General features: G+C 38.3%; 1 long non-coding RNA gene across 3 annotated transcripts; it reads right to left on the bottom strand.

Annotated features, from left to right (window-relative positions):
• Positions 1 to 9681: 9681 nt before the first annotated feature.
• LOC140331047 (uncharacterized) lies at positions 9682 to 29129 on the bottom strand. 3 transcript variants are annotated; one of them, XR_011920852.1, is made up of 4 exons: positions 29031 to 29129; positions 13140 to 13252; positions 10914 to 11040; positions 9682 to 9956 (listed from the first exon to the last, which is right to left on the bottom strand). It is a non-coding gene; the product is annotated as an uncharacterized lncRNA (long non-coding RNA). The 3 variants fall into 3 exon arrangements; XR_011920851.1 differs by lacking the exon at positions 29031 to 29129 and adding an exon at positions 26802 to 26933; XR_011920850.1 differs by lacking the exon at positions 29031 to 29129 and adding an exon at positions 16765 to 16922.
• Between the last annotated feature and the right edge of the window lie 42960 nt (positions 29130 to 72089).

Here is a 72089-nt window from a genome sequence, read left to right on the forward strand (position 1 = left end):
TGGTGGATATTTTCCTTTAATTGTGTGAGCAGGAGGTAAGCACAATCTCTCAAATATGATCACAGATAGTAATAAACAGTGTAATGTACAGTGGGGAAACATGAAAACCTCCTATTGTCTGTGTCTCTGCTGGAGAGATCACGCAGACAGAAAATGAACCTCCTCTCAAACCTGAAATCTTTACAACTAGATATATTTAACTATTAAAAACCTGTAAGAATGATTGAAAAAAAATGACCATCAAAGTGGTAAATTTTTACAGTTTGAGTGCCTAAACAATCTGAAAGTATTTAGTCCATTTACACTTCTGTAGTTCCCTGTGGTATACTGTATTGTTTTACCCAGGGGGAATCCACAGTAGGTCTACTATAGCCATACAAACATGCATGGTTCATATTATTGTGCAGTTTTTAAACTTTTCACTGCTGAATGTTTGCATTTATCCACAAGTCTCCAGCAGTGGATGCTAAGATGCATGTTGGTACTGCAGGCTCTTTACAGGAAACCACATTTAATAGAAAAACAAACTTTTTTTAAATGTATTAACAACATAATTAATACAAAATGTATGGAAAAAAGAAAAGAAAAAAATATATATATATTATCAAAGACATATAAAGGTTTGTAATAATGTATTATGTTTCCAAATCCAATGATGTGTGTAACCCCTTATTGCAAATCCTGACAAGCTCAAGTAATTCTCTAAATAGGATTGCAGCAGCAAAACATTAGATCAAATCTGACATCTACAAGTTTAAAAAGACCATGAAATAAAAACAAACTTTCCTATGTTTCTAAAACTACCTGTTTTATATTTTATTCATTTTATTTAAAACTGGATTTTTTTTTATGAAAGCAAGTTAAGATTCCACTTTGCCTACCTCTGTGCTGAGTAGAAAACAAACAAATTCAGCTGGGAGTCCAGTTAACAAAGGGGCTGAATTAAAGCTAAACTGGCAATAATACACAACTAAAATGCACAGGGAACTGATACCACCAAAGGATTTGTATTTCTGTCAGTCCAGTTTTATAAAACTGGATTTTTAAACATGGGATTTTTTTCCCATCAGCCATGGTCACTCCAAGTAATCTCTGCGTTGTGATTGTAGTAATAATTGATTGTCAATATTTAAAACATTTACCATACACCATACTATACACCACACTCTGTTGTTCTCCATGTGGAAAAAATTCTAGGGATTAATCACATGGCAATTATGGGCAATGATAACCTTGCAAGAGGCTGATGCCAAGTCAAATTTAGTTACCTACGCTAGTTGTAATTTTATAGAGTTCAGCTTTACGATTATCCAGCAATAAAGTTGTTACTGGTTTGCAAGACAAGGGTAAATGACATCTCATTTAAAGGTATTCTTTAAGAAATGCTATGCACAGTTTTTTTCTTCCACTAATGGCTGCAAACAGTGTATAGTGAATGTGAATTAAATGATCATAATGAAACCTATGATATAAAAAAAAAATACCAATTTGTATTGGAAAAAAAGATGCTAAATATTGGCAACTATATTCGAAAATTAAAAGTTTTAACGGACGGTGATAATATAAATCAGGTTATATGTTTATCAGTAATTTCCAGTTTTCTGAACTGGTATTATCAAAGATGTGCGTTTTTAATGGATATCACAACCTAATGGGTTGGGAATTAAAGCTCAAAAAGTTCTGGGTGCTCTTTTATAGTAACAAAATCACTTAAATTACCATTCATACCACCAAAGCAGCCCTGATGCACTTCATACATTCTCCTTTATAATTTTTTTCTGTGGTTTTCCTGCACTGCTGGTCTTGAAAATTGTACTGCATTTTTTAGATGTGACTTGATTCTGGCATTTTTGTGTTTTAGAGGAAAAAAAACAAAACAATTAAAAACTGTGCTTTCTGCTACTAGTGACCCTAGGTCTGAAGATCCTCATTTTGTTAATAAAAATTACCAGAAAAAACGACCAGTACAGTGCATCCAGTGCATTAACAATAAATTATAAAACTATAAAATCAATACCATTCCATAAATTAATTCTTTTAATATGCTAAATACTTAAAAAACAGTCCTTTTTAGAACCAGCAGATTCATGGTCCTCAGCTACTTTTCCGCCTGAGCATATATATCTGGGCATCCTTTTGGTAGGATGGAAAATGCATGGGTTACATCTAGAACCACTTTAGCCTAATATTGTATCTAATCTTTAAACCCTAAAATCCACTTTTTGTGTAAAATGTGGCCCATTGACATTAACTCAATTTCAGGAATATCAGGTTCTGGCCTAATGTCTATAGGAGGGCTTCGGATAATCCCATTGTTCTTGGGTAGAAAAAGTTCAAACAGGTGGACAACATCATTGCCTCTGTTTTCCCTAGAAATTTCAGCACCAGGATTGACTTTAGGCAGGAAGGCTGTTCCTCCCCCTCCTTCCTCCACAAACTAAATGTCCACATTTGTGTATTGCAAACTTCCCAAAAACTGCTCAGCAGACATTGTGAGGCAGTTGGATTGAATTTGTATTCATGGCTATGGGCAGCCTAAATGGGGAGATAACTCTTTAAAGGAATCATCGGATGTCTTACATTCACATGGACATGTCCTAACAAACATACACTGGAACAATGGCAGATGTTCACCAGACAAACTGACATGAGGCCACATAACACTGATACAGTTTCAATCACTGAAATTTAATCCAATCGTCTACTGCTGAGCTGCTTGTAGCTTTCTGACTTTTCTACATCCTTACAGAAGGAATTATTTATGCAAAAGGGGATTATCAAACTTTTTAAATACACATGGGCAAATTCTTGACTTCCAAATGAGTTCCAATCTGATAAAATGATCAGATCTAAAGTAAATCAGAAATACAATTGTTTCCTGATTGGTAGCGGGCATAAAGGACATGCTGGTAAATTTTGTGTAAATTACACATGTTGTGCTGTGTATAAATTAACTGACAATATCTGACAATCACTTTTCTAAGAAAATTGATCAGAAGGTCAAACCTGTATGCAATGTCAATGGATTTCGACCAATCAGTTACTGACCAGAAAACTAAACTGATCGGTGGGTTGAGTGCAAAATTGTGTACCAGCCCTTAGATAGTTACTATTTGCTTATCAGGATTGTAAGTCCCGGGTTGAAGTGGGGGTCACAGAAATAAAATATGTATGTTTGGACAACATATGCTGCTTATGTTACTAATGTAATGTTTACTCCTACTTTTAAAGTCACTCTGGTACAATTACAAATAATAACCCATTTAGCTATTAAGCCATTGTAAAACCTACATAAAGACGTCAAGGCCTGGCATATATGGCAGCTATGATGAGTAGGTAAAACAATCAAAAATAGTAGGTCAGACATATACCAAAAAAAACAAGCAAAGCAAAAAAAAACTATTCCACCAAAAAGTATGCCAGTTAAGACAAGCACAGCACGTTTGTGGTTTGTCTAGAATGGTACCCAGAAGTGGTAAAATGTACAAAACCCCATGAAAAGGGACCTTGACCCATGCATGAGAAGGCTCAGATGACCATGGGATGGATCCACTTGATATTGGTGCCAGTGAAGGCAGCTGATCCCAATAAGGACCACCCTACTTAATGCAGGGCATATACACAGATCTCATTATGTTTTCCCTAACAAACAGGAAAATTAAATTAAAAGGTGTAACAAACACGCTGATCTTTGGATGCACATATAAACAATTGTTTTTGTTCTTTTATTACTTCAGAAAGCGATGTGCATTTTAGATCTAAATTTTAAAATGCCTATCATTTACCAGGTTGGCTTATTTGCCATTACATGGAATATTGCTAAAACCTGTGTCAGGCCGAAACAGTCAATCTGTCCCAACAACTTGTGCATATATGTGAATACCTGCATCATCAGCAATAACGCATGAACATTTGTGGTGTGACTTGGTATTTTGTATGGAATGGTCTTGTCATCATTAATCACTACAGTGAATGCAGGTTTTTCCTACACATATAGCATGTTAGTGCTGCAATGCTCCTCAGTAGACATCATCTACAAAATACTGTTTCAGCAATTGATGAAATGTGCTGCTACCACTGCCCCGTGCATTTTAGCCTGAATGCACCATAGGGATGAAAAGGGTCACTATTGTTGTTAACACAAATCATCACAGCCAGACTGCATCTGATAATAATGCTGTCTGTTCATATGCATAGAAATTTACTGATATTTACTTCATTTGAATTGATTACTCATCTGCATTCTGATACACTAATGCACACATGCTTCAATGCGAAGTGATAAAAAGGTTTTGTCATTCACATATTTATCACTGCCTAAACTCCCCCATGTCTATATATAATCTAGGGAAACCAGAAAAACCAACTTCGCTGAAAATTGTTTTGATTGATCCAAGCTAGGTTTTTCATTATAGTTTAAACACAAATCTATGGCTTTGTATTTGCTGATTAAATGAGCTTATCAAATAAAAGTAACAAAGTAACAACACAATACCAGATAGCCATCAGTTTCTTTGAAGGGGTAACCTGAACATGTTAATTAATTCACAAACATAAAAGAAGATGGGCTAAAATAGAAACACTAAGTTTGATCTTGCTGATACAACAGTTACACTAGGGAGCCTATGTATAAATGTTTTTTTACACAAGATTTACATATTTTCCAATGGATACCAGTCAGGAAAATGCAGGAATCTTGTGTGAAACTTTTATAAAAACATTTATAAAGAGACCTAAGATTTTATCTAAAATAGTATCAGAAAAAAAGGTTACGGTTACTCTGGATTCATTAAACTTTTGTGTTGAATGATGTGTTGAACAACAGGGAGCAGCTCTGCCTTATGCTATGAAGATGAGAAAAGGTGGAGGTGTTCTAAAGCCCCAGTTCTAAAGTTTCACCTCCCTTTCTGTCCCAGGTGGAAAGCTTTGCTTCTCTATAGTTAAAGTATGTTCAGAGGGAGCTGTAACTTTAGAAGCGGAGATGTGTTACTGGCATATTCACAAAAACAAGTGAAAAGAGAACTGTAGTTACCAAATCTAAGGAATGGTAAGGTGTAAAATTTGCATTCTTGGATTTAAGTACATTTTAGGAAGAAAAAATGAAAATCAAATGGAACTTAGTATACTTTATTTTCTTTTTATGACCAAGGTGCCTAAGGAGATTACAGGATAGACTATAGACAATTGAACAAGAATCACAGTTTTTAGGAAGGTACCCACGGCAAGTAATGTTTGCACTGATGGTCCTGTGAGAGTGCATTTAAATTTGTCATAGGAAGTCAGGTCTAGCATCGGTCTCTAACAGTTTATACAATAGGTCATCATAGAATGATGGTGCTTCATTTGAAACACTAAATACACTAAAAAGCCACGCTGGATAGCTGTACTCTGAGCTGAATAAACATTTCCAGATGTCAGGCTGCTTCAGAAACAGATGTATGTGTTACTCCAGTCCCCAGGATATTTCAGGAGAGCTAGTAGCAGGTGTAACAACACGACTGCCTGAACATGTCAGTATTTAGTTTGTGGCCACAATACCATGACTGGGAATCTGACGTTTTTATCACCTGGAACTTTATATGTCAGCCTCTTCCTTATTACATATTGTTCCGACGTCTTGTCTTCTGAAGCTATATATACTACTAGTTACTCTATTACTGATATAACAATTACCTAGGTATCACATATTGTGATGTTTTTTTTTTTTTGCTCAATTTTAGAATAATATGCTGTTGTTCAGGTTTCCCTTGTTCATACACCCAGATGAGTGAAGTGAATAAAATATATAATGCAGGAATTGAAAAGTCAGTTCTTGAAGGTGATGTGTTGGAAGCAGAGAAAATAGGCAACCTTAAGAATCTGAGGGAATGTGATAAAGGTCAAAATGTGATGGCTAGATGACTAGGTCAAATCATCTCCAAAACTGAAGGAAGTGTTCTTGTCATGGTTAGTACCTACCAAAATTGGAGGAAGGAAGGACAACTAGTAAAGCGGCGACAGAGCCAAGGATAACTGATCATTGATGCACATGGGAGGGAGCATCAAATAACCAATAAACCTTTTATGTGTATTATCCACAAGCCTTAAAAAGGTTATTCCCATGGACTTGAAACAGTTGTTGCTCTGGTGATATATTTCACAAATTTTTTAGCCTTTGATATACTTGCCAAATGATATGAGGGCTCCTGGATATATTTTGTACTTTTTCTAAATGCAGGAAGCCACTGACTACAAGAAGCACCAGGATTCAAACCTGGATATAGGGAAGGCAAGTGGAATACCTTGTGGCAATATCCTAATTTGCACAAGCAGCTTAGTTTGTGTCTCCCTTGTCATAAATTGTGAGTGCTACATAATGCGGCACCTAAATCAGAACTTAACTAAAAACAAAAAAAAAATTACACTTACCATTTATCCCGCACGTCCCTCAATCGTGCTGGTCCTTCCTTCGATCCGATCCCACGTCGTCCTTTTCGTCCCGAGCATAGAGGAAGCGCCGGTCACCGCCATCTTTGATCTTCACTTCCGTCTTCTTTCTTTGTCACCCGATCTGGCACTGTGCAGGTGCGAGATCGGGTGACGTGGCCGCTGTAAAGGGGAGAAAAAAAAGAGAGCCGATCTCACTGCACATGCGTGAGATCGGTATCTTTTTCCCCTAGGACAGGGGTGTCCAAACTTTTTGCAAAGAGGGCCAGATTTGGTGAGGTGAAAATGTGTAGGGGCCGACCATTTAACATGTACTCAGGGTTAGTGAGCGGGTCCTGCACAGCACATGCCCACCAGGGTGACTTGAGGGATTCCCTGTGCACAGAGTCTGGTGTCAGTGCAGGCTGCATGCAGAGCATGTTCTTGGAATCAGTTTTGCTGTGGTCCGTGCGTGTCCCGCACAGCACACGCTCACTATAATGATGTAGGGGGATTCTCGTCCTGCCGATTATGCCCGCCGAGTAGCGGGCCGATAATTGCAATGCGGTTGATCAACTCTTAATGAAATATAAAATAGTTTTTTTTGTATGCGTGTGTTTTATACTGTGCTCAATAGTGCTGGAAGGCTGCATATTATTGAATTTATGACAGGGGCTGCGGGCTGGTGGGAATCTAAACACGGGCTGCAATTGGCCCCGGGCTGGACTTTGGACATCTCCCTTATACGCATACCCAAGATCTCGGGTGTGCACAGAAGGAGCAGCCAGAGCCTCCCAGGGTGCGTGACACAGGTATCTTGGGGGGCTATGGTTGTCTACCCTTCAATGTAAAGTAAAAATGTTGAGTTAATACACTTTAACAAAAAAAGTAAAAAAAAAAAAAAAAACACATACATTCAACTGTACGTAATCACCAGGCTTCTATTCGATGACCAACAACTTTAGTAGTATGACTTAAAGATAGCAGCTTTAGATGAATTAGTGAAATGTCTTGACAATAAAGGGGGTGTGGTACTAGATAGAGTGCCAAAAAGGGGTATATATATATAGATATATATATATATATATATATATATATATATATATATATATATATACACACATACACACACACACACACACACATATACACAAACATTTACATATCTATCTATATATACACACTGACACATATATTACCTACCACTAAATTCACCCCCTTATATTTCTGGTCCCTGTAATACATTAAATAACAATCAGTCATGCAATATCCCATGTCTTGTATATTATACCTAGTGTATATTATACTTATATTCCAGTAGTGTAAAGTATTGGCTTGCCATGTTGTAAGGGTTATAAGCTGACTGCCAGCCAAGTTTATCCGAGTTAGACTTAGTTCAGTAAAAATGGTGGACCAAAATACAGAAAGAGCAGAATTTACTGGCATTTACCCATCTATAAATCTTTAGGGCAATACAGAAAATGTGGAGACATGATGCATGATTATCAAAATACCTTGTATTCCATGAAAAGAAAGAGCCCAGGCTATTTATTTTAATCCTTTAAAACCTTTGCTTAAATTCTCAATGGCGCTGTCTTAAATCAGACCGCATTTGCTCTAGTGATCAGGGAAAACAACTGCTCCCTGACCTTGAGCCTGCAAGTCAAAGGTTACAGGCAAACAAAGTTTTACTGGTTGTCTTTTTTACATATGGATGTGAGCATAGCACTCTACTCTTTCATTGTGTTATTGTAACATTGTATTAGTGACATTTAAATTTATATGTTAAACAATTGCTTTTCTTATTAGACTTTTTTTTTCTTTTCTTAAATTTAAATACTTTTCAAATTGAGAAATACTTTTCAAATTGGAGTATATTGTGTTTACAACATCTGTATTACAAACGTTATATAGCGTGCTAAATGAATGATGTGTAAAGGACACCTAGCAGCAAATAAATATGCTGCAAAGGAGAAAGTTAAAAAAAAAAAATACCAACATTTTTGAAACTAAAACTGAATGTACCAATGTATTTTAAAGGGTGTTACTATGCCCTGCCCCCACTGCCTCTCATCTCTTGTTACATCAGAAAATATTCTATGCACAGTATATAGGATCTGCCGTACTCCTATATGTAAAAAGCATCTTCTGTGTGCACAATATAACACTCGTCCTTTATGAAATCTTGATAAAGGTACCAGTGGGTGAGTGTAGGAAAAAGCAGCTAATGAAATTCCGCAACTTTAGTTACCTCTCTTCCCATCCTGTTTAAGGAAAGGATAGCAGAACATTGATAAGGTCATCCCTGTTCTCTCCCTCCTCTGCACAATACTGTCAGTCTAAGACTGAACATGCTTACAAAAGTGCCAGAGTCCTAACTGCCAGTGAGCGCTGCTCCTACCTCCTATGAAGGTGAAAATGGCTGTACAGGGGATTTCCGGAAACTAAAATTAGGAGGGATTCAGGTACAAAGGCTAGTTGTTTAAAACAAAAAATAAATGCAATTTTTACTTAAAGTTTTAATCAATTATTATTTTTAAGTGCAACTGTATTCTCAATTTTAAGTGGTAGGAATTCAGTATAATTTAAATGCATATCCATGCATGTAATCAGCTCCAGTTTTCTCAAAATTCGCAGAAGTTCATTTTTGTTCCAATGCTCTGTTTTATGGTCCAAACACACAGATTTTTGTTGCCTAAGAAAATCATTTGCAATCATCATGAGAGAAAATACAGTGTGTACAGGTGTCCCCTAACTTCATTAAAGAGGTAATGAATTATCCGCTATGTTGGATTACTGATGATTATCCAATAGTCACTGCAATTGTTTTATGGGGGTAAAATACTGCAATGCTCCCCCTTCCCCAAGCAGTCTATCCATACCACCATCATTCCCAAAATGTCAACCACAATGATCTCAAAAGATTGTTTTGGGCAACATTACATGCAAGTGTGCATGGTAGGTTTTACTCGCGGTGGGAAAAAGCATTTCTGCATGGCCCAGACACCTTGCTGATCACTGAGCCGCCAGCACTGCAGCACAACTGACAGTGGGTAACCGCACTGCAACCTCACCATCTGTATGAGCAGAGGTAAAGTTTATTTGGACAGTGTAAAAACACCACACCTTTTTAGGGTGTTCTTAGAGAACAAAACTCTTGATGTAAACATCAGGAGTATGTCATTTCCAACCTTTTCATTTCATTTATTAAACGTTAGTTAACATTACCCACTATAGCAGGGGTGTAGTATGAATACCTTCAAAATGAAACTATAGTTTTGCAATTCAAATTGTGATCAGGCAGGATCTTTATTGCACACGCAATGTCCCTTCTGCAACAAAACATACTTACCTGCCTGTTCGCTCTTTTTAAATTTAGCATGAGCTTCTCAGTGTATGATTCCGGAATATGAAGAGTATACCGGCACCCACCCACCCAGGACTGAATGAAGTCCCACGTGCACACACAGGAGTTTTATCATAGTGGCCTGACCAATCAAGATGGGCGAAAATCAAGAACTCAGAAGAAGATCAGGTGAAGATGATGGTGCCTGTGATGGAACAAGGAGAGGTGAGTGTGATTAAAAAATTGTGAGAAGGCCCTTAAACATTAAAAAAAGCACTTTAAAGCACTTTCTGCTTTAAGGGCTACATACAGACTTTGAAATGTTATTCACATTCTGACTCAATACCTTACTAAAAATACTGCTTTATGATGAAGAAATATGTACATATCCTTATCCTTGTGGACTTCCCTGTCTTAAAGCATTCAGTTTATTCCAATGATACTGTCAAAAGCAAATTTTTATAAATGTTTCTCATACAGGAAATGGGTTTTCAATATTTGCATCTGCCTACAATATTATAGCTTTATGCAGACAGAAATAAAGAAATAAATAAAGATAGGAATAAACATATGTAATGTGAAGTCATTTAAACAGGTTTAGGTATTTTTCTATAAATGATTAGCAAATGTGAATACAAGAATTGCATTGCTAACATTGCTGATTCTGGCCCAGTCTATCTAGTTTGGCAAAAATGTTTCTAGCACATGAATTTCACTAGGTAGACCTCCATAGTATGTTTTGGCTGCACTTGACTGTCTTCAGATGGACAGAATGAAATATGTCACAACGATGAAAAAAACGGCAATCTTTAGGTTGTCAACAGCTCCTTCTTCTTTTCCATTTTTGTTGATGATTACTGTTTCAAAACTGTTTTGTCAAGGTCCCTCCAGTGTGCAGCTTGTTGAAAAAGCTGTCAGACTGGTTTAAACACATCTTTTTGGTGCTGATAAGCAAAAGTTCACAAATACAGAATGGAATAGATAAAAACTGACGCCTTCATGTGAGAGCCATTGTGTTCATCTAATAAAAGACAGTTACTAGAACCAGGGAAAGTGGGTGGGCTAGCAGAAGACATTATTTTTCTACTGTATATTCTTTTCTTTCTTTTGATAGTGAGCTGTTACTGGGATGCCTGCAGTACATTGTTTTATAGACACAGACCTGGAGATCTCTCAGCCACACCCGGAAAAAGGCAATGCATTTCCAGCAGAACTTCAGTTTGTTAACCCTGTCTCATTCTTCACAGGCTCACGTTCCAATCATTATTATCTAACGAGTTCTTTGGCCTCTGAAAAAAAAAAGTTTTTGAAGGATGTTTTAGTGAAATGTAAAAGCCCAAAGCTCATCTTCATCTGGAATTTAGAATCACCTGTTCAACTATGGAGACATTGAAGGATTGCTCAGGTGGGTGGGTTAAACAGACAGTTTCCTAGCATTTCACTACTAAGAAAATATGAAGAAATGGCCAGGCACTCCCATCACAGAAATGAATAAAGATGGCTGAAGTGTGTTTTTTTTTTGCAGGCGGTGCGCTTGTAGGGGGGTTTTCAGGCTACATGACATCTTATAGCTGTTGGGCTGCTCAGCCTTTTTCACAGATTCTAAAAATTTCCATGCAGTTTTATATTTGGGATTTTTTTCAGGATTTTTTTAACCATTTGGGAGGACCAATGATATGTTTTTTACTACATATTGTTTTTACTGCATACACCTTTTCATATCCTAATAAAAATACAGAGCTTGATGCTATATAAACTTGGGCATCGGGTTTTCAGTCATCCACCATCGACTTCCATATTAACAAAGCAGGACTACTGGTCCTGCAATATAGTGGTGATGTCAGGGCTTAACAAAGCTTGTTGAGGACTGGTCAGGTGAGAGGCAGAATAATGTAAGTAATAATTTTTTTATTTGGTACCCTAGGTAAAACTATGCATTTAACCCTTGCAATGCAGGGGGATCCCACTGCAAAGGGTTGCTTTGTATTTTACCTGGTGTTAGGCTTTAGATTTTTTTTACAGACTCCTTTAACATCTAACTAAACCGAGCTAAATATAGTTTAGGGCATGTTCATTCTAGCAGTATTTGATTATGGTGACTATTGTCAAACAGCATGCACCCAAGAGCAGTACAAGTTGTCAATACTAGGCTTTTTAGGCAATTGCAGATGTCTGTGCAGGCATTTCAAAGTCCCTGCAAAAGTCTAGCAAAGTGGTGCATTTTTTTATGAATTGCAACCACTTGAACAAGATGCTTGCATAAGCAGTGACAAGTGATTCCAATTTAAAATGCTCCTAGGTTCTGCATGTAACATTTCATGGTAGTGCTGACCCCACTAACCGCCAGCACAAAAAAGAAAAAGCGGTCCAATGTTAATCGTTTTTGCAAGCAATTTTGAGCAGTTCCTCTGCTCAAATCCACTTGCAAATACCGTGTGAACATGCTGTGTGTTCATTTTATTTAATAAAATACTGTTACCTTTTTTATTTTTTTGCATTCCAGTGCTGCGGACCACCTACTTCCTTTTTTACACTCTTTTCAGTGTCGGCTGCACATCATTGACTGCTCTGGTTCAGTTTCCTGATGACAACAGTGTACCATGCCTGCACAAAGTGTGTTGTGCCATGTGCAGTAATGACTAGTGATACTACAGTTGGATATTGTTTCTCTACAGCAGCACCACTAAAGTGTGAGAGGCATGTCAAAGTCCATCAGAGGGCGGGAATTCAGCACAGAAATATTCATCCTCCACCTAGTCCAGGAGCATTAGCTTGTCAGACGACATATTATGGTACAAACAAATGAGTCTGTAAATACAGGAAGCACAACAAAAGGCCCAGCGGTGCCATATGCATTTTATTATTCCATATCCTTTGACCTTATCAAAAATAAGGTCAGCATAAAAAATCATTAGTGTGCAGTGGTGACTAGTAACTAATTTAGCTGCCGAGTAACCCCAGTGTTACATTTGTCACTGTGTTGCAATTTCCTGGGCAGAAGGTCTACTTAACTTGTGTGAAATCACATTGTACATCACAAACTTTGTGTCATTTTACATAATAAAAGGATCAGCAAAGTAAATTGTGAGTTTTAAAATATTTAGTTCAGGTTAACACATTAGTTTCTTACAATATATAGCTTTGTTCACAAGCAATTCTCAATTGTGGTCACCCTCAATACTTGTCATCACCATATAAACTGAGCAGCTATCACTGGTCCATACAACCTGTGCAGCAGGTTAGATGAACTGTTTGATGCAAAACCAGTTGTGGCATGTGGGAGGAAGAATTATTCTCAGTCACTGTATGAATTCCCCTTGAGCTAAGTCTGTAATGAATAGTGAAGAAATGTAAAAACAGGATCAAATTCTCTATTTGTAATACTCACACTGTTGATGTGCTGCATTTCAGAAGGCGTTACCATAATGCATATTATATTGCTTGATGGGGCTGCAATACTTTTCATTCTCAATGGCACATCAACCGATCCTAAAAACACACCTGAATTGTAGCACAACATTATTAGTATTATTATTAAACTGTTTTTTAAAGCAACAACAAAATATGCAGCACTGTAATTAAATAGGTGTAGCAAATTACAGACAGATACATGGGGGGATAAGGAGAGAACCCTTCCCAAAAAAAGCAAAGTAATGTACTGCCATGCATCGCAGTGTGCTGTAATGAAAAATACACCTTTAATCATGTGGCTACTTTAAAACAGTAAATGCATGTATGACACACCACAATCGTATAAATCCAGGCCAATTCTTGCAACATCATATGCTCAGTGACTCTAAAAATCACACACACTTTTGTTCAATAATTTAAAGGATCATAAGTTTTCAATGACACCTACCTTTGTTTTCTTTTGAGACCTTGAATTGATAAAACACACATTTCCATAAACAAAATGTTATATATATATTGTGCACATGCTAAGGTTTTGGTTTCAGAACAATGTCATATGCCAATGCTCATTTATGCTACAATAAATACTTAGTAATAGTATTGATTTGTAGCCATAACATTGTCTTGTCTCAGTAGAACCAAGTTTTATTCTCAGTACCAAAATGTAGGTAATCTCTCTCTCTCTCTCTTAAACAACACATCTCTCTAATAATTAGTGCATGCATTTTGCATAGGCTGAATTACCATGGGCTGCAAATGGTGTTGCTTGGTTCTAACCCTTGGTAAGAGTCTCCTAAATGATGGGACTGAAAAGTGGTAAACAAAGTTGAACTATTCCGTTTACATGGGTACATTAAAGAGAAGTGCTGCCTGGCTTTACAAATGTTTGCAACGCTTGATAATGCACTCTTCTCAAAATCGTATGCACTGTACCTTTTGCACCAACTTTTTTTGTACTGACTTAATTTACATGGCAACTGACCAGTCTCTTCATATTTAGGCACTCTGGGTCTGATTTATTAAAGCTCTGCCCAAACACATCATAAAAGTACCTGGGTGATGCAGCAAACTTGGAATGGATTTCTTAAAAATCATTTGCTATTAGTTGGTAAATGCTTTCAATCCATTCCGGGATTGCTGGATCACCCAGGTTCTCCCATGATGGTCTATCTTCACCAGTCTTGGAAAGCTTGAATAAATCAGGCTATGGAGATAATACAATATCTTTATGACTGCATATCTAGTTTTTTGACTTCAGATGGGCTTTTCATATGTTCTTATTTTAGTAATTAATACCATGTATGTGTAGGGGTAACACTTCCATGTATTTATTCTTTAAAAAAAAATACAAGTTTCTTCCTAACAATGCCTTCATCTGCTTTTCTCTCAGGCCACCACCTTCTTCTTCTAAAGGCATCATCCAGGATCAGCCTCTACTTCTTGGCTTAGATGCTGGCTTAGGAATGAACAAAGCCCATGAGCTCAGCACTGGCCAAAAACTGATAACATCACTTTTAAAAGAAATAGTAAGAAGCAAAATACTGAGAATGCAAATGCATGTAAAAATGCCTATTTCTGAATGATACAAGTCTATAAACAGCTGAATTCTTTTTTTAAATGGGGTAAAGACTGGCAGAATAAAAGTTTTCAGTGTTTTATTAATTTATAAGACAAATAATTAAATATTTTTTAAATAAACCTTAAGCTTTTCAAGACAGCCTGGTTTTGGTGGAAATAAGCCAACTCTCACCTTGTAAGCCGCTGTAAAATTACAATAGCCACAGGGGGAGTGGAAATGAGGATATGTTTTCCTTCAGGCTGCAGTGGACAGAATACCTTCTTCTTAAACAGCTTTTTGAATGGTCCTTTCAGGCAACCTTGACAGGCTTTACAGTTGCTGAGCATTGTGACATGTCAGGAATTTATTCCTGCATATTTGTAAAACTAATGCTAAGTATACATTAAAACCCTCACTGATTCTACATGTTTTTTGGTGGTCAGCATATACACACAGGTAAAAAAAATCAATGTACGCATGTTTCTAACGCAATGTGTGTGTGTCTTTATTAACCTATGTAATATCAAGCACTTATTCATGCATGAAACATGTCCTGACCCAGGAAGCTTAACAAACGACTTTGTTCAGCAAACCGTTCACTTTAGCCCGTGTTGCAGTTAATGTAGACATCAAGATGTCAATGCTGGGTACCTCGCCTAGGAAGGAGGTGCCAGGAGATAGGGCAAAAGTAAAGACAAGTACCATCTTCTGATACTAAAACTTATGTTGGCCAGTTGTGTAGTTTTTATATCTGATTTGGCCAAATATGTGGTTGTTCTCATCTGAAACGGTTGGCACAATAGAAACGGTTATATTATCATATACTGAACACAAAGGCCCTTTGGCATCTAATACGTTCTGGCAAGAGAAACCAATTTATCTCTTACAGCATAGTATTCAAAGCCTATTAAACTTGGCAATTTAATTTAAGTAGGTGTACATCTAAAGTCATTATTTTGCAGGGGTACGGGATGGGTAAAATTGCTGTTTTTTTGTAATCTGAACTATTTATTAGGAACATTTCCCCCTCACTTCCTGTCCTGTAGACTCAACAGTAATTGTGAGGAGATCTTTCAATTGTGAGTGAAATGCCCTGATAGTTTGTTGTCAAAGTGTCCGCATTGGAAGACCCTCCTTTCCTTTTTGGTGGCAAAACTTTTGGATTAACCTGGTTACCTTGGTGACCGGCGGGACAATTATAGACAGCAAATCTCCCTAATGGGGAGTTGAGACAGAATAATAAAGGTCAGATAGCGATCCTGACTAATCACCACTCTATCTCAATCCCCCAAAAAGGTTATAGCTAACCAGAAAGTAATAGTAATTGCGGCTTGGAAAACACTGTCAGGTGTGGTTTATTGCATACGGTTTTCTTCTAATTTTACACAGCAAAATATTATTTATACCAACCTCTTTGATGAGTGGTCATACTCCCTGCAGTACATGGAATATGTCCTTTATTTTCAATTGTGTGTGACTCGGTTACAGGCAAAGTCCTGTCTGGCACTCCCATGCCATTGTTCCATGGAATGAGCAGTGAAACCCTTTAGCTGTTGATAACATCTTTGGGCAATGACAGCATGCACCTACTACCACACCTGCTGTTCTGTGTTTAAAATAAGCTAAAAGTATATAAAATATTTATAATGTTTTCAAATAAACTGTTATTGTTTCTATTAATGATGCAGAATACACAGCCATACCCTGAGCCTCTATTACTGAAATGCTAAAATATGGGAGCATCATTCAAGATGTTTGTGTCCAGTTATCTTCCAAGTCTGGTGTTATGTAATTAGAAGCCCAAAACTGGACATTTTTCTCTTAAGTAGAAGTAAAGTACAATTTAAACTCTCATTAATACCCCACAGCCAGTTGCAATGCTGTACATCAATCATTTAAAAAGCCGAGTCTACCTGGCACAGGAAGTATACCAACCTCAGCATCAGTGCTGTGCTTATGGCATGACCGGCTACGGCTGGGTATAATGTAAACTGGCTGAACGACATTTAGTTTGTTAATGATTTTAATGATATGATTTACATACCTTAAAAAAATTACATTTAATTTGTATGTGCTGGCACTAGGATAGCACCACATCGCCCCACCACAGCCAGTTTTTCCTGTGATGATCAGGCTGTAAAGCTGCCTTTCTGAACATAACATGTGAACCTCTTCCTTTACCATCACTATTGTTACAGGCCAGCTGAAGAAAAGTTAACTGACTGTTACTTTTGTACCAAACACATTATTTCCCTTTCTTGTCCTGACAGGAAGGGGGAGGGAGATATTCTCAGCTATAACTGCTGTTTCCAAACAGGAAAATAGAAAGCCAGCAGTGCACTGATTCACAGCACCGACTCCAACGTGTGCAAACTCTCTGCCTTCTTGCTGTCTTCCTGTATGGACCAATATCTTACCAAGTATACCCCTCTCACATTTCACCAAGAATGGTTCACATTCAACACATACCCTGACATCCCAGCAGATACAATTAATGATAATAAAGACCCTCTCATATACATCAAGAGTCTGTACAAAGCAAAAAACTGAATACAATATAATAATAATAATAATAATACCATAAATACATTATTTTTTATATGAAAAATATAAGAAAGCAAACCCTGTACTTGTAATTTTGGGACGGTAAATAAACTGGTATAGATTTTTATTCTTAGCCTATAAACGCCAGTCTAGGAAGTATCAGGCTCTACAAGGATATCCAAAGCATAATAAAAAAAAACATTTAAGGCCCTCAAATAACACATTTAAAACTATTTTTGGTTAACCAAGTATGAAACACTACAAATGAATATTTTTGACTACTTGCAGGCAAAAGGTAGCGTGCCATACAAGGTCTACTTCTGTGAAGTTCTCCAATTTTTAAGAAATGGTTATATGAAGAACAGATCTGAAGGAGTCAGTGGAGGGATGCCTTTTCCTTCAATGCTAATTAACATTATAATAACTAGATCAACACAGTTTGCCAAAAAGAATAAGGTAGTGCTTTTTTTTCTTTTGGAATATAATCAAGAACACTGTATTAACTGTTTATTTACATTTAATTTATTCTTATTAAGTTATATCATAGATTTAAAGGAAAGGTACTGTTCTGTTTGATGGAGAGGGGAGAATGGAGGGGTATACTTCTTGCCTTCCTTCACATGTATTGCGGTTTATCATTGTCGTTCGTTCATGGATCCGTCAGGAAACATCTATGAACGACGCTGGATTACCTCTGTGCACATAGTTGCTTAAGGCGAGCAAATCATCTGACATGTGTACATACCCTTAGATGATTATTCAGAAATAGTAGCAGGATCAGAGATGTGAGCATGAGATGGTATGGTATGCAATGGGACGATGATGTTTTTTCCAATATGGGAACTAGCTTCTATTTACAATTTTTATTCCAAGGAGTAGGTAAGTATTGATCTCACTTTTTGGTCTCCTCCTAATACTGCATTGAATGATGAGCCTAAATGTGTCAATCTATACCTTTTCCAGAATCCAATGTTCGGCTTCTTCAGGATCACAGTCTTATTAGAGTATTTAAGAAACAACGGGCCTGATTTGCTAAAGTTTTCCAAGGCTGGAGAGGATACACTCTTATCACTGAAGCTGGGTGATCCAGCAAACTTGGAATGGATTTCTTCAAAGTAATTTGCTATTTGCTAGCAAATGTTTTCAATCCTGGCCCAAAACCATTCCAGGTTTACTGGACTACCCAGCTACACTGATGAAAATGTATCTCCAGCCTTGGAGAGCTTTAACCCCCCCAGCGGTAATCCCGAGTGTGACTCAAGGTGGATTTTCCATGCAAAAAGCGGTAATCACGAGTCACACTCGAAGTCGTTTTAAACACTTACCTTGTTTCGTCAGCATCCCCCGGGGTCCTGCTTGTCCCCGCAAGTCCTGGGAACATGTCCTGCTCCTCTGATCCCCAGCCGCGAAGTGCAGAGACACCGGTGACGTCGGTACATGTGTTGGTGCAGGCGGGAGGATCGGCGGGAAATTCAAATAATTTTGTATTGGCGTCAAAACAAAATAGCTGTATTGAGTCCAATACAAATATATATTATATATACAAGCTACTGTACAATTATATTGCATGTTTACCTTTTTTTTAACAGTTCTTTGTTTTTTTATTCAAAGTTTATTGTTAACTGTATTAAATTTATTTTATATTGGACATATTTTGGTGAGTTATGCCTAAGAATTATAGCCTACAATGTAAAATAAATTTATTGTAACGCTTTTTGCATGGAAATTTGGACAGATTTAGAACGCTAGGGGGGTTAATAAATCAGGCCAATGTGTTGAGTAAATACTAAATATGTCAAAACTCAAAACTATGGTACTCCTTTTGACAGGCAACTCCATAAATGCCTTTTTAAACTCATTTAGAGTTTTTTTTTTTTTTTTGTTTCCTAAAAGCTGACTCCAGCCAATAGGCTAAAAAAATAGTTGAAACACATATATGGTAACTATTTATGTTCAAACATAAAGAAATTGGGAATGATCTGTAAAAATATTTGGCAATTATTTACCCGGGAAACATAATTAAAGTAATAAATGTGTATGTTTTATTGGATAATTTTATACAAATTAGAAAAAATATTTGTACATACCCAATGCTGTAAATCGGGTGTACACTTTCCATATAAATGCTGATCCTAAAATTAAGCATGTTCAGTTCATATGAAAAACGGATCCATCTGCTCTCTAAAAAAAACTGAAAAATGAAATGAAACTACATTAAAGTAGGCAGAGGACAGAATACACAAATATACCTAAAGTTTATAGCACAAGCAATTAAAACAAAATCTGAATAAAGATATTAGCAACAGCTGGATGATTTCTGCACTCCTCAAAGATAGGCCTGTGTGGATCTTAATAATACATATCTGTACTGCATGGTGCACAGCTGTCAAAGTCCATCTCTAAATGTCGATTGACAGCTTCTACTAACACACAGCTGTGATGCGTGACTTCAGCTCCTATATTATGTCATTGTTCTTGCACAGGGATGGCTAAAACTGCATACAAAAGTATTAGTACTAGCAGTGTTAGTAGCTTCAGTTTGAATTTTACTACATATAGATGGCTTAATTATTGCAAGGGTTTATTAAAGGTAAAGTCTTATGAGTACAACTTAGTGCATACCTGAAATAAACATTTATAACTGGTTTTACACATTGGCAGACATAGTCATCAGTAGGCCCCAGTGCAGAATTGGCTTGGGGCCCCTGTTGACAGATGAGGGTCTGGGGCCCTCTTTGCATCTATGTCCATCCCTGGTTATACATTTCAAGTGATCCGGGACACCACAGGTCTTTGACCTCCAGTGCAGTAAAAATACATCCCGGTCTAAAACACAAACCTTCCCTGCTAACTGGATAGTTCAGAAGCAACATAATGATAAGCCATCACTCTGCACTATCCTCTTGTATAAATGTTACTTGTCACTGTCTCTACCTTGTAGCAAAATAATCTGAATGGTGCTTTACATGGAATGCTATAGGAGATAACAACAAAATAAGTACATCTAAACCACATACACCTTTTCACACTATCTGGAAATTCTGGCCTATGTAGATGGGCTTTTGTTTAAGACTGAACTTCTTCTTTCCCCTGCAAGTCAATGTGAATAAACCATGAAGCAGGTAATGCAGCTTAGAGGGGGGTTAAATACAGAACCTGCCAATGAAAGACAAAAGATTGCATAAGCTCTCCAAACGAATCTCAAATGCAAGGCAAATGCACCTAAAAGCAAGCTGCATTTGTCCATTAACATAAGCTCAAAGCCTGTCGACACATGTTGCACAAGAAACTAATCTCAAGGCAAACTTGGAAACATCAAATAAATGTAACAATATAAAGAAAGATAAATGTTTATTTTTTATTATATGACATTACTTTCTTCATTTTTATTTCTCCATCACTACAATTTACTTTAATACACAGCACTTTAAATTCTTTAGAAGACTTTTTCTATGGATAGAAACCTAGCCAAATGGGCACCCCCAATGCATGCTCCTTACAACATGCGAGCAAACATGCATGTCTATCTTTAAAGCTGAATCCATTTACAAGGTTTGACCTACCATTTTCTGGCTATGATTGCCGTCTACCAACCTCGGCCTGGACCTAGATTCTATTTCTTAACTCTATATCTTGCTTCCTAAACGTTAATGACTATTGGGGCTTGTAACCTGAGCCCATCTGTATTTAACACCCATGCATTCTCAATATATCACTGGCTGTATCCTCTCCTCTTAGATTGTAAGCTCTTTCAGGAATCTCCACTCCTTCTGTGTGATTGTTTGTCTCTGTCTATTGCAACCCCTAGTTAATGTACAGCACTGCATAATATGTTGGTGCTATATAAATACAGCATTAATTTATTGATAATAATCACTGCTTATCTGACACTGGTTCTACCCCGTTTCAGTCACCAGTTTCTGCACCTAAACATTTGTGCTCTTCCATTACCCTTACAGACCCTGTCTTAGCTTCCAGGGGTGTGCAAGAGGCCATCCTCATCATCTTGGCCTCGTCATACAGATACAAGGCAACTAGACACCTCATACATACTTGAAAAGTAACTTTAAATGGATCAATTTTCAGACAATTTTAGTATCTTATTTTCTGAGCTGTCTGAATAAAAAATCAGACATGAGCATATCATCTGCATCAGTAATGCATATTGGTGCACAACACAGCTCAGGTAAAAGGTCATTTTTTTCTGATTTGCACTGACTGGCCCTCTTAGAATTCATCACAAGCCCTGAGATCAGAATGGGGCCATGAAGTTTATTGGCAGTCTCTATCTTCACCTAGTTTATTCACGAAGTAGACTGCCAAGGATGGCCATGGAAAATAACTATCTGATGGACATATAAAGGTGAATAGAAGGACATTATGTTTGATTGCTTGATGCATACGGTACAATGTTCTCTTTAAGACTGCTGTTTTATATTTTAATTATTTGCCACTAACAATCCTCCTTTCTGACAGTCATCCACAGCTGTTTCTAGAAATCTGTTCATCTCTAAGCAGATGTTAGCTCATGTCTATACAATAATTGTTGGAGCTCTATAAATTTGTTTTAAAACCAATATATAAAAAATGAGTATTTCTGTATCTTCTGAACTGTGATGAATGGTGTTTATCTAGTAGATCTAGATTATAGTACTGCTCCGACTGGTTTTCCTCGTTTCAGATTACAAATTAAGCTATGTCAAATGTCTTTTATACGTTGTCTTGTCAGGTGGCATTCAAGATTATTTTTAGCAACTGTTATAAATCTTCAATGTGTGCTACTAAACCTTAGGGCCAAGCCCCATTGGCCTTCTCCTATGGCAGTGCTCCCAAGCATCAGAAACACTGCAAATTCTCCCTTGCCAGACAAGGAGCAACAAAAGAGTTTGGCTAGCAAGGAAGCATTATGAGTGCTCTCTGGATTCTGTCACTGGCAGCAACTTGTTTGTGTGACATTGCCCTTAATCTGCCAATCTCACCCTGCAAACCTGCCAATCAGATCTATTTTACAATGTGATTATCTTAAGTAACTAGGTGATGAGATAAATTACTACAATAATAAACTACAATGTACATCTGATGGAAGGAATAATCATTCAATGTGCTGGGATATAGTGTCCATATGGACATAACAGATTAGCAGATTCATAACTAAAATAACAGCAAAAATAGTTTACTAATGCATGCAATGTTGTGAACATTTTTTTTATTCAAAGTAATATAAATACAATATGTCTACAGTATGATACATTATGTAACTCTATTGTTTGGCCACAGGGAAGACACAAAGTAAAATAAAGCTTGCACCAAAAGATAGCTTGTTCCATAAACTTAAATGTAGGAAGACGATATATTAAATGGGGTTAATGAGATTTTTTGATGAGCAGGGCCAGTGGGGTGATGAGCAAACTGCAGTGTGTACAAATGACAAATGGTATCAAATCTGGAAGACAACCTGCAATAGATTCCTTTTGCAAAATTTATATTGGGGTATTCCAAACAGAAATATTACCCCCCACATGACGAAGTTATAACAACCATTATTTTTCAGCAATAAAATCCACTGAGAGCTGAAGACTTGCATTGACATGGCTCAAAAGATCATAATGGCAAAGAAGACAATATATTATAAGCTCACTGAGTGATATAAAGTATTGAATAGAGCTAAATGAATTTATCTATCTTCATTCATCTGAACCTAATATGTCACCGCCTCATAATCATACCACAATTGCACTGTAACAGTACAATATACTGTATCATGCCTGTAAAGCAAATTTTGTAAAAAGTCAAAAGAACATAACATACTGTAAACGAAAATTTCATCAAAAGTGAACTGAATATCATATCACCCAGGGAGAACAGAGACTACAATAGCACATCATATGCCCAGCAAGAATAAATACCATTACCTTGTAAATCATGGACTGCTAAGTACATTTTAAACACACAGCAAAATGCTGCAAAAAGCAATTTATATTACCAAACAATTTTTCCAGCCTCCATTCTAGTGTAACATCTCCCAATATAAAACAATCTTAGCCCTTGTTTTGTGAGGTCCCATTATATTTAGCCACCAACAACCCCATGGGAAAAAGCCCTCAAATCCATTAGGAAAAATTAGAACCCCCACCAATCATGGCCCCAGCCACACCGGTGTAGAATTCCTCATAACAGGGTATTTCATCATAAATTATATTATCAGTTGAAGTAGTTAACAATTATCATGTCAGTTTTCATATTAGGTCTATGATGCCCTAATTTGGCTATATACTGGCCTGTGGATTGCATTGTGGTTTGCTGCAGTGTATTCTGTTGAATGCAGCAACTATATGAAGAATTCCAGCCTATTTAATAATATTTTCAGATTCCAATCACAGAGCTGTTTTGTGCCCTCTTTCTGTATGGTAAAGTTCACTCCAACCATCATCATCAGGAGATAATTTAAAAAAATATATGACAAGAAATAAAGTCAACTTGTTTTCCAAACTGGCCAAAAGGGATCTGATCCCCGATCAAATTAAACAATGACTTTGATTGTGTATTTTTGGCAACAACTTATTTTTTGTTACCATTTGCTTTTTGCCAGAATTTATTTGGCTTGCTTGTCTTAGAACATGTAAGTAGCAGATGCATCATGTAATAAACACACATGTCCTATGATTCAGATAAACTGTCTAAAGGTTACAGTGTTTTTACCGGTCACTGCAAAGATAAGGTAGATACAAATTGATTTCAAATATTATGTAGTTGGTGATGCAAAACTCTGCAAACTGCATGGAATCAATGAATTGCACCATAACTTATCAGGCAAAAGGATGCTCCTCTTCTATATATTACTATTTTTTTTTTATCTAAACCTGTAAAGTTATGACACGCCAAAAAGAAACTTGGCCATGCATGGTTTACAGTTTTTTGAGGGCGAATATACATAAAAATTATATTTATTTATTTGGTTGCTGCTGCTAACGTAGAGCTTCTGACAATTTCTTAAATATCTCAGGGCCTCTGTTAGATTTGTCTGCCTTTGTGGCCATTATTTAGTGAGGCACTCCCACTCTCTTTTTTGGATGATTTATTTTATGGTAAAGAATGCAGGAGGAACAGGAGCATGCAATAGGGTATAAATATCCTCAGATAGCCAGGGACAGATCTGGGAAATCCTGATGTTGGGGTATCTAAAACAAACACACACATATACATTTCAATTCTATGTGTACTGACCATTTGATTAAATTAGATTTTTGTCTGTCTTTGGGGATAAGTTCAGAAAGGTATTTTTTGACAGCAGAACTGCTGTGGTTCACTGTTGGCAACCAGTCCTCAACTGCCCAAAAGCCCTGATTTTTGCCTGTGGTGTGGTTATTAAGATATTTTATGAAGCATCTGAAAACGGTTTGCCACTGAACTGCTTCTTAGACTTTAATTAGATCACGTTTAAAAAGTTTACAAGTAGTTTTAAATGGTTAAAAATGTCCCCAGTGGTTTAGAGAACAACAGCAGGACAGCATGCATGATGCATTGGGAGCAATGCAAGAAAAATGCTAAAAACAATTTATAGTTGTCAACCACATACAGAAACCACTTGCACACCTCTACAAAATGGTTGGAACCTAACCAAAGTGGACAAAGGAAGGATGACTGGTAAACCAATGACAGGGCCATGGGATCCAAGGATTTACTGATGCAAGGGGGGGGGGGGGGGGCTACTAGCTTGTCTAGTCCCATGCCATAGAAATGCTACTGCAGCACAAACTGCTGTAAAACCTAATGCTGGTCATTAAAGAAATGTGACAGATTACACAGTGCATGGTGGCTTGCTTTTGCTTTGCATGGAGCCGTGGAGACCAGAACAGAGCATGCTTACGCAGACCTACAATGGGCACATGAGAACTGGACTGCGGAGCAAAACATGAAGGTGGTCTGGCTAATCATATTTGACCAGGTGCATGAATGTCATTTAAAGGGGAAGAGATGGCAGCAGAAAGCACTATAAGATGAAAGTAGGCTGGCAGAGTGTGGCTTTAGGGGTCGTGGTGACAGACACCACAGGACACCTTGAAAGGTCTTATGGAGTCTGTGCCTTGACATATCAGAGCTGTTTTGGCAGCACAAGGGGGACCCACACAATATCAGAAAGGTGGTTTGTTGTGGCTGATCAGTGTATATGCTGATCATAGCAACACATTGAATCATTTAAAACTAATATGTATATTTCAAATTGCAAATAGTTACTTTATCTTTAAAACATTTGTTACACCTCTGGCTATAAAAAGTGACCATGCAGTTATCATAGGGTACAGTTTAATTTGTTTAACCCTTGACCCAAATGTGGCTGAACTGCAGCAAATCCAGGTGAGCCAGTTTGAGATAAGCATTGCAAGGTTGTGTTTTTTAAAGCAAACTACTGCACACTCCGGTTTTACAAAGCCCAGTTACTGTTTGACCTCTCATTGTAGGATGCAGCTTAGGATCTGCGACCTGATGCTGCTAAAGACCAAACAAGTGAAAGAAACAAACAACATTGAGTTGCTGTTATTGACAGAAACAAAACTAATTTTTATTGAGAAAACATAACAGGTAATTCACATTATTGGCATCTGTGGATAACTCAGTAAGACTCCTTCACTCTATTCCATGGTAGTTAAAGATGTTTTATTGCAATGAATATTAATGCACCAACTAGTGCAGTGCCAATGATTTTAAATAGCACTTGTGTGCGTTGTAGTGCACCACGACACACAGATGTTAACTATCCCTGAGTTGTGGTGTGTTGCAGTAAAACAAAAGTGCTACTTTAGACATATGCAGTGCAGTGCATTGACCTGTGTGAGAATGTCCATATTTTTTTTACCTGTTGATGTGCCTTATAAAGGCTTTTGATATAGATAGTAGTGCACGCTTATACATGACAACCAACCTGCCCTAAGCAATAGGGTACCAATAGGTGTAGAGGCAGCGTTAAAGTAATCTTTTCTATAGGGAATTACAAGGGCTACTGTTGTGGACTTCCTTCTGAAAATGCTAAATGCCTGGCTAATTTGCAGGTCCACTGGCTTTACCAGTATTTGAGACCGATTTAAACTTAGCCTGCATATTGGGGGTGTCAGAGTTTAGGATGTTCCTGAGCTTCACGCTTGTGTTAGCCAGGGAACTAGCAAGAGGCCAGCAATACCATCCTCCATATTTCTCTCCTCTGCTGCAAGAGAAGAGGCTGCATTCTTTATCACATATAGACACAACTAGCTGTACAAGGCCACAGACTCTAATCATAAGACAGAGCAGGATGTTGCTTACACAACACTTGTGGGAAATCTACAGAAGGATGTTCTGGCTGACTGATGGTAAATATATTTACAATGGTTTGCATTCAGAACCCATATGTTGTATAGTTCTGGAAAAAGAACTTTATACCGTCAGTATTTATCATGGGGATTTACTCAATCCCCCGGGGCAAAGCTTAGCGTTGAAAGGGTTACCGGCGATGACTATCCCTAACAATCTGGAGCACAATGCTCTGTCAGTATGTGAGCTCACCTAGGAAGGTTACTGCATCACTGCTTCCAAGCCAAACTTTGTAACTTTGGCAACCACATTTTCCCTCTCTAGGACGACAGAAACATCCTTTAAGGTCCCCTGGTTACCATCAGGCGGCTGGTTAGTGAACATCAACACAGGAATGCCTGTCCTGCTCTATAACAGGAAGGCAGAGCAGCCTGTATCTGCAGGAGGGGCAGAGTCTAGTTACATTCCATCCTGACCCAGTTTTACATCCATTCCTCCCTCCCCTCACCTCCAAGGAGACAGGCAGAGCACCACTTTTAATTCCTCCACACCCCACAGGAAGGAGGAGGGAGAGAGGGGAGAGCTAAGGGCAAGAAAAAAAAGAAAGCTAATGTCTGCAAGGGTGTAATGAGGCATGTGTTCTGTCTGTATGATAAAGCAACAGGCTGGCGCAGAGCTGCGGCAACAAGTGCTGGCATAGAGATCCATGTAACTTCATGGCCAACCAGCGTTCAAATCCAAGACGAACCCTTGTGTTAGGGCTAAGCTAAATAGACGATTTTAATCTCTTGATACTAAGAGATTTAACCATTTGCTGGCAGTCATTAGGCTAGAGTGCTATAAAAAAACTCTTCGTGACTAATCGGTAAAGAATGGAGTAAATGGCCCCCTATGGAGTAAACTATACAAGTAACAATCCCATGCAATTATTGCTTTGAGATGCTACTTCCTAATCGTCCATGTGTTTCAATGGCAGTAATTGACTCTCCATCAGCAATGTCACATTACTGGTCCTATAGACCAATGGGAATTATGGGGTGCAGTGTGGACCAGTCATATAACACTACCAGAAGTGTCAGATGCAGGTTTTTAAACCTTCATAGCTTTGGAAGAGAACAAAGATTGCTAGAGGAACAAGTAAAAGTAGCTACACATTTTTCAGTTTGACTCTTTATATATTAAATAATGCTGATCAATAATTGAAAATCATTTGCACAATATAAACATTCAATTTAGCATTGATTCTGTATAGTCAATTGAAATGTAAATTGATGACTCATTTTCAATTGATTTCTCAGTCATTAAATATAAGCATGTATGAGTATGTACACACGTGTGATGATTCTCGCCTGAGATGAAGTTGGGTGAGAATCTGACATCTGTACATTGGTTACCTGACATCATTCATGCATCCATCATGACAGATCCATGAACAACTGACAGTGAACGACCTCTGTACAGGTCAATAGAGAAGAGCACAGTGGGGTGCAGCTCGCTCGTTCTTCCCCCTCCCTTCTCCATAGAACAGAACTATGCTGTGTGTACAGCTCTCATTCATTCATCTGTCAATCTTTTGTCCCTTGAAACGATCATGAAAGATTGGCCATTGAATGTGTGCACACTCCAACAAAAGTTATCATTAAACAGTATTTATATAGCGCCAACATATTACGCAGCATTGTACAATAAATTAATCAGTCTCAATAACCCGTAAGGTACTTGCACCGCCGATATATTGATCATTTAAATTTAGAAATAGAGTTGATTTGTGGTTGTTTTAATGAAGCAATCGATCAGCCTGCTCAATTATACTGGAAAATCGACCCATCTATGGCTAATAAGTGTTGTGTTTTCGGGGGAGAATAAAATCACCCGTGTAGGTTAACCTGTAGATCTGCCTACAGAAGGTAGGAGCCCCATCCTTGTACAGGATCACACGTAAGCTTTTCTGTGCAGCAAGCATCCTAGGGGGAAATTTGGCGATCCCCTGCTAGCTTGTAATGTATTGGTGCCCCATCACTGCTGGAGCCAGGGTACCATTTTGTCGAGTGAGCACATAGCATGGATTACAGAGCAACCCCCTCCCCCTTGTTACTCTGTCACATGAGATGAACACCTGTTTTCCCTGTCTCAGAGAAGGCTGATGAATGGCTGCACATTGCACAGGGTCTGCTTCCATTCTTCCTCCCCCAGCCTGCATCTCTCTGCTAGGTGTACACGTTGCAGGTTTGGGGGAGGGCAGACACCAGGGCACATACACATGAAGTAGTGTGGAAACTACAAGCAGGCCACACCTTGCTCCCTCCTGCTGACGCTCAAGGGTGATTCCTGTGTTCACTGCATCATGGAAGAGATGATAAATTAGTCAATGTGTTACAGGATGATGAGTAGAAACAAGGCAGCAAGATTCGAGATAAGATAAAGACCAAGTCAAGATGAAAGTACCATTATAAACCTATGCATTCATATCTAGGTGCATACCAATGCATTATACTGGAGGGTAGCTTCCTGGTGTCCCCATACTGAGCAGAGCTTCTGCAAAATTCTCTGACCACATGTCATGCAAACTCAGCACAGAAAACTTTATCACACGGTAGATGAGAGGCCCCCTAGAGGACGACATGCGCACTGCAGCTCACCCTCCAGGGAAGTACTGATTGCAGGAACCTAAAACAAATCCAAACATATTGCATCATATTAATTTCATTCAGCTGATTTACAAAAAAACAGAAAAGGAAAGTAGTTGCCCTATCAGATGCCATCCATTCTTTAAAAGATTACATTGAATTGGTTATTATGGAAGGTGAGCAGAAAGAAAGGAAAAAGGGCTAAAACTCCTAAACTCATAGATTGGAAGCTTTTTAGGGCAGGGTCCTCTCCTCCTCCTGATTCACTGTCTGTATCTGTCGGTCATTTTCAACCCCTATTTAATATACAGCGCTGCGTAATATGTTGGCGCTATATAAATGCTGTTTATTATTATTAGTATTATTATTATTAATAATAATAATAATAATAATATTAATAACAAAAATAAACTCCATTTTGATAGGTTACCTTAGTTTCAAGCCAACCTTAATAAATAAAATATTTACAATTTAATAAAAATAAGTAAATATGATTTAAATTGCATGCACAAAAAGGCCCCTTTTTGCCTAATATTTCATCAAATAGTAAATATTATGGAATGTGCTCAACATTGTTATGGCTTTGATAAACACATAAATAAATAAATAAAAACAGTTTTATTAAACAGGACTAGTTCAATACAAAATGATACCTTGTAGACAGGCTCTTTATATCTCTTAGGCACTCCTGTAGAGAATGTCCTCGTTTTGCTACCATCCACCTTACTGATCTTCTTGCCCACCTTGAGGTGCTCCTGTCCATTTCTATCATGTTAAAGTAATAAAATATCCAGCAGAGACTCCAAAGTGGACAAGAGAGCCAGTCAGAGCTTGCTAAGGTTAGATGCTTAGAAGAGGCGTTAAAGTGGAAATACAGTACAGGCAATGTCCGTTCTGCAGTAAAACATACTTTTATGCCTGATCACTGTGTCAGCATGCACGGCTCAATGTAGGGTGGCAGGAATCTGCTAAGCAGGAGTTATTATTTTGCAAGATAGTCAAAGACCCAGCTTCAGGAAGAACTGGTGATGGTGGTGGGACCCACACCTGAGCGAGGATAGGGGAGTACAATCAGGCAGGTAATTTTATTATGCAGGCAGGTATTTTATTGCAGCAGGGACAGGCAATGATCTCTCTTCCCCACAGCGAAGCTACATCCTTTATCACTATGATCCAAGCTCATCCCCTCAGTGGTTCAATCTTCAGACCCCAGTCTAGCCAGGCCCTGCCCTGACTCCCTTAGCTTCTTCAGTAGTCAATGGCAATCCCCGCTAAGCTCAGTTCTTTAAATATTTCTCTTGCCCTAGAAACCCAACCAAAAAGGTGCCAAACATTACCATTACCATTTCCACCATTACCATTGTATTGCCAATGTGGGTGTAAAATGGAGAAAACGAAGTAAAATAAAGATGGAATGGAAAGAAAGGGCCAAATTAGAAGAAAATGATTTGATTTCTGTGGATGCTGGATATACTAAAAGAATATGATATGATTCGTGAAAAGTAGGCATAGAACTTAAAGAGGAAGTAAACTTAAACCTCACCCAAAACCAAAAAAATACACTTACCTTCAATCCCGCAGAGCAGTCGATCGGCCCTGAGGTGTCTTCCATCTGGTCCCGCGTCGTTCCGGCATCCGTCTTAAGGCCGGCGTGCTGGGCACCGCCATCTTCTCCTCTTCTTCCGGGTTTTCTTCCTACCTCACACGACACAAGCGTGATTTCAGGTGACATAGATGGGAAAAAAAACTTGCCAATCTCACTGCGCATGCATGGGATCGGCAATTTTTTTCTCCCTTTTGACGAAAGGACTCCTTCTGCACATGGCCGAGATGGGGAAGGGCACGTGCAAAAGGAGCACCCAAAAGCCTCTGTACTCCCATTCATTCTCGATCGCCTAGGAAATCGAGAATTAGGGGGCGGTGCTGCACCCTTTAAAAAAAAACAAAAAAAAAGCAGAATTTTTACCTTACATAAAAGGGTTGTCTTATGTAAAGTGTAAAATTTTGAGTTTAGGTACGCTTTAAGTGGTGGACAAAACCGTGGAGTGAAGGTCAGTGTGACCATGCAGCAAATACTGCTGCAACTAATTGCAAGCGGCACTGATAAGCTTTTCAACATGTCTTTTAGACACCCTAAGTTTTCACACATGTGCTTTTTATTATGACTTTTTCTGCTGTTATTCATGTTTAAATTCAGTGCGTCCTGTGGCTTTTTAATTCTTTGTGCATTGCATTGTGGTAATTAATTTGGAATGTTATTGCTAATGTGCGTTATATTTTTTATTTCAATTAAAATAATTTCATTACTTGCTATAAATCCATAAATAGGTACCTAAAGTTTTATGTTACATTTAGCAATTTAGGGTTAATGTTTGCAAAAGATAAGGTTCAGGGTCAGGTGGGCTTAGCACATAGGAGTAAAAAGTTTGATTCTCACTTACTCTACTCATGCATGCATTTTTTTGTAAATAATCCTTTCTTTCACTGCAGTTTAATATTATCAAGGCTCCCCATTAAGACTTTTTTTACTCTACTTAAAACTGATTTTTTTAATCCACGTATTTAACATTTTACTAAAAAGTTTAGGTTCTGTTATATAAACTTCCAGTTCGCATACCTGGGGTTTTCATTCCTGGTAACAGTGGGAGAGCTAACATGCCTCCAGAGCAATGGACCAAGTTGTAAGGCAAGAAAATGCTTTATTAACAGATAGATGAGAGGTGTTCTGGCACAGGTGAAAAACAGGAGGAAGGTCAAGGCAGGTGGTGTAGAATCAGAGAGGTAGAACAGGCAAAATGCCAAGGTAGGCGTCAGACAGACAAACAGGATCCAGGGAGCAGGTAGCAGGTGTAACATAAGAAGCATTAAGGATCAGAATATATACACATGGGCTGGGATACAGACACTACCCACACTGTACGAGCAATACTTGAAGAAGAAGGCATTACCTTCAGTGATAACAGGTACACAGGCACACAATATAGGAGGGAGGAGCAATGCAAACTAAATCAACAGCACTGTTGTATGAATTTTGCTGTGAAAAACACGTCACAGGATGAAATAAAGCTTGATTTATTTTTGCCACACCTGTTGAGACCAGCAAGGATACTTTTTTTTTTTTTCACAGGTTAATGCAATATTCTTCAACTCCAGCAGATGTCTCTATAGTTTACTAATTAATCCAGAAAAATTGCAAAGCAGGGTAGTATTGGTGCTATCTACAGAATAAAACATTTGTAGACAGATGTGTCCTATGACTACTTTTCATTTATATACACAATGTATGTCAGGGAAAATAATATTTGCATATATTTATATAATATGCTAATATAATATGCTGTTGTTACCTATACTACCTACTATATATATATACTATATAGTTTGCTTGTAAAGTAGGTGTAACTGGACCTGGATAACATTTCAATTTCACTGATTAGCAAGGGTTTTCTTTCCCATAAAAATCTTTCAGATACATCATGCAAAAAGCAAAAAGTCAGGCTAGTTGCCTGTGGACCTTGCCGTTGAGTGTTGAAATGGCCACTTGCAAGCTCTGTTAAGAGCCTGTTTGACAAAGAACAAAGCAGTAAAGTATGTGTTAGCTAAAGAGCATTGTCAACCTGCAGTAGGAAAGCCTGAACATGTACCTTCTCAATTTTTTAATGAAGGATACAGATGTTTATAATATGGACGTTTTGATTTACTTGCAGCACAGGCTCAGACAGACACATCCAGGTGTTTTCCCAACCTGTGAACTTAGTGAACTTCACTGACTAGTAGTCACATTGCTTGTACCCACCTTCTGTATGCAGGATTTCTACCACACTCAGGTCTGATGAGCTTTTTTTCCGGTATGACACAGCCTTGCATTCAAAACTCATCACTCAGATTTGACACGGCTGAATGAATTACAAATAATTAATGATACAAGTCTAATCTTCTGACTCAGGGTTTCTAGTTGTTATTGGAACCTTGGCAATGTTTTGGTAAATTTAGGCTCAGTGTGCATTTACCTGCAATCTCTTTTATCATGTTGACTAACTATGGATGTGTCTTTGTTGCACATGCAATATCAAATGTGTTTCCTGTTGTGTTTGAGTTGTACTGGAACTGTCAGGCTTGGGGTAGAGGTTTCCAAATCTGCTGCTACTGATGACTGAACAGGTCATGGTTGCACAAGATCTCTGACATTTCTTTTGTCAGTACTGTGGATGCTTGGTTGGTTGCAGAGAACAGGTAATACAAGCTAGCTCAGTTTAGCTTGTACATGGTATTCTGCCTAAGGATGAGATGGATTTTTGATAGTGACATGACAAACATACTACATTGTTACTTGGTTGTTTAGTAAAAGCAGTACAAAAAAACATCTAGGAATCTCCTATATCTCCTGCTTACATACATACAAAGTAGAAATATTTTATTAGGTATCAGCAAATGTAGTTCAGTAAGAGCTACTCAAGTTCCACTTTAAAATTCAGTCCGGTCTCCTGCTTCTGTCCCTTCTGCAATAAATCACACTTACCTGCCTGATTGCTGTCTTTAAAAATCACATGCACAGCTCAGCTTAGGATGCCAGGATACCTGGCACATCCTGGCTTTCCCTGCAGATGCCAGGACTGAATAAATGTCATCCTGGCCGACCAGTCAGGATGGCCAAAGATTGAAACCGGGAAGAGAAGAAGGAAGAAGATGGCAGTGCCTGCAAAGGAACAAGGAATAATGGGTGTATTTAGAAAATTGTCATCAGGCCATGCTATTTTATTGCAGGGGGCATCGCCTTTCAAGTAACATGTCATTCTGTACAGCAAATCACACTTGTGTCTTAGCACAGCCAGCCAGGAGACAAACTTATAATTTGGCAGATAAAAGATAAATCCATATGAATGTCATCTTTGTAATTCCATTTTTGCCTTGAGTTTCACTTTAAAACAGAACTTAAGCCAGGGTATGGACATTCAGATTTATACATATTCTTAACCAGCAATGAGGTACAATTAAACAATCCCCCACAAACCTATATTGGTTTAAGACAAGCTAAGATAGTGAATTGAAAATACATCTTCTATAAATATTTAAGCATGAATAACTTCACAGCACCTTCAACTACAGAGGTTAGTAGTGTTTGTTTAAAAAATTACTAAAATTACTAAATTACTAAATTTACTAATGACTGCCTGGTACACCTATCGCCTTTTGGGCAACATTTCCCCAATCCTTTGTTACTATCATATCGTTCCATGGCTAATTTGAGCCAATGAAAGTCCACTACGATACACAGTTTAGTAAGGTTTATGTTTATTGAATCACCACATTCTCTACAGTTTATTCATAGCATTCTACTGCAGTACTACTTTCAAGAACCTTCACTCCAGGGGGCAAGCTCTTGGGAAGATTTATAAAAAATATCAAAATGCTGTGATGGATGGTAGTCATTCAGCAAGAGTGAACTTTCCTAGTGCATGCAGACGGATCTAGGTAATGCCCACATGTCTGTTATTAGAAGTACTGAAACTCATTGAATGAAAGCAGAGGTCCTGAGATATCACATCTGGGGTGAAAAGAAGTAGACGATACTGGAGGTTCTTCAGCCAGAAAATGAGTTGGGCTTGATCAAACGTCACTGGCTAAAGTCTATGTACCACATATTAGGAAGATTGTTCTACCGGTACTACTTATACACTAAATCCATTTTTAACAGGTACAATTGATTCACTTTTGTATGAGTGTGGGATTTTAGGTTTATTCATCAGCATCAAATTTGTCTCCTGCTTCTGATCTCTATATATGTAGGCTGTACCATACCACATGAAAATCCTTTGCCATGAGTACAAAGGGGGAATTTCTACCTTTAATACAATCAAATGATCAGTCTCAATGTTCTATTAGCTAGCATAAATACTACCCTTTCCCACTCTGTGTGCATCTCTTTAGATGTTGAGAACTGCAAGTATCTTATCAAAAGCAAAATTCGCAGTACAGTGTCAGATATTACCCATTCCATGCAACAAGCTACTTATTATTTACACTTTAGGACAGTGAGTACATCTGGAAGATGAAGTGAGCCCATTGGCTCATAGGCATTTTGTAAAGTTTTTTCCATAAGTCCAATACTGTCGTTATGATTGCAAACATATATTTTAATACAGTTTGGAAAAAATATGGAAAAAACATAAAAATGTATTTATGTGATTGCATTGAAGGATAAGAGTACTTTCAAAAAATGTACAGTTATCATACAATTAACATTCTAGCTTGTATAGTGACTACATACAGCTTTTTTCTATAGTTTTCTGTAAGGATGAAAATGGTGATTATGAGCACAGTGCAGTAACCCACAGACATCTAATTTGCAGATGTACTTAGTTTAGTTACCATATGCAGTATGCAGAGTCTGAGAAAAGCAGCAAACATTTGAAATAAACATGAGTCATACTGTGGTTATGTGAGATGAACATGGTAGTGACATTGCATACCCCTCCTGTGCTTCAGGGTGATCTTGGCATCATACACATTCATTGGAGTTTCCATTTTCATTTAATAAAATTATTGCACCACATTCAATGATATTTTTGCTTAATACAGCATTCTTTTGACTGGTCTAGTGCTCACAAATCTGGATGAGCTGTATATTAAGACACATGTTATCAATCACAAATGGTGTCATTTTGAAGAGCAATATGTGTGTTCCTGATATATGCATAGCTCTGCTCTGTGTTTACAGCAATTTCCAACCCATATTTAGTTTGTTTTCTGGGTTTTAGTGCCCAAACAATTGCTATTGTGCCAAGAAATTGATTGAAACTGTTGCAGGAGCAGCAGCTGATAGTAATTTGTGATACATTCCAATGCCAATTTTGTCACTTGAAACTGAGAAATGTTTAAAACATTGGATGAACTGTTTAACTGAATACTGATAAAATATTTAACATGAATGTAATGTTAGGTCTGCCTAAGTAACAAACGCAAGCATCACAGAAGTTGGCTGGAGGTGTAAAATGAACCTGAATTCCTTAAACAGAAAGTATTGCAGTGCTCAATTTTTTTTTGTTTAATAAATTTTTATTAGAATTTTACAAAACAAACAAGAACAAATGATAGTAAAATAAAACTGAGATTACCTTTAAGAAATTAAAAAAAAGAAAAAAAAAAAAACACTGTAAAAGCATAAATACCCATTGCAGCAGAAACAAAAACAAAAACAAAAAAACAAAGACAAATAAAATAAGTGTACTCGAAACCTGCAGTGTAGTTGAGAGGGGATAACTAGTTATCATAAATCAAGGAGCCTGCGGTCCAAATCGGGAGTGGCATGATGGTCTAGCCAAGGTGTCCATACCTTATAAAATTTTGGCAGAGAATCATTAGCTACAGCAGACATTTTTTCTAGCACCATTGTGTCCGACAATCTAGACATTACTGCCTGAAAATTGAGGGAGGGTTTCCGCCAAGCTGCCCCTATCACCTGACGTGTGGCTAGAAGAATAAATGATATCAGTTTGCGCTTACTCTTAGAAAAAGTAGGGTTGTGTTTGTGGAGCAGGGCTATCCAAGGGTCCCTCTTGATGGATACATGTAGAACCGATCTGATATAGTTAAAGATTCTTATCCAGAGTTTTTTGACCACCGGACAATCCCACCATATATGGCGGAAAGAGCCAGGGATACTACAACCTCTGAAACATTGTGGATTACTCCCATTAACAAATTTTGCAATTCTTACCAGGGTTGCAGTGCTCAATTTTCACCTGGTTCCTACCTGACCTGTACTATATTGGCCTGGTCAGTAATAATTTCACTTGCTCCTAATATTAAACATAGGAAAAGGAGCATAAGAACGGTATTTCTTTTATCAAGGAAATCCTAGTTCACATTATATGGGTAGAAGTCACAACAGTAATGCACACCTGCTGGTGTCGGTATTCACAATACAGAGGTACTTAGGACAAGATGACTGTTGGTTATGTGATTTGGTACCAAAGAGTTATGGAAGCTGGTTTTTACCAATGACAGCTTTATATTTAAGTCCCTAACCTGCTTTTCTAACAGGTAAACATTGTTTATATTGGGTATCATTTGTATAATGGCCCCTACTTGTAAAAATGAAATCAATAACATTGAACTAAACCTGAAAACCTTTTTCAGAAGGGAAAACCTAGGTCTACTCTTTAATAAAACAATCTTACCTTCCTGTTTGTAATCGTCTCTATAATGTACACTGAGCTCACTCTTCATACGTCATTCCAGCTTGGCCATTCCAGATGGCTGAACACCTGAACCTGGCACGTGAGGAAAGGTGTGTTTTAACAAAATAGAAATTAGCTTTTTGATGATCACAAGGTATAAGTTAAATGGTCTAAGAAGCCCTTTACAGCAAAGGAAGTAAATATTTCCATTTTTTTACTCTTTAAAACCCGAACTTCTTGGCTAGAACAAACATCACTTAGACCCAGGGCAGTTTTCATGCCATTGCAGGCTGCCTATAAAGTCTCACTCCCCCATACTGACAACTTTCTATCAAGACATTTTGCATACCTTCTCCAAAGAGCCAGCCCACTGCTTACATCAGAAATAATGGTTTTTGAGAGGAGTAGTGAGGCAAGGGGCTGCAGTGTTTTCAGGAAGCTATGTACAAGACCCCTCTAGCACCTCCCACTAGCAATGCTATGCCTGTAATACACAGAGAAGCACAGATACTTAGTGATTACATCGCTAGGTCTAACAATAAATAATAATATTAATGTAATAAAAACAGGTTTTATCTAAATTGTTATTAGCATTTTGTTGAGTTAATGAAGGTGCCAGAAAAGGCAAATCATGAGCACTTTAAGTTTATAGTTTTTTATATTATTTGTTAGTATGAAAACTTCGATATACAATTTCCAGGGCTTAACTCATTTACTAACCCACTAAGCACCATAACATATCAATATACAACGATTTCCCCAATTTCTTCTATCACAGAATGTAGGTATTTAGAAGGGTCACATTATCAATACCTTCTCCATATTTCTTAAACTCATCCTAGAACCTTTTCACTCCATCACTCAACCTAAAGCAGGACTAAACATGAAATATAGGTTTTTGGCAGAGGAGGAATACAATGCCTCGTTTACACAGCATGGTATCAGTGAGAATAGACCTTGATGAAGGAGCCATGTACTATACATACATGAAGAAGTTACGTCATTAGTGGCTGCCAATGGCTCTCATGGTGGATCATGGAGAATCATGGTGGACCCAGAAGAGTCAGTAGCAAAGATGGCAGTGTTGAAAGATGCAACAGTAACAGAATGCTGGCCCTGTCATCACGACGGAATGCTAAAAAGCTCACCATTTTCAATGACATTAGTTCCCTGGAATAAAATGATTGTATTAATATATTTTTAGATCTAAAACTTCTTTACAGGCGACTCTTCTCTAGGGTCAGCTTGTTCTCCCCAACCTATTTATTTTCTTGCCTTTCATCTCACCTTTATATGTGATATTTCTTTCCCAGACAATGCCCCTTGCATTATTGGTGGCTGCCAGGATATGTTCATTTAAACAAACGTGTAATTTGGTATAATTGATAATTTGATTTCCTACATAACATAACAATTTACCTATATGCTTGGGCCTTGGAGTCCCAAAATTAAATTAAAATAAAGTTTTTCTTCTAATCTGTATTAACAACTTTTTTATCCTAACATCTGCCAGGACCATAATCCATTTTGTAATCTTCTAAATTCCTAACAAAATATTCAAATAAATAGATCTGTAAAACTAAAGCATACCCAGTTACATGTATGAAAAACTGGGAATCTTGGTTATTATGTATTGTTATTAACCTAGCTATGTTTGTCCACAATGGCCAGAGGATGTCATTCCCTTATGTTCATTTGCATGGAGAGGGTAAGTAATAACTTTCTTCTTTCATGTACAGCGTTTCTTAGAAGTTTTTGTTATGTCACAGGGTTGCTTTAAAAATGTATTTTACATATCATTTGGCACTCTGTCCTAGTGCATGGTATGATAAAAGGCATTTGTTTGAAATGAGAATGCCTTAAAGCAAGATGCTTACATATTTCATGCTGTGTATAATACTGATGTATAGAATACAATGCACATTGTTTTTGCTTGTCATTTAGTTGATTGGTAAGAGGAGAGCACACAGTGCTATCATGGTGTTATAGAAGTGGAGTAAAACAGATGAATTCTGCTTTGCTGAAATTTTTGCAGAAATTGTGTATTTCCATAAAAAACTAAATTCAAAAGGGTTAATGGGTAAGGTGGAAATATTATTATTGGCTTATAGGCAAACCACTGAAAAAGAGGTATGGGGAGCTCGGCACAGTAATGGGCGACATATATCAATACAAACATTTAAAAAAATACCCCTCAGCAGAGAGAGGGCTCTTTAATGTGGCTTTAAATAAAACTGCACAAAACCTTTAGGTAACGACTTTAAAAATGTCCCCATAGGTAGACCCAACAATCATGTTGCCCAGCAATTTAGACCTGGAGTCAGTTATGGTATATAAATCCCTCACACCCAGTGTACTTTACCTGTTGCAGACCCTTTGCTAAATGACATTGAGTGATGTAATTGACCAAATTGTTCAGCCCTTGTAATGCCAGAATAAAAGGCACTTCTATAAAATCTACACGTTATTGTGGATGTTTATTTTCCCCCACTAAAGTGACTCCATAAAAAAGGGGCCACTCATCTGTTGTGGAGTCAAACAATTTTTGTTTTTTAGGTGCATTTCAATCTTCTCAGTAGTGAATTCCCCACTAGTTACCTGTTTATTAAATCTAGATTTTTCCACAATTTTTAGCTTTTGTTCTACCCTGCAAATAAATTGTACAAGCTGCACATCCCTTAGTTATCAGTTAATTATAAGAGCTGTCAGGAAGGGTAAAGACGTTTTTATTGATATTACATAGTTTTGGAGTTTAGAAATATTAAATATAGCTGAAATGCAAGTGCTGTTCTTCACCAGTCATAATCAGTTCAAAGTCTTAATGGTAGGTCTCTTGACTGCAAGCTGCCAGGTCTAATGTTATTTCAGTTATCCTTCATTTAGTGAACTTTTCTGGAAGGCTTTTATATTAACATTTACTTTTATGGGTTCAATAAATCAACAAATATTATAGAGGAATAAATCTAGCTGTAAAATCTAGCAAGAAATAAGAACATAGTCCTGGTTGTCAGGGCCTGCATAAATTTTATTTACCTTTTCTGTCCTGAAGCTAATTTACAACTACATATAGTTCTTTAAAGAGAACCTGTAATCAACCTAAAAATGCACCTAAAAGCAAAGAAATATAAAATATTTCAAATGTAAAGTGTTATACATTTAAAAATGTTAAGGATTTGACTACTACAGGGAAAGTTAATTCTTTATCATAGCCACAGTTCTTCCTCCTTTCCGCCATGTCATAGCCCAGTCCTTCTCTGGGAGAGTTCAATTGTTGCTTGTGCTAGCCAAGCATCTCTGCCCCTACCTACATAGCTTTTTTTTTAGCTGCAGGGGAAGAAGAAAAATAGCAGAGAACAATCTTTCCCAATGTATAAAACATGGAGGAACCCTTGAAATAACTTTCAGGCCCTCAGGGAACCCCTCTTAAAATTTCTATATCTACAGCTCAAAGTACATGTGTGGTGGTCAGTGGGAAAAATGCCTCACACACTGCTGGCCAGTGGGAAGAATGTCACCCTGAAGCTAGGTACACTCTTGCAATAATTATCGTTAGAAAACAAACGACTAACGGTTATGCACGATTATTTTGAACGATCGTATTGTGCACAATTCTGTACATGTTGTAACAATACGATCGTTCAAATATAATCCACCAATAATGTACACACGCTAGATACGATCGTTTGAACGATGCAGGAAGTGACATGTAAAAAGAGAAATTGTACTGCAGAACCATCCACGATCATTGAACGACCGGACACAGATAGATAGTGAACGATCGTCGCTCAATCAGATCCGCCGGGACGGTCATTTGTTTCCAGCGACAATTCTCGTTCGTCGGCGTCGTTGTGCACTTTTTTGTTAACGATTATCAGAGGATTGGTCGTTAGTCGATAATTATTGCAAGTGTGTATGCAGCTTTGTGCGAACAATGGGCAATTTGTGCCTCTGACGTCAAAGAACCCCTATCAACCTCTGGAGGAACCCTAGAGTTCCATGGAACTCTGGCTGAAAAACACTGGCATAGATCAGGGGTCTGCTAACTTTTATGGCCACTAGGCCATTTCAGGGGTTGGCGGGAGCACACTAGGCCGGACTCTGAGTCCCGCCCTAATGGCTCCACCCCCACTAGGAACGCCCCCTGAAGAGAAATTCCTCTCCTCCGTATGCATTGCCGAGGAGAGGGATTTAACTTCAGGGAGCATCCCTATTTATCGCGGGTTGAAGTATCAGGCCTGCCGCGGTAAATAGGGGAGCCACAGCAAGGAGGCGGCTCCAGAGCTCCGGTGCCTCAGGCTCCGGTAGTTCCTAAAACCCCCTGGCAGATCCGGCCAGCAAACCGTGGCTCTGGAGCCGCGGGTTGCGGGCTGGCATTAGGTGGGATCGGCTAGGAGGCGTTAGGCCGGAACGAACTACCAGCTAGACCGTATCTGGCCTAAAGGTCAGAGTTTGCCGACCCCTGGTATAGATGGTCAGTTGAGTGATAGCTGTGAGTCAGCTGGGACTGCTGACATTTCATCCAAGATGATGTTGACAAGCAGCAGTCTCAGGCCTTTTAGATCTCTACAAAAGAGATTTGTACTGTAAAATGACATGCAATAAATTAGAATGCATGCAAGGTTTTCCTTAGCCATCATATGTTGCAGAAAGCTACTGGTTGAAGGATGAGGGATAGGAGACTCCAGTATGAGCTGCAGATCCTCTGTGTCAGCAGTGGTATGCATTGCTTTTCTCATAGTGAAGAATCTGAGGAATGCTTAGTGTGTTACTTAGTGAGAAGGCTGGAGCTTGCTTCATGACACTGCAAGGTCACAGGCTTTGATTTTGCGCCATTGCTCACTGCTGGTGGGATGACTGGCTGCTCAACCAAAAGACCATATTGCCACGGAAAAGTCTATAAATTAAACAGGGTTGAGGCAGGTGGATGTCACTCTGATTTGTAGTATTTAGAGAATTTTTAGTAAGATACAGAAAAAAGTTACAGGCAGAGACAGGCATTGCTATGGTGAACAATAGAAACTGTGAAACAGGCTAGGGAAGTCACCTGAGAAACAATTATTATAGCAGGACATGCATGAGACAATTCACACAACGCACCAGTAATCTCTAAAAGAAAGGAGAGTCCCTAGCTACCATCAGGGGTCAAGCCAGGTACAGGTGCAGAGAGGGTGAAAGGCCACATCACAGTGGTACTGGGGATGTATTGGAGACACTGACATTGCAGACTTTATTTACTTATATTCCCATTTAAACAATATCCTACCATTGCTACCCTTTATGTTGCATTTTGGTATATTAACCTACATCTGTCATTCAAGTCATCTCTCAAAAAGATGCAACACAATATGTATAACAGTGCAATACAACAACAATACGATTATATTCTGTTACGTGCCAGCTCTCTGACCTCCATGGTGAAATTACTCCAACACTTATACAGGCTGACAGTCTGGGTTGACAGGTCCATTACAATCTTCCATGGTAGATCTTCAAGCATCTTAGTATAGTGAGAAGGGATCTCATTGTGGTGCATCTATAAAACAAGATTGTAAAATTATAGATTTTACAGTTATTTCACCTTCCATTTAAAATATGATTAGATCTGAATAGATGTCTGCTTTAAATAATAACAAAATATTGTTATATTGTCAGAATATTGGAATAGAAATAAAAAATCTTTATGCTAAAGTGTATGTATGACAGGTTGTTACTAGTCATTATGTCTGGCGCCCTCTGCTGGACAAAGAATGATGGCTATTACAGCAGGAGGTAAACATATTCTTGCTGTGTTACAAGGCCAGAGATCTAAAACAACTATAGATCATTGTAAGAATCTTTAATCTAAGGTCTTGAAATATGAATTATATAAAATTATGTCTGTAAGATTTTCCAGGATAATTTTGTATGTTCACATTCATTGCAAAGAAAACCAAATATTATGTATTCTGTATATATCAGCTAGTAAATGCGAATCTGTTGTTTGTTATTTGAACAGTATTCTGTGTATTACACATCATCATATCACTACCACAGGCTTAGGCTAGGAATCCATTGGCTCTGATGTTTTTATCTACTTTACTGGTGAGTAAATTTTTACTTTTTTAAAGAGAAACTAAACTAAAAACTGCTGAAAAAAATACACTTACCTTCAATCCCGCAGGGCAGTCTGATCCATCCGGGGGTGTCTTTTATCAAGTCCAGCATCGTCCTGACCTCCATCCCGGAACCCACGCTCTGGGCGCCGCCATCTTCTTCTCTTTTTTTGGGTTCTTCATCCTATGTCACCCGACCCAGAGGCAAGATAGGGTGACATAGGATAGGAAAAAAACTTGCCCATCTCACTGCGCATGCATGAGATTGGCAAATTTTTCACTTTGCGCAAAAATTCTCCTTCTGCGCATGCCCGATATGCCTGGGTATGCGCAGAATGAGCACCCAAGAGCCTTGCTTTGCGCTCCCATTCATTGCGCTTCCTAGGCGATCAAGAATTAGGAGGAGGTGTTGCATCCTTTTTTTAAAAGAGGGGTGTTGCATTTAAAAAAAAAAACAACAGAATTTTTACTTTACATAAAAAGGTTGTCTACCCTTTTCTGTAGAGTGAAATTTTTGAGTTTAGGTTTGCTTTAAAGAAAATGTGAAACCTAATCAGTAAAACCTCATATTTAGCAGGATAATATGCACCTTGCATTAAGGGTTTCTGATAAAGTCTACATATGCGCTGCACCCAGAAAACAAAACTTCTTGTTTGTTTTTTCCCCAAAGAATACAAAGTGAACCCTGATTGTTTGCTGCAGACAGCTCCACTTGTTCTGTAATGTTGTTTATTGGATGATTTTTGCCCCATTCCTCCAATGTACATTGCACACTGTGTATGCATACAATACAAGAGATATTAATAAATAATAATGTATTAGGAGGTTGTATTTATTGGCCATCATTTCCTCATACAGTTACAGGGCCCAGCTAAGTGTAAAAGGAAAGAAAGGCCCTTTCACTGGTAAAGTAAGGCCTCAGTGGCCCCATTGGTTCCTGTATTGATGATAGTAATAGTGTTATAACAATAATGTTCTAATACATTAGATGAAAATTTCAATTCTTTTTCTGTACTACAGCACAGATTGCTGCGGCCTACTAATTTTACAAAAATAGCCCAGCCTGCACAGAGTGATAATGTGACTGACAGAAGCAGACAGGGAGAGCCTCAGGGCAGGGGGGAGTCCTTATTTACTTTATTAAATCAAATACGTGCACATATTATAAAATGAACACTAAAAGTACTGGGGCAGGAAGAAGGTGGGGGAGAAGGTGGGAAGGGTGGAGGAGGCAACAAGAGAGAAGTGGAGAATAAGGGGGGGATGGAGGGGGTAGAAAGAAAGAGGAGTGAAAGGACGAAGGGGAAATAGGACTGGGGTAGAAAGGAGGAGAAGGGAGGGGGAAAGAAGGCGTGATGGTGGAGGACAAGGGGTAAAAGGGTGGTGAGAGAGGGGGAGAATGTGAAGGAGGGGTGGAAGGGGGGGAGGGGGTTATATAGAAGAGAGGGATAAAGGGAGGAGAAGGATTGTGGGGTGAAACGGAGATGGGGGAATAGAGTAGGAAGGGGCAGATGGGAAGCGGGAAGGGGGAAAGGGAGGGGGAAAGATTGGGGAATAGTGGAGGAGAAAAAGGGTGGCGAGGACAGGGGAGAATGTGCAGGAGGGGTGAAAGGGAGGGGGAAAAGAGGGAGGTTATAGGGAAGAGACGAATGAATGGGTAGAAGGAGGAAGGGGTGAAAGATAGAGGGGGTATAAGGAAGGAAGGAGGGAAGGGTAGGGGGAAAAAAGAGAAAGGGGAGGTGGGGTGGAATGGAGGAGGGGGAGATGGGGGGCGGGAGAGAGGGAGGGGGAGATTGGTGGATGAGGGGTGGAAAGGATGGGGTAAAGATGGGGGTTGTAGGGAAGGGGGGATTGAAAAAAAGGAATCTAATGGAGGTGTAGGAAGGAGATGGAGGAGTTGTGGAATAGAGGGAAAAATAGAAGGGAGGGGGAAGAAATAGGGAAGGGTGGGGTGGGGAGGTGTGTAAAGGAGGAGAAGGAAGAATGGGGGAGAAGGAGGGAAGGGAGGAGGGGTCAGAGTTGGGGAATGAGGGAGGAAGATAGGGGGTGAGGAATAGGTGAGGTTTAGGGTGGAGGAGGGAAGAAAGAGGAAAAGAGTGAGGAGGGGAGAAGGGGAAAAGGTTAGAGGAGGCAAAAAAGAGGGAGGGACATAAGGGAGGGAGGAGGAGGGTGAGGGAAAAGGGGGGTTGGGGTGGAAGGGAGGAGGGGGAGATGGGAGGACGGGCAAAAGAATTGAGAAGAAGGAAAGGGTGGAGGGGGAAAAAAAGAGAGGAATGAGGGGGAGGGGTGGTTAGGAGGGGGGATGGGGGAGATGTTATAGAAGGGAGGAGAGGGAAAGGGGGGGAATGAGTCTGGAGGGGTAAAAAGGAGGTGTGGTGGAGAGTTATGTGGGGTAGAAGGGACAACAAATGTTTTGAATCCTGGTTGAGATCCATTCCAGGTTTGCTGTATCACCCAGCTTCACTGATGAAAGTGTATTCTCTCCAGCCTTGCAGAGCTTTAACCCCCCTGGCGGTATTCCAGAGAAAGTGGTAACCCTGAGCCACACTCAGGGTGGAATTGAGGACTTACCTGGTCATCTAGGTCCACTTGGTGATGCCTGGCCGACCTGGCCTAGCATCCCAGCATGTGAACACTGGAGACGTGAGACTGGGGGATGCAGATGCCGGGTATGCAATGTATGTGCAGGCGGCGTGCATTGAGAGGGTAGGACCGGTGGTAAACTTAAAATTAGAAGTATTTTTAATTGTCAAATGAATCAATTTGACATTTAAAAATACAAAATTATCATACTGTCAGGGAGGTTAACAAATCAGGCCCCATGTGTTGAGCTAAGGACCCATGATCATCAACTGAACTAACTTGTATGTTATGTGTATGGCCATATTCTTGATATACAGTAGTACCGATATAATTGTACATTACAATATGTTATATCTAGGAAATTGGGTATTAACTAGTTCTATTGCTTTTCCACAAGAAGTCCTCATGTGTGTTTTCTTGCTTATTGTAGGGGCAATATTTCCCTTTTACCACAACTGAACTTCTGTAAAGTTTATTACTTTCTTACTTCTGGAATAGTGCCCTTTTTTTTAGCTCCTGCTTCTTATCGATCATGGTTTTAGAAATGGTTGGAATTTTTTACATCAAACTGGATTACAGTTAATAGGGAAAACTTAATCTTTATTAAATGTGGCCGTATGGCTAGTCTTCCAAAAATCATTGTTATATGCTTATAGCAGTTTCTTTATTTCAGGACTCAGCAGAGCATTTATCCAGTTACAGAGGCCAACTTTCCATGTTCAGCTTATTCCACTGTGTGCTTAGACACAAGCATTTACATGCATGGAAAAAAGTACAGTTTTTCTCTTTTAAATATATTCCGGTGCTGTTAAAACTGACTGGAGCATATGAACTGTCATTCAAAACTATGAACCAGTTGTGGCTTTTAACTCTACTACTACCCTGAAAGGAATCTTCTGTTCCAACCCATTAGCTTTTGCAATAAAAGAAAGGCAAGTCTTGTTTGGCCTTGTGCCTCACAGCTGTTGGAGCATGACTTCTTGCTAGTTGCTGCCTATTAACCCAGTATGAACTCACTTACCAAGCACACCTGCCACAAGGAGACTTTGAAAGGGGTTATAACTGCTGCCAGGTCATTCGTGTGTGGATGTTCATATATTGTATATATAGCATTATATTAAACCTATTGTTTTTAGTTGATATGTTTTGTGTTGTTTGTGTATATATATATATATATATATATATATATATATATATATATATGAATATTAAATCTATCATGGAAAAAAAGCTCCCATTGCAGATTTTTTGGAAATGCTCTTTGTCTGGATGTTTCTCTAAAATGTAATCAGTGCTCCATTTTGTCCTTTTTATTTATTAATACATTTTGTGCAGCTTAATAATAAAGTGGTGGGTCCAACTCATTTTCTTTGAGCAAAGGTGAGAACCACCTATGCCCTCTATTTAGGCGTGTGCAAAAATAAAGGAACCCTGCCTGTTCATGTTATTATATGACATGTTTTATTATTAAAAGACAGGAGAAAAAGGTGGATTTCCTTGCTATAAATATGAGGTCCCCTTTCTGGGGAGAGATCTGCTGTCTTCTCTATATTGATAAATTTGTGCAACTGGAACTTTGCTAGCAAGGGAACCTGTTTAGGCAAAATGCAGGTACAAATATATATTTCACTATTAAAAAAATCAAATGATAACTTGAAATATATGTGTGCGTGCCATTAGGCATCGAGAGGTTACAGCATAACAATATCTGTAGCACAAAGTTAATTTTAACTTTTGCAGAAGTCATTCACAGCTAACTATTTCATAGTAACCTGATATCTTAGGTGGACATATATTGTGAGATTGATTTTTTCTGGTTAGTGTTACACATCAGCTCCTGGAATTCTAATATTTCAGGTTTATTAGTTTTTGCATATTAACTGATACCATAGTTATGTAAGTACACCCCTTAAAAATTGTTGACTTTTTCAAGATATTTAAACAGCCAAATCTTGATCTTTATTCAAAAAGTGTCAGCAAATACAGGTAGACCTATACAAATAATATGTATTTATTCTTATAAAGTAAATTAATGAAAATGAAGATCTTGTCAGAAGGAAAAAGTAAGTACGACTTTAACGTAACCACTTTGAATCTACAGAATTAGAATCAGGTATTTTAGATTATTTAAAACCTTCATTGTGAGTATTCAGAATTACCTGTCCTTTTCAAAGTATACATTTATTATCGCTTTCTAAGTAGTTCATTTACATTTAAAGCATTTTAATACATTTTGTTGATCTCTGAAAAAAAAGCAATTTTTTAGCCATGTCCTTACAGGGTCTGATCAGGTAACTACAGTACCTGGTAAGCTTTCAGGTTCCTCTTCAATCAATTAGGAGACATTTTTGACCACTCCTTCATACTGTTGCATGTTTTTAGGTTTACTTCCATGGAGTGCTTGTTGCAGACCTCCCCAACGAGACAGAAATCAAAATTTTATTATTATTATTAAACAGGATTTATATAGCGCCAACATATTACACAGCGCTGTACATTAAATAGGGGAATTTTGACTAGGTCCGTTCATATTACACCAATAACATATTTGGTGGATTTGCTTGTGTGCTTTGGATCAATATGTGCTTTAGATCATTATTACACTGAATATTTTTTATCCAGTGGGACAGATGGCCACACAATCTTAACCACAACATTTCAATATGATGAAGAATTAATTTAATGCCTGCAAAAACCAGTAAGCAGCAAAGCAACCCCAAACTATAACATTTCTAGCACCACTATGCTTTACAGTTGATGTGAGGTTCTTCTTCTAAAATGCTGTCTGTGCCAAATATGTCTACAGTTACTAAAACCAAATAGCTGTGGTCTTCCTCTAATATTCTTTTTGGGCAATAAACACATTTTCCTAGCATACCTACTGTGCGAATTAAATTGGTGCCGTTTCCATCTACATGTAGATGAACATACTTTGTCACCTGCAGATTGTGATGTGAAATTTCGGGGTTCTTCCTGGAGACTTCTTTTCAGCATCAAACAATCAGGGGGGCTGAATTGGCTGGCCTAGCTGGTCCTGAACAAATTAACAGTGATTTGAAAGCTATGCCACTTGTAGATTATTTTCCTTAAAATGGAGTGATTCATTTTAGGCATCCACAGCCACATCCCAAGAGAGCACAGAACAGCCAGATCCTTAATATTTAAGGTTTAAATAAGACAGGTTCCACTAACATGCTCACTCTTACTTAGGTTCTCTAATATTGTCACCCTATTCTAATTTTATGATTTTGATGTAATGGTATTTGTAGGGGTGCACTTTTTTCTGTTTGCATACTGTCATGTCTCTAAATATGCATGGAATAACACAGGAGAATGTCCTTTGCTCTCCGCAGCAAACAGTAGGACTGTGTGTATGACAATGAAAAGATTTACAGGCTCTAAAATACTTAGAAGGGGAACCGCCTTCAACTGGCAAAACTGCTGCTATTTAAAAGATAGGTGGGGGATCAAGGTCTACTTTTGGTTAGTGGGTGGATTGCCAGGCAATGTGTTTTGTTGATCCTCCTTTCATCAAGAATATGGGTTTGGATAAGTGTTCAAAATATATAAAGCCACTGGCTCCAGGGGGAATTAAGTTAAAAGATGCTACTGGCATAACATCCATATACAGAGGTGTCAGTGTGTAATAAAAGACAAAACAATTAGAATAGAATAGAATAAAATAACATTTTTAAAGAGTCTAGTGAAAAAAATCATGTTTGTTTTATTGATAAATTTCTTCCTTATGTTGTTTAAAAATTAATGTTTAATAATAACCCCAATAATACCTTATACTTTTTGTCCGAAAGCGAACATCCTTTATGTGTGTGGCTACAATTTATGGTCCGTTCAGAGTGCATTCACTTGTAGCCACCCCATTGTGCTGTAGAGAGATGAGACTACAATTGTAGATACCCATATCCATGATACATTATTTAAAGAATCATGAGACATACATGTCCGCATTTATATCCGCAGGAAGCTGAATTTCAGGGGCTCTGCGGTCCTCTAGTGATCAGCCAGAATTATTGAAAAGTGCATAGACTGACTGCGTAAACTAACACTTTTTCAAAGACTATATATATATAGTAGCGGATTACCCGGCGCTGCTCAGGTATTTTTTTATTGCAATCTTATATTATACAGGAAAAGGAATCAAATAAAGCTATAGTGTTAAATCAAAGAAATGTTTTTTTTACAGGTTTTAAAGTATAAGTACAAAATAATAAATACAAATAAATTAAAACACAATTATATTAAATTAACCTAAATGAATGGCATATGTTCAAATGCCGTTTGAAATGTGTTAATAAGAACATTGTGCTGAAACGTCCTTTGTAACTTTAAGACAATCTGAAATTTTGTTCCTGAGATGTAGTTGCACCTCTAGTCAGTTTCTATTAGTTGGTTTTCAATAAAATATAGTTGTAAAAATTTTGGTTTGATCTAGCAGGGGAAGTAATGATCCCGCTTTATGGTTAATTTGCCCTTGCACCCTTAATGTAGATGGAAATCCAGGCTGTTGAACAATTGATGTGGCGCCGAATGATGCCATTTGGAAACATGAGTTGTATTTTCTGATGTTATTAAAAAAATGCTTGGACTCTTTATAAAAAATACTTGAGGTATTTGCTGATGTGTAATTTCAAAGTTCTTGTGGTGGGTTTCCAGTTGGAATTTTGACTTTGACCTTCTTGCAGCAAATAGACTCAGATTTAAACGTCTTGGCTTGACAGTAACTACAACCCATTTCTATTTTTCTGATGGAACACTTTCATGCTGCAAGTAGATGTAGTAGCTCTTTCTCTCATTTCCTGTATTCGGGTCTAATGCTGTTGTACTGTCTCTGAAGCTCTAGATGTTGTAGTTCTTTCTCTCATTTCCTTTATTCGGGTCTAATGCTGTTGTACTGGCTGTTGTACTGTCTCTGAAGCTCTAGATGTAGTAGCTCTTTCCCTCATTTCCTGTAGCCGGGTCTCACGCTGTTGTACTGTCTCTGAAGCTCTGGATGTAGTAGCTCTTTCTCTAATTTCCTGTACTCAGGTCTCATGCTGCTGTACTGTTTTCGAAGCTCTAGATGTAGTAGCTCTTTTTCTTATTTCCTGTAGTCGGGTCTCAAGCTGTTGTACTGTCTCTAAAGCTCTAGATGTAGTAGCTCTTTCTCTAATTTCCTGTGGTCGGGTCTCACGCTCTTGTACTGTCTCTGAAGCTCTAGATGTAGTAGCTCTTTCTCTCATTTCCTGTAGTCGGGTCTCATGCTGTTGTACTGTCTCTGAAGCTCTAGATGTAGTAGCTCTTTCTCTCATTTCCTGTACTCAGATCTCACGCTGTTGTACTGTTTCTGAAATTTTAGATGTAGTAGCTCTATTTCTCTTATCCCGTAGTCAAGCCTCATGCTGTTGTACTGTCACTGAATCTCTAGATCAGGGGTCAGCAAACTTTCATGGCCACTAGGCCATTTCAGGGGTGGGCGGAAGCACACTAGACCGGACTCTGTGTCCCGTCCTAATGGCTCTGCCCACCACTACGCAACGCCCCTATAGTGAAATCCCTCTCCTCCGTATGCATTGCAGAGGAGAGAGATTTCCCTTCAGGGAGCTTTCCTATAAATATATTGAATGGAATTATGCCCTTAGTCTTATGAATATATGATTTCATATCACATGATACATTTCTTAACTAAGCACAAGCCATGTCTGCTAGCTGATTAAAATTGGGCTAAATTATTATACTGTAAAGTACAAAGAAATGGATGTAGTATTTCTTAAACATTATTTCAAATTGTGTGCTTGTGTTGTATTGTGTGTATATTGCTATTATATAACAATATATTGGTATTGTTTAGGGATCTTTAAGGTGAGAGCTAACTATATGATATTGGGGATGGGAATATATTTGTGAGGAGGATTTTAAAGATGATAGAAAATGTATTATGGATTAGAATGCGTAAGTGAGAATGTTTATCAATAAAACAGTGGGGTACAAATAGGGGACATGTCTCCAAGCAGATGCATTTCTTTTATGTTGAGCATTCAATCAGAAAGTCTGTCAGTGGAGCAAAAGCCAGAAATGAAACACTCCCACAGCAGCTACACAGATGGGCTACACTATTATGGGCAGTATAGCCTTGTTCGGTGCACTTTTATATGGGTGTTTAATCAAAGATCAGAGGATGTAGGGTCAGGCAGGATCATGGGAGCTAAGCTAAGCTAAAGTCTGTGCACATCCCTGAGATGGAGACTAGAAGACACAAAATTCTCATCAAGCCTAATAAGTACCAATATTAATTCATATAATAAATAAATAGGTCAATAGCTTGTTAATTGTTTTTTTTTTTGGACATGTGGACAGCTACACAGAACAGCTGTGAAAATGGCATTTCATCATGTTTGCTTTTATAAAAGAAAAATCACTAATATACAAGCTAGCTACAACTAATGTTTTTTTTCTTCTTTTTGTCTTGCTTTGACCAATCTAAACTTAAAATCATGGTACAATTACCAATAACATTACATATCATCTGACACAAAGTCAGTTTCCCCCATTTTATTGCATTTTAGACTCTTTTTATGTACTTGTAACAAAAAGAAAGATATTCATAAGTGCTGGACAGGGGAGACAATCTACCTCTGGCCATTATATAAACGAGTAATAATGAAAAATCAAAAGAAGTACATACTGAACAATTTGATTGAATAATGGCTTCTCTGTCCTAGTCCTTTTAAATATAAGGACTTGGATGGTTTTTTTTTCACCTTAAATGTTTTTTTGCTATATTACCATTAGTTGGTTTCTACATCCTTAAGGTAAGTGGGTACCTCCCTGTTAAGGTGCCCAGATTTAATGAAGGTTGATCAACTGGCAATGACCTTCATTTGTGTCCCGGGAGATTGGCACAGCCACACAGGAGTTTCCCAAGAATATATGTAATGCGCTTTCTTCAGGTCATTGACCCCAAGTCACAGATAAAAATTCAACCTTAGACCTGCTTTAATGTGTGTAATGTATTATAACCCTTCAGTCTTAACTTAAACCACGTGCACACATTAGATAAATGTTGCTAGTATACATGTATATAGCAGTCCATTATCATTGTTCATCAATCCACCATGGTCTTTTTTATCCCTTTAGCAGTTTCATTAGTCAACTTACCTATCTCTGCTCAACTCAGATGTCCGTTGTTCCCCTGTCTGGTCTCTTATTTAAAATTCTATTGGGGCCCAGAATTTATTCTTTCAAATTGAGGGGCTATATGTATCCTAAATTTTTCGTCATTGTAAAAAGTACAAAGTACAGTTATTAATAAACAGGATTTATATAGGGCCAACATATTACGCAGCGCTGTACAAATAAATAGGGGTTTCAAACGACAAACGAAAACAGACTGTGACACGGGGGAAGAGAGGACCCTGTCTCAAAGAGCTTACAATCTAGGAGGTGGGGGAAGTAACACAAAATAGGAGGGGAGATTTGTAGTGGTGGGAATAGTGACGGTTTCAAAAGACAGAAGAAGATGGGTAGGTAAATTTGTAATACCAAGCTCTTGTTAAAACTATTTTTGTTGTCTCCTATTTTTCTCGTTTGTTCTGTTTGTTCTCGTTTGTTCGTTTGTTCAGCGTTTGTTCTGTACTGATGGTCCCTTGGATAAGATACAAATCTCTCTTGTGCACCATCTTTCTTTGTAAAAAAAGGAGGGGTGATGTAGTTACCAGTAGTTGTAATCATCTAGATAAGTGCATTGGGTGGTCTCAGTCACTTATCATTGTCATATCATCATATTATTCTTATCATCATCTCTCAGTCACCATGCTGGGCTGCTAGGTGCTCTGCATGGCACAGGCAGAGGAAATGTTAGGGCATATGAGTGAGAAGTATAAGAACAAACAAAGCCTGCTCCAATATCCCTGTGTGGCCAATAATATTTTTTATGTTATATTAATCCATTGAGGGAACTGTGCTACAATGGTCTCTGAAAATGAACACAGAAAACCTGTCAGTTGTAATTAACTGAGTGAAATAATTATTTTTCTTCTTTTTTTAATAAAAGGAATTCTTCATTTTTTGCAGCTTCTATTTTTAGGCAATATAAAAAAGCTAAACTTAATTAAAGGAATATGTTCAGTAACTTCATGCAGAACTTTCCCAACTAAAATTTTTTTTTTACTAGACCTTAAAAAATGCCTAAAACATTTATACAAGCAGTTGTAAATGGCTGCAAAAAATAGGTCTTTTTGCCTGAAAATGATCCTGGATGCCTAGCAGTGGATAGTGGGCACCCAAGAGTGGAAAGTCCGGAGTTTGCTGCAGGTCTGTACAAACCCTAAGTCCAAAATAATCATGTTTATTTATTTAATATATATATGTGTGTGTGTTCATAGCTATTGTGATCATTTAAGGCAATCCAATGGAGCTGACATAGGGCGGTGCAAAGTGTGCCTCTGCATGAGGGCACCCGACCCTACTTAGCCAACAAGGGCTCCCACAAAGGCCCCATATCAGTTCAGCAGGGAGCCCCAAATCATATTTGCACAGGTTACGTTCGGCATTGATGTGCAATAACAGCAACACTGACTAACAGTGACTGCAGTAGTGACTTTGTGTATCAGGGCTTTACAGTCCAGCTGCCTCTTCTCAATATGGGGGCCCATGTACAAATATTGGTGGCCTGTGGCTCTGGCCGGTGCGCCCCACAGTGGGTTCAGGAGAAGAACCCTGCTTGGGGAGGGCACACTGGCCAGAGCCACGGACCAGGTGTCCCAAATGGATCGCAGGCTCAGGGCAGTGGGCGAGTGGTGGACAGAACCCATCCACTCTCGCATCACAGGCTCAGACCTGGTTGGGTGGGCAAGTTCTGGCATCATGACGTCACTTTGGGAGAAGTTTCTTCCCCTTGGAGTGACACATGCGCTGTCCACAGTCCGTAAATGTAGTGGTCTGTGAGGTCCAAAAGGTTGACAACCACCGCTCTAAATACCTAAATCCAGCATTTCTGTGGCAAGAATTTTAGTTTTTTTTCTGCTCAGTGCACCATGGCATGCTCAATGTGTCATTTATTTCCAAGGTTTAGATCTGCATCAAAATGTCTGGCCTTATTTCCTCTCAATAGGCTGGCTAATTGAGATTTAGGATCCTTGTATGTTTTTGACAAGAATAAATCATTTAAAAAAGAGAACTTAGGTATTGTGGTGCTCCATAGACCAGCAGATGCAGGAAAGCAGCAAAACAAACTTTCATTGTACTGTTGGATGCTATTTCTGTCAAATGGCAGTACACATGGAAAAATAACTCATCTGGGACTTGGAAGATATGTGTGATAGTTACAAGGGGGATTAACTAAAACAGATGCATGTTAGATGTTTATGGAGAATTTCAGACAAACTACTTTCCACTGTTAAGAATAAGCCAAGGAAGTAGAACAGACATAGTCGTATGTAGAGGGATGTAAGAGAGGGTTCCAGTGCAGAAATAGTGCAGAGCAAATTGACCGGTGTAAGGCAAACTTCATGGCAAATTTGGCAGTTTTCCTGGGAGCAAGTACAGTGATCAATCACATCACTATTTATGTCATCTGTGTTTTTGTTGTGACAGCCCCCTAATCATTAGCAGCCCAGTAGGTTGGGGAAAGGTGGGGGAGAATGGCTTTTGTTAGGTTACTTCTTAGGTGATTTCTTGCAGCATCCATATTTTATTCAGAAAGCCAACAGTATACAAAAGTAGGGAACGATGAAGTAGGGTTCTGTACATCCCTCTTCTTCCTGTTGGACCCTCATTGATGTCATTTTCTGTAGCGATTTTTCCTTCTTCACTACACTGTTAAGCATTCCAAGTATTCATCATTTTCCTCGGCAGTATGTGGTTACCATCAACACCAGTGCTTTCCACTACATCTACTTTAACAAAATACAGTAAAAAACAGCGATCCCCAACCTGTGTCTCTGGGCACAACCAGCCCACCCTCCCATATCAGGCTCAGACCCGGGAGAGTTGGCGGGTTCTGGCATCATGACGTCACTCTGGGGGAAGTTTCTTCCCCTTTGAGTGACACCTGGCTCTCCGCGCATACACGGTCCGGAGTCCGTAAATTTAGTGGTCCATGACATCCAAAAGGTTGGGGACCACTGGTATAAAGCATTGTATATATACAATAATTAAGTGTGATTCTATTTAACACAAATATATTACTGTACTGTAAAATCTGTTTAACCACGTGAGCTCCCACACCATATCTCCTATTGATCAGAACAATGGTAACATTTCTGTTATGTGCCTATTGATTTAGGGATAATCTTTTCATTACTTTGGATAAAAAAGTAGTATGTGTATTGATTTCTGTTGAAACAGACAAGATTGTCTCTGGACAATATTCCAATGCAAAAAATGTTTTATTTTCTATGCAATTTATAGACAGAACTACTTGAGCAGGTGTTAGATTGGAAACAAGCGTTACTGTACATAAAAAGTGCACATTTTATTTTACAGCTTGTCCGGTTTATAATGACACTAAAATTTTATGCCTATTACAAAGCATGGCAATGCTATTTATCCAATGTTAATGGTGAAGGGGTGTAAAGTGTTTATTATGGCTGATTAGGGTTATCAGCAGATTATTACTAGTAAGTGGTTTATTAGCTTTATATGAATACATTTTTTATGTTTTTTTTTTAACTGACATAATATGAAAATCAAAGCTTACTCATTCATCTGTTACAGTACAACCAAATACAATCACAATGAAGCAGTAACAACATTGCTGCAGATGTTGTTCAGCAAGTGTTATTTTACGATAGTTACTCTTGTCAGTATAACAGCTAAGATTGGGGTGTGTGGTATGGCTATAGGTAAAAATAGTTCCAAACGGGTTAAAGTGGAAATTTTTATAATTGGAGATAACCAGATAGTTTCATTATGTAGTACACTTTGAAATCTGTTTGGAAACCACTTGGAAATACAAATCATCATTAGAAAGTGTAAATGATATCTTCTGCATTGATATAATCAATGACACAGTCTACCGATTGTAGGGAGATAGCACAGGAATTGTCTGCATTTTTAAGTGGACATGGGGATCTGTCATTTATCTGCAGTTTAGCATGCTTGTCATTACTGCCACTCGATTATCACTAGACACTATCACTAGACATGAATACCCTAAATACCACATTACTAAATAGAATGCACTCCAACAGCCAGTCAATTTTTGACTTCGTATAAAATATAATGCAATTTGTATAATCAGCTTGTACAGTTAACACTTTCAGTATTGCCCTGGGGGATCCAATCCCCATAAAAGCTTTCTTGCTCCTCCTGTCCCGTTAAAATGATGTTTTGATTGTAGTGTTGTTGCTGTTTTAAGTGTTTTTTTTTTGGATATGTTAATAAATTAGAGAAATTATATAAAGGACATACATATATACATTAGACATAATATATGTATATATTTACCTGTGTATATAGAATACACAGGTAAATGGACACACCTGAGCTTATGCACACATGCAGCCTTATATGCATGCAAGAGGCTGCATGTGCAAAATGTGCTAAACGCGCACTTTTGAGGACTTTTTACGTCTCTTCAGTTCTGGCAGATGTTGCTGGATCCACACAGTGTTTACCTGCTATTCTGCCTAGTGTTCTGTATATCTGATTCCCTGAATTTTGACTTTGGCCTGACTATGACTAACATTTACCACCTGCTCTGACCTCATGTCTATGACTTTGTCCCTGTTTGACTTCTGCCTTGGCCTGTTAATGACTATGCTTTTGCTAGATGTGGTCCCGCTTGCCTAGTGGTTGGATCTGGGATGCCACTATAGCACAGGAGTTTTTTCTACGTGTCCAGCATTATTTGCACATAATGAAGGCACTGCTTTTCAACCAATGGTATAGGATGTATTTAGGACGACTATAAGGGGTGAATATATATCGGCTAATAAAGCTCCTAAAACTGAGACTAATGTAGTGTTGAAAGGTTTTGAGCAGCAGAAGGCTGCTTTGGCACAGACTTATGCTGCCTCACATACTGAGGATTACCTTTTCAGCTCTGTGTCAAATTTGTGGACATCCTAAACTGCATCTCATGTACAGGCTAAACAGATGGCTTTGATTTTTGAAACTGGACGTAAAAAAGGGAAATGATTGGCTTCACTTTCTGCTGACCCCGATATACCTACTCTTTGTAAATCTGATAGGACTGTAACTGGGCACAGATGGGAGATTATGGAAAATTTTGTAATTTATTATAGGAATTTGTACTCCCATCCAACCGTATGATGTTTGTGTACTCTTGCCTAAGCTGGCTAATCTTCCCCTGGCACACCTAACGTATGCTAAACATTTGTTCTTAGATCTAGACACTACTGAGGATGAAATCCATAAGGCTATTGGTTCTTCTCCTACAGTTAAGGTATCAGGTTCAGATGGATTTTCTGCAGAGTGGTACAAAAATATGTTGATAATCGACTTTGTTAATGGTCTAGATCAGTGGTGCCCCAACCTTTTTTCATCTGGGGGCCACTGTTGACACTGGGATAAAACTCGTGGGCCACAATGCAAACAAACATTAAAGATGTATGTTTAAAACTAGAACAGTTTTAAAAAAAAATTAAATTAAATTGAAATGTTTCCGGTTACTTTAATGTACATGCACCAAATAAAAGTAATGACAAATCAAAAATTTCTGCACTCACCATTTGATGGTTATTTTATCAATAAACAATACAAAACTAAAGCTATCATACAGCGCTGGCAGATCATACATTGCTCCCCGCTCACTATTCCTGTACCAAAGAGGAGAAACTACACCATACAATGCGTTAATTATAGGGGGCCACTAACCTTCTTTGTACACCAAAATCTTTGCAATGGATACTAGGGATGAATACTTTCTAGAGAAATGCAATTTATATCTAAGTGGTACATGTTCTTGCTACAACATCTTCAGGTCCCTACATCTATCCCTTCCTGATAAATTAGGGTTCACAGAAGGTAAGTGGCCAGCTATGTGTGACAGGGTAGCATGGTATGACAGGTAAAGTTTTTCCTATCCTGTGATGGCGCCGCAGCAACAAAAATTTTAGGGGGAATTATCCACAAGTGTCCCCCACTTACAGTTACATTTCCCTTTTCATACAGAGAAATTGGGGTCTATAGAGAGTAAGGGGATAGCTATGTGTGACAGGGTAGCGTGATATGACAGGTATAAATTTTATTGGGGGGAGGGGGGGACAAAAGACATTTCCTACTGGCTCCCACATTTCTACTTGTTTCAGAGAAGTTGGGGTTCACACAAAGTAAGCATCCAGCTATGTGTAATATGCACCCCACCAGCCGCTCAGTCCCTTGCACCACACTGTCTGCAGATTTGAATCCAGGCGTCAGTGAGCAGTACTGAGGGTCCACCTCCTAGGCAGGGTTCTATTGCACAAGGAACGGGTAACCACACCGCAACCTCACTGCCAGTCTAAACCTAGCCTTGAAGTTTTGTGAGCAGGCAAGTATATATTTGGGGGACCACATCACAGAGTGAACTAACATTACCCCAATGCTCAATGCCCCCCAGGGGTCCCTAACATGCAAACGCAGTTTGGGCACCTGATCTTGAAATAGCCCCCTTAATGTGAAAATATCCCTGATTGTTATTAGGATGCTTGTCAATCTGGCCACTTGTTATGTTTAGGGGGCTGAGTAACAGCTTAGTAACAGCTATCATGGTACCCTGTGTACTCTGAAAATTTCACATTTCTCTGACAATCAGTAAAGGAGATATGAAGGTTTATACATTGGGGGTAATGTTAACTGCATGGACACAGACACAGCTCTCATGCTGCTGCTGGGATTATCTCACAGTACAAGGTGGGTGGGGAGCAGTCACAGCTGATTGCCAGGTCTATAGAACGCGCACCACTCTCAGGCAGCTCACACTGCGCATGCTCAGGAAGCTCCCTCTCCTGGTAGCACCACCTCATAGAGGAACATGGGAGATGTGCGCACCCCATCCCCTGCAAGACAACGAGCAAAGAGGGAAGGAGGAGAGGGCAAAATCTGGCAGCTCCGTGGGATGGGCACCGGTGATCTAGATCATTCACCAGAACTATTTCTCCACTGTTATGCTGAGTGTATATTTGCTCTGTCTATGGGCCTGATTTAATAAAGCTCTCCAAAGTTTGAGAGGATCCACTTTCATCAGTGAACCTGGGTGATCCAGTATTTTGTGTATAAACTCGCTACTGTGCAGCAACCCCTGAAGAAGCCCTTACTGGGCGAAACGTGTCAGGTCCTCAAACTGCACGTAGGAAACTACGTTCTATATTCGTCCCGCGTGCAACTTTGTGTAACTTAAGTATGTTCGACATTGTCTGTAACTTAAGTAGGTTCATTTATGTCTAGTACCAACCTGACTGACCGAATATTGGATCTATTGCAAGATCCAAATTGTGTGTTGATGTACCTCTGTATTCTATGACACTATATGACTCAATACATTTGAAAGTTTCCCAAAAAAACAGCTGTTTTGTATTGTTCCTTTATGTACATTAACTGTATATCACACATGCGTGTCTTAGTATCTTAGCGGTTTCAGTAGATGCTCAGTGTTGTGGTGCCCACATTCACCTGAGGATTTCTTCCATGTCTTTTGGACCAAAGATCAGAGTGTACTGGCAGGTAACTTTCATTACTTCCTTTTATTACAGATCTCATGGCTTATCCTCAGCAAGCAGATATTTAATTTTGCCTTATGGGCTTGTTAGAACCATGTACTTCCTTTACTGCTGCTAATCTATTCATTTCTTTCTATTTTATGCCAGCAAAGCCATTGTCCTTAACTAGAAAAAACTCTCAGCATCTACTGCTCAGTTTTGGAAATCTCTCATCAGTTCTGCCATTTTCCTGTGTTGAGCTACATATCTAACCAGCGGTTGCTCAAAGGTATGGTATATCAAAGATATAAAATGAAAATGTAACCAACCGAAAAGCAGTTTTAGCAAAAACTTTCATGGAAGCAATGTACAGTTTTAAAGAAATAATACTTGGTAAATACTAACACATTAAAGAATACCCAGTGTACCAAAATGTCATCATTTACTTATTGATGGTGCTTGAATGGTTTAATCAACTTCTCCCATATGCTAGGAGCCTCCTTTATGAAATGTTTGCATTTACTTCCTTTATCAATTCATTTGCACTGGCTAGTTCTACATAAGTATTTCAACATAATTCAACATAATATATTGTTGACAAGGTATTATGTTTAATATATATAATTCATATATATCAATACTGTTTTACTCTTTTCAGTACCTCTGGAAATAACTTTCCAGAGGTATTAACTTTTATATAACTTTTAAACTTCAGAAAATATATTCTTGAGAGACACTAGAGGGCAGCATACTACTTCTTGAATGATGTAACAGTATACCAATAAAAAAGAAGGAATATTGTATATTTGATTCCCATGTCAGTCTACTGAGGATAGGCATAAGAATAGAGACTTCAGTGCAGCATTTAGAAGGTGTGGCCAGCATTGCTCATCCCAGAACATAAGACATGAGATGGCAATAAGCGGAAACCACAAAAAAGGATGTGTTTCAACTGACATCTTTGTGTGTTCTACTCTCTGGAGTCTTGTAGGAAAAGAAAAATTGCAAATACAGTGTGTGAGTCAGTAAATAATGAAATATATTTGACTTGCATAAGAGCAGATTCATGTTTTGCCAATTAATAGCTGTAAAATAAATAGCAAAGATAATTTGCCAAGATAATGTTGAAATACTTTTTGTAGTATAATCCTAATATTGTTTTAATCAGCTACTTTTCATACAAATTATGAGATAAACGGGGAATTTCTTCAATAATTATATTTTGGATTACCATTTATTGTCTGATTATAGAGTGATTATAAATTTTCTGCAGTGCAATACACAGAACTCCTGAAGCCTATCTCCGAAATGATCTTCTTTAAGCTTTAGGTAGAGTGGGTAAAAATGAAAGGGGATAGAGATCATCACTGGGACAGTTAATCTATGTACAAATGCTAAATACTTTTTTGATGGACAGCACTGTCTGTACAACTTGTCTGTTTGGACGTCTTGTGTTGCTGGAAACCATTACTACAGTTTCCAGCAACCAAAGGAATGAAAACGTGAGCACTGTTTGCCCTATGGAGAGGAGAATAAGAGAAAGGCATCCTACTCATGCCTCAACAACACTGGTCATTAGCTTTTGGTTGTTTATTGACCCTGCAGAATGGATCATTGAGCAAAGACAGAGAACAGATGCACAGACTCTAACTCTAAAGCTTTGCGCAAATGCTAAATTTCTGCATCTCAAGAAAACGCGATGAAGGTTTATAATTGTTTTGGCCGATAGAAATCGGTCCTGCATGTAGCTTTAAAGTAAGACAGCAATATAAAAATTATCACAAGTTCTAAACTTTCCTAAGACGTTTGTTGATATTGTTCGTTAATCTTTGGTAGTTTTGGCAAGTTTGTATTTTTCAAAAACAATGGGCCTGATTTAAAAAAGCTCTCCAAGCCTGGAGAGGATACACTTTTTTTTTCTTTTAAACTTTATATTTAAATTTGGGCCTTAAAGTAATATTTAAGGCCTCTGAGTTTTGAAAAATTAATTTTAAAATTTGAGATGTGGGCATAGTCCCACAGTTCCTTCAGTAAGTTAGGGATGGATGTTATTGGCGATGTGACATAAAATAACGAATTGTCTGTGTATGCCGTCACTTTGTGGGAGGTATCACCTATAGAGACACCTGTGATGATCGGATTGGATCTTATGCATCTCAAAAAGGGTTCAAGCATCAAAATAAATAGTAGAGGCAAAAGGGGGCATCCCTGCCTCGTCCCATTCATAATGGAAAATGAGTCAGAAAGAATCCTATTCGCTCTCCCTGGGGCCGCGGGATAGGAGTAAAGAGCTGCTATGCATTGAAGACGTCCCTGGGAAATACCAATATGAGACAGCATTATTTTGGGATAATCCCAATCTATCCTATCGAATGCTTTCTCGGCATCAGTAGAGAGAAGCATCATAGGTATACCATTAGAATGTGCATGATGGATTATATTACGTGTGCGGACTGTATTATCCCTAGCTTCCGGATAGGGGAAAAATCCACTTTGATCATAATGTATCTTAGATTGCAGAACGGGTGTCAGTCTGCGAGCTATGATGCTAGAAAAAAGCTTTAGATCAGTATTCAACAAAGAGATTGGCCTATAGCTGGAGCATAACAGGGGATCTTTCTCAGGTTTGGGAATAACTGTAATATGGGCCATGAGTGTGTCAATCGGCACAGGGTTCGAGTCCGAAGTAACATTGAAAGCAGCCAGAAAAGGCTGCACCAACTGGGTTTGGTGTTTTTTGTAATATGAGAGAGTGAGTCCATCTGGACCAGGGGCTTTTAAGAGTGGAGAACGGCAAACGTGATGTTTTAGAGACATCTTTACTGTGGTAAAGAGCCAAATTAGGGTTCCCTGCCAGGAATGGCCACTCCCGCACTTCACCATGTCCAGAACACCTTCCAAAAAATGCAATTGATCAGTGTTAGGCGCATAGATATTGACAAGGGGCTCCCTGCTTTGGGTGGCATTGTGTAAACATACAACTTTAAACGAAAAAAAAATGCAACATGCATCAGAACATCATAATCAACAATCAGTAAACATAGTGCTGTCCCAACATGGAACACAACATCCAGCATCTTCCGGCATCCAGACCGACTTGGATTGACGGGTTTCCAGTCCCAGGTAATGAGGTAGAACAAAACCGTAACAAAGGCCTTCCATCATAACTGTGTACGACTGCACTAAACTGCACTAAAGAGGTAGCCAAAGTCCCTGGAAGAAGACCTGGGGAGACACGGAACTACTGCCTTCTTAGCAAACAAAAACAGATTCAGAGGTCACTGGGTTGTCAGGCCACAGTAAAAGGAGGAAGGACCAAATTTTAAACATGAAGATCCAACAGAGTAGACCCGGGAACAGTATTGCTTCAGCTTTCCCAAGATGCAATGGGATTTCTGGGTGGCCTGCGGGGACCTCTAGGTTGTTGTGGAGGTCAGGGGAAGTTGCGGCGAATAGAGCTGCTCTGTAGTGATCTCATCTCCGTTGGGAACTCCGACCAATTTGGCACAGAGATAGGGTCCACACCAAGAAAAGTAAACAGTTCCGGCAGCTGCTAGGTGTTGTGTAGAGAAAATGTGCTTCCACCCTTAAAAATCAATAGGTGAAAAGGGTGACCCCATGCATAAGACACATTGGGTAGTAAATCCAGCAGGGGGCGCAGGGCCCGTCTCATGCGCAAGGTTTACCTGGAAACATCAGGGAATATCTGGATGGCGGCTCCATCATGAAAATGCTTAGTGAACTGTTCACCTTCTATTTTTCTAACATATTTTTTAGAATACTTTTTTTGTGCTGCAGAATGTATTGCAAGAAACATTTTTTGGATGTCCCATGTGCATGAATCTGAACTGTATACATTTCACATTAGTGAAAAATCAAGTAGGAAAATGATTTATTTGTAAGGTTCACCTTTAACCTTGTCATAAAGGATGGGTTTCATCCAGAATTCCCCTCTAAAGCAGTCAATAAAGCCAAAAAATGAAAGTAGTCTTTTTTTTAGCTAGACAGAGGAGTGGGTGTTTACTGGGGTGGCTTTTGCAGAGTTTTAGATGTAGTGTAGAGATTAAGGGCATATTTAAGATGGAGTCAGGACTCTTTTGAAAAGTCAGCTATAAAAGTTGTACTCAGGGGTTGAGACTGTCTGGTTTAAATGAGGACACTCTGGGGGAGGAGATGACAGGATCAATAGTTCCATAGGGCAAATTATATTCTAAATATATCATGTGTTTGTCAGAACTGTGGTAAAACCTATGCACTTCAGGATAAATGAGAGCAGCTTAGTGATAAGTTCAATATCCAGAAAGTCTACTCTTCTCTCAGGTTTTTGATAGGGTCTGGTATCACAGTCTGGGATTCTAATTTCCCCAAATAAAAAGAATTGTAAGAGACTGAAAATAGGAGAAAAAGCTTGGGAAGATTGATATGGATCCCATATCCCATAAGAATGAAGCAAGATAATATGTTCATTTTCAGAATAAATACAAAACAAACCAAACTCTTACCAACTAGATAAGCTGGTAAACCACTAGAAGTTTTTCGTTTTGAAAATAAAGGTAATGTGCGGTAGGTAAGTCTGATGTAATTTGAGTTCCCAGTTATGGAGTCAGATCCCTTAATTTTGTATTTTTCATGCCATTTCTCATTGAAACCCACTTGATAATTCTTGATTAAATGTTCAGTCTATAAGCATTTAGGGAACAGATTTTAGGGGCACCATTGCATTCTAAGGTGGGGGGAAGTCCCAGGCTTGGGAGATACTGAACTGGAAGGGTAAACAGAAAGGTAAGAATGGAGAAAATCACACTAAGTATTGGAAACCTAAGCAAAAAAAGTCATAGTGTTCAGTTCAGATGTAACTATAAGTAGGTATGTAAGATCATGATACCATGACTGAGCAGTTGCCCTAACTATGGACCATTAAATCTTGTAGTTGATTTGTTTTGACTCTAGTGTAGTTTTACTATCTTTGACACTGGAACCTACATGGGAAAGATCAACTTTGATGTTGTTGAGTTCCTGTTTATATAAGTTATTTAGGCTACTTATTTAATTTTCCAGATCCCGTCTGGTGGGCAGGTGGCACATGATCTGTATGGAGATTGGTGGCTGAATTTACAGCATTGGATTACTGGTGATACTAAGGCCTTTGAGAGCTTAGGCTGAGAGACCCACAAAATAGGTTACAGCAGTGGTCCCCAACCTTTTGGACGTCACAGACTACTAAATGTACTGACTCCGGACTGAGCATGCGGAGGGAGCTGTGTGTCACTCATGGGGAAGTAACTTCTCCCAGAATGACGTCACAATGCCAGATTGTGCCCACTCTCCCATCGCAGGTCTTAGCCTTATCAGAGATACAACCTGCCCACCGCCCTAGGCCGACGATGCATACAGGAGACATGGTTGGCGGCTCTGGCCGGTGCGCCCCTCCCAAGCAGGGTCCTTCTCCTGACCTCGTTGGGGGGTGCACTGGCCAGAGCCTCAAACCACCAAAATTTTCTTGTGGACCACCAGTGGTCTGCAGACCACAGGTTCGGGTCTATTGGGTTACAGCACTTTGGTACTTATCATTGTAATTACAATTACAACTTGTTCATATACTGAATTCCTAAGCTGCAAAATTACAGACTAGGAGGACAGTTGGGTTTGGGGTCTCATTCACTTTAAACCCTTAAACCGCTAGGGCACTGCATTAAAGATGTGAGCGACCAGCAGCCCAAATAACACTTTAACTGATCTATGTAGCTAATGTTGCAGAGCTGCAAGGTTTCAGGCAGAAAAAAAAACACCAGAATGTGACTTCAACCTGATCAAAATGCTGTGGATATTAAGAGAGCCAAGGATATTAAGAGAGCCATCAAATGCCCACAAAACCTTGATGCACTGAAGCAATGTTGCAAAGAAGAATGGGCCAAAATTCCCAAAGAATGATATAGGAGACTGATAAAATCATACTGAAACTGGTTCCTTCAAGTTATTGCTGCCAATGGTGGTTCCACACTCTATTGAATCATGGGGCGTATCTAATTTTTCTCACATGGCTTCATAATTTTGGCTTTATTTTTGGCAAATAAATAACGGTGGAATGAGTTGTGTGTTGTTTTACACCTGAGGTTAGATTTAAATAATTTTAGATCCCGCCAAGGACCAGATTTTTTTTTATTATGTCCTAAAACTTAATACCTTCGAATTGAAAGAGAGTGTACTTTCTTTTTCCCATGACTGTATTTTTTACACAGGCTGCCCTAATATCTACTTTACATTTTCTTTCACATTGCTTCTCAGACCTGCCCTATTTTCAGTAATAACGTTGAGATGTTCATTTCTATTTTTCCTCACATTTATCAAATTGTAGGCATACAAACATATATATTTTTCCTTTGAATTCTTTTAGAATCCAAATGAGTTCCATGCTTTGCAGAAGCATTCGATCATTGTATTCTGGTATGGCATTTCAATTACATGTATTATATCTATAATTTAATCTTTAATCTAACTGTTCCTGATTGGAATCATCACGAACCTACGCAGATACGGTTGAGCCTAATGTATTCTGTAGCTGCCTTATAAGCTTTTGTTTATTACTACGAAGCCAGTCATCTTTGTCTAATATGTTGTTTAGCACCAACTATATCTATTGCATGAGAAAGCCTATATTGACCAAGAGTAACTATAAAAATGTATGGTAATCTTATTTATGGAGGGAAGAGCTTCAAAACAATCTCTTATTTACCTCACTGTGGAGTAACTCATCCTCAATAATACTCTGAACTTGGGTTTAGTTGTTTTCTTACAGCTAAAAGCACTGCTACTATAACTTTACTTTAGGTATTGAAATCACTGTTTCTTTTACTTATTTTATATCTATAGGGAAGAAAGAGATTTCAGTGCCCCTATTGTGACCTTTCAAATTAATTTCTCCACAGTGCCTGCGGGTCGGCTGGGGCCTGTTTTGGCTTTCATTGTTTACGCTCCTTTCTTCCAAATTGTGTAAAAACATATTTTGCCCATATTTTACTGTACTTTATTGCTGGTGGGAGCCATTAGGCATCATTACATTTAAATAAAAATCCTCAGTTAAATTCACCTGGTACACAGAGTTTTCCTACTTGGTTTACATTTCAATTATAACTTAGATCTCCTGTTCTTCATAAATCAAAGAACAAATTCTCCTTTCAGCAAATAGCTGAGTGTGGCACACTTTGTGTCGGCTCACATTGCATCTTCCTGAAGCTTTCTTTGCCTTCTCTTTGATTTCCCTTACATGTGCTTAAGGCTCTTCTCTTTGTTTTTCCCTTGTCCATGTATGCAAATTAACAACATATTGGTATTTAATTCCTTGCATTATTAGCATAGACCCCCAATTCACGGCCCATGAATTGGCTTTGTTTTTGGCACTTGGTAGGATTACAAGGCAGACTGATGGATTAATCAATATTATAACTTTGTTTTGTGGACCCTATTCTTCCATAAATATTTTTTCTGCCCTTCCCTTAGCACTGTGTTTGATTGCCTTTTAACCCTTGATGGTTGCAAACGATGAAGAGTCGTGCTTTTCAAAAACAAGCTAGTGGTTGCACTTTGTACCTATGATTGTAATACAAATTATAAAACATGATACATAAGGCAGCATGAAACATAACGATGGGGCTCATTAATATATTTTTAATGCATTGTAAATGCTGTTTTGACATTTACATTTGGAAAAAAATAAAAATGTATTTGCAGCATCTTTTTATTTTACTTAAAATAAAAATGATTAGTCCACCTTTTATTATTACACAGTATTTATATATTGCAGATATATTACACAGCGCTTTACAGAGTCCATAGTCACATCACTAGCTGTTCCTCAAAGGGATCACAATCTAATGCCCCTATCATAGTCATATGTCTTTATTACAGTCCAAGGTCTTTAGGGGGAAGCCAATTAACATAACTGCATGTTTTTGGAATGTGGCAAGAAACCGGAGGAAACCTACCCAAACACGGGGAGAACCTGCAAACTCCATGCAGATAGTTCCCTGGCCGAGATTCAAACCTGGAACCTAGCATTGCAAAGGCCAAAGCACTAACCTCTGAACCACCATGCTGCCCTATCTTTCAGTGGAAACCCTGTTGTGCCATCATTTAGCTTGAAATTCCAGTCCACAAAAGTTGTTTTATAATTTCCAGTTTAATCAATTCCCTGTGCCATTAAGTGGCCATTTGGAACTTTATAGACTTTAAACTGCAGTTAAGAAGTTTGGCTTATTTGAACTTTATTTCATTATTTTTTAATATCAGACAGTGATATATACCATAAATGCGGATAAATGTAAACAAAATAATAAATATTTTATATTAGAAGTAAAATTGGAAGGGATGATTCACATATCATTGTGTTTTTAGTGAGAAATACCCTCTTTTCAATATATTCCTTTGTGTGCCTGGCATCTGGAATGTTTTTTAAGCTAACTGGTCATTAGCTCCTACACACAAACTTTATGTTCTCTCAGTCAGGCACTTTTCTATTGTCTCATGAATTCAAAAGCACATTTCTTAAATTATATTATAATATATTAGAAAGCATTAAAATTACCCATTGACATTTTTTAAAGCTTGAATAGAATAGGTGACTAAGGAAGATGCAAGGAAGGAGAACGAATTATGAAGCACTGCTAAACATTTCTAAATGTATTTTTCCCAATGTGAGATCTGTATGATAGCAATTCTGCTAATAGTAATTAACCTGTGGACCAAAAAAAGTCTTTCAGCTTCTAAATGATATGATAAATAATTTAAATAACCCAGGCTCTAGCACCATTTAACAAAACAAAAAAAAAACGCAAAGCATGTGTGTTCTAAAGGGTTTTTCAACCAGATATTATATTATACTTCACTTTGCATATCTGGGATTTCAGTGCCCTTTATGGAGCTATTATCTCCTGCTTTATTCAGTTTTTACGTGTTATTTCAGCACTTATTAGTGGGATACACTGCTAGTCATTACCTTCAGCGAAGGACTATATCGCAGACACAACAATAGAAGCTGGTAATTATTTTTAGTAATATGCTGACTCCTTTAGCTCTAGAGATCCTTGCAGAGGCAGACAAGCAAAGACTTAAACTGATAATTACAGGACTTAACAAGAAGCATGGTTACGCGAGGATAGAACCAAATGGTAAGGTATATATAATTTAGTCTGTATGACTTCATGGCCATGAAGATCAGCACATATATTTAGGTATAAATAGCAATTTGTTTTTAGTAAAAAAAATGTAAAACCCAGTATAAGGTTTTTCCTGCTATATATTTTTTACTAGGGAGTTTTCCCTTCACTATCTTTCCCAAAGACAAGAAATGAGTGGAAACCTAATTAGGCTAATGAAAACTGTCTTTATTAAATGATTTCCTACAACTGTTGCTCTGCCAAAAACTTACATTTTTTTAATTTCTTCTTACTTCCCTGAGACAGAGGAGTGGATCTGGCTAGTAGGCATACGGACAGGAATTCTATCTAAACCAAAAAACATTTGCTTTTATATATACCTGTTGTATGAACCTGTTGGCATTTCTACCACTGTGAAACTAGGAAGCTTGTGCCATACAACAAAGTGCCTACTATTATCTATATTAGACTATAAACCTTCTATGTAAAGGATTTTAGGTGAATTCTATATTAGTGGCACAGCTTTGGAATTACCCCAGAACTAGGTGTCACCTAGTCCTACCCTAGAACTAGGCCACCAAATGGTCTTATTGGATGGTATGAAAATGTGCAGGCAGAGTTTAGCTCTGGGAGTAGAGTTTAAAATTTATGTTAAATCAAAAAGTGCATAAAAATGTATGAACATACACCTTTTTGTACATGTTTAGGGATTTGGGGTGCAGAGAATTGGACCCTAATTCTCACAGAACTTTCTATTTCTTAGACTTGGGGTGTCAGAGCTACACCATTCCAAGAGGCAGCCTTGGTATCAATGAGAGAAAACACTGGACAAGAGAAATTGGGGTGACTACAGTTACTCAGGAAGAGACTGAGCCTTGTTTTCTTTCATATCATCAGGTAAATCCCACATCTGCCCCTACCAGGTGAGCACTACATGTAAATCTCATATTTTATTCTTCTTGTCTACTTTTTCTAGTGAAATACTCAGTGATCCTTACAATTCCACTGGATATGAATGCCAAGATCCATGCTGGTGTAGTCTGTTTGCATCCCATTGCTAATGATAGTAAATAGAGCACACTGCCTGCCTGTACCTCCTGTAGTCAGACTGCGCACCATGCTTCCACCTGTCTCCATTGTGCTGATAGACATTGGCTGGTTCTGTTTCTAGAGACATCAACAGTGTGTGTATTGTCTGCTTTATGCAGGACCTTTAGTACAAAATATTAGATAAACAGGTTCAATGTAAGCAGACTAAATAATTGAATAGAATTTTAAAATAATTTAAAAAATATGTCAGTTTGCCTTTAATTTAGAGAAGAAAAACACCTTCATATAATGGTAATTTAGATGCATGCAATTCTAACTAGAGAGTTAGGAGAGATCTTAGTGGAGATCTCTAAAACATAAACTAACCATCATATAGTCGGTATAGTCAGGTTCTCCTACTAGTATAAACTTGGAAGACTTGAAGCAAGAGCAACATAGCAACTACAGAAGAGAGCCAGAGTATTGCTGTTACCTCCTAAGTGTATGCAAATCCTTTTCTCAATCATGCTGCCAGAACATGACATTATAACAAGCTGTAAGAGCAGCAATCCTGCAGAAAAGCCTTATTTCTACTATCCATATATATGACTGAACCTAATATTTTTTAAAAGTTTCTAGCTAATTGTCCTTATTCTGAAATCATGCTTTTGTAAGGCATGGGAGAAAACTAAATGCATATACATCGCTTTCAGTATTACTTTCAGTATAGTTACATGTGAAAATGCAATGCTGGTAAAGTAATTAAAGTAAATTTGAAGTATCATTGTGAAAGTTCATTTTAGCACTTAAGCAGGAATCTAATTTTAGCAAGATATTAACACATTTAGAGTTGTGTAATCCATGATCATTTCAAGTTATTGCTAAAACCAAAAGATTGAGAGTCAGACTGTATACATTAATCAAGGGGACATGATTGGCCACTGAATGACTTTTCTATTAATATTCTTCAATTTCAAAGAATAAGAAGAAAGAAATGCTTTTTGGGAAACCAACGAAGCAAATCTCTGCATTTATTTTCAAAAGAACTATCTGTATTCATTAAACTAAAAAGTACAAATATTTGTGACCTAAATACTAAAATCTAACTTACTTAAGCTTTAACTTACTAAATTACTTAGATACCCTGCCATTAGGATTTTTGCTCAAGCAATTTAGGTAATTGGGTGAAAGTGCTCTGTCCTTGTTTCCCAATTATTGGTCCATGTCACACAGGCAACACC

The sequence above is a fragment of the Pyxicephalus adspersus genome, chromosome 5 (genome assembly GCF_032062135.1).
Source record: "Pyxicephalus adspersus chromosome 5, UCB_Pads_2.0, whole genome shotgun sequence".
Taxonomy (NCBI): Eukaryota; Metazoa; Chordata; class Amphibia; order Anura; family Pyxicephalidae; genus Pyxicephalus; species Pyxicephalus adspersus.